Raw genomic sequence first — 72089 nt, forward strand, 5'->3', positions numbered from 1 at the left:
CTTGGTTTACGGGATGGAAGCGGTACTCCCATTAGAGGTAGAGGTCCCTTCCCAGAAGATACTAGCGGAATCAGGCCTAGAAGAATCAGAATGGGCTCAAACGCGCTACGACCAACTCAACCTTATTGAAGGTAAGCGTTTGACGGCCATGAGCCATGGGCGCCTGTATCAACAAAGGATAAAGAATGCGTTCAAAAAGAAGGTACGCCCGCGCAAGTTCAATCAGGGGGACCTTGTCCTGAAAAAGATATCCCACGCTGTTAAAGATAATCGAGGGAAGTGGGCCCCGAATTACGAAGGACCTTTCGTTGTGAAAAGGGCTTTTTCTGGGGGGGTTCTGGTGCTCACCAATATGGATGGCGAGGAGCTACCCTCGCCCGTGAACTTCGATGTCGTTAAGCGATATTACACTTGAAATCTGGGGCAATTGAGGAAACCGCTGCATGTTGTTTTTGTGTTTGTGTGTTCTTCTTGGTTTCCTCTAGGGATTCCTGTCCGCTGTAATTGTCTCGTCATAGTTCTTTAAAAGAAGAGAACACGGGTCTAAGGCTCCAGTCCTCACTTTGGTTTTAAACCATGTGCAGTTTGTAATAACCTGAGCCCTTTTGCTCAGTTCATAGGGTGCCCCAAGCGCTTAATTAAAACTGAACCTAACCAGCTTTCACTAAGAAGATTATTGCATTTGAAAACATTCATGCATACGCATACACATGCATATTTTGTCATAACAGGGGCAGAATCAACTGGCCGTGGTCAAATGCCAGGATGAAGTTGGAGGCCGAAACCCATCAAGGTAAAACGGTAACGCGGCCATGGTTTACCACGCAATGTTGTTTCCTACTTTCAGGTACTTAGGGACGGACGCAAGTAGAGGCTAGGGTCACGACCGATGGGTCGTCGTCCCTTGCCTAGCTATGGACAAATGGAAAGCGCCGCTGCAAGGCAGCCTAGTATCCTTTAAATTTACAGTAATTATTGTTGTGTCTTTAAAGTAAATATTGGATATCTGCCCTGAGGGGTTTCGAGTAAGTAAACGCCGACCCTTAGGAGTCTTACTTATTTCCTCCCAAAAAAAATTAAAAATTTGCAGGTTAGCTCGCTTGGGCGAGCTGAGCTCGCCTGGGCGAGCAACCCCTGCACGAAATGGGTTAAAAAGGGGAAGGGGGAAGGTTTCTACACCAAAAACTCTTCCCCCCCCCCCCCCCCCTCATTCAAAAAGAAGGCTACGGGAATCACCAATTTTGCAGCCCCTAGGTCATCATTTTTCACGTTTTTGATTTCATTTTGCTATATTATTCATCTCCAACAAGTAAGTACCTCATTCTTGGGCTCTTTGGCTTTCCATTGATATATTTTCGTGCTCTAAGTTGCATGTATTTGCTCAAAACGTGAGGGATTTATCCTTGAATTATTGCTTGTTTTTGTTGAATTGAGGGGTTGTAGGGAATGGCCTTAGGCCTAGGGTGTGTTCTGATATAATGGGGCATGCCACATTGCCCCCATTCCCTTGATTTTCATGCTTAAACATGCGCCCACCAAGTGTTCGGTGAAATGCCTCAATGGCATTTGCGCATGATTTTGTGGAACTTAGCTTGCGAAATAAATTGTGCGCATTGTGAGTGTGTGGGTAGTTTGTAAAAGCTAGACTAAAGTGCCAAAAGGATGACTCATGCCTAGGAATCTAAGTTTTCGGTTTCGAATGTAAAAGGTGCATGAGTATTAGAATATGTTTGAGGAGTTTTTTTGACTAGAAATTCAAAGCTTGCTGCCTCATGAGAAATGCCTAGCACTTAGATAGCATGAAAAAAAAACCTTCGATAACATGTATGTATGTAAATATGTAGCATGAAATGCCTTGCAAAATGTTGAATAAAATGCCTTGCAAAATATTGAATAAAATGCCTTGCATAATATGAATATATATAGCATGAAAATTCCTTGCATGAAGTGCCTTACAAACTGTTTGGATGGGTAGCGTAAAATTGTTTTTCAAAATATGTGTGTTTGTGAGTAGGTAGCAAAAGAAGCCTTCCAAAAAGTGTGTATATATATAGGATGTAGCATGGAAAGGTTTGTCAAAAAATATGTACATGGATATGTGTCGTAAAATGCTTCTCACAAAATTTTTATGTGTGCAAATGCATATGTGTCATAAAATAGCACGGCCCCAATATGATTATTTTATAAAGTGCATGTTGACACTAGCGCCATATGAAGTGTTGTTTGGCTCTTATTTGTAATGATTGGTACATTTCTTGTAAACTAACTTTCCAAATGTTGTCCTCGCAGGAAATGCCACCGAGGAAGCTCTCCGCAAAGAGATCTAGGAGGGACGCCGCAGCCGAAGGAACCAGTGCCGCTCCTGAGTTTAACAGCCATCGTTTCAGGAGCACAGAGCACCAGCAGCGTTTCGAGGCCATCAAAGGATGGTCGTTCCACCGAGAGAGATGCGTCCAGCTCAAGGACGATGAGTACACAGATTTTCAGGAAGAGATAGCTCGCCGACATTGGACGTCGCTGGTCACTCCCATGGCTAAGTTTGACCCAGATATAGTCCTAGAGTTTTACACTAATGCTTGGCCCATAGAGGAGGGCGTGCGGGACATGCGGTCATGGGTAAGGGGCCAGTGGATTCCGTATGATGCAGACGCCCTCAACTAGTTCCTGGGTGACCCACTAGTGTTAGAGGAGGACTAGGAGTGCGAGTTTAGTCAGAGAAGGAACCGAGCCGATGGATTTGATGAGGAGGCCATCGCCCAACTGTTATGCATACCGGGTCAAGATTTTTCCCGAACCGTTGCCGAGAGGCGGGTGCGGATCATGCACACCAGCATGACCACCTTGACTCAGATGTGGATGACGTTGCTACTCAGCAACGTGTTGCCCAGCGATCATAACTCCAACCTCCCTCTGCTGAAGTGTCAGCTGGTGTATGTCATCCTGACACGAATGAGCATCCATGTGGCTCAGTTGATCGCTGACGCCATTTATTTATTTGCAGGTATGCCACCTACCAGGCACCCTTTAGACCCAGATAAGTTTAACAGGGCCCTGGGTTTTCCAGCATTGATCACGGGTCTCTGCCAGTCATTCGGGGTTCCCGTCACACCTAGTAAGGTGATTCGATCGCCGATCACCCGGACCTTTATTGAGAAGTATTGCACGCCTAGACAGGCGCAGGGTGATGCACCACAGGCCGCAGACGCACCGCCGCCACCTCATCAGGCTAATCCAGCTAGGTCATTTGGCATAGAGCGGTATTTACAGCACTTGGTTCGCCAGCAGGCGGCCAACCACAGGGGGCAGGTGCAGATCCATGAGTGTCCCTACCAGCTCAGCCTCAGTCAACAGAGCCAGGGTTTCACTCCTTTTGTGTGCCCTACTCCAGATCGGTTCAGGGCTGAGGTTGCATGGCCCAGAGATTGGCCTGAGGCCCAGGCAGGGGAGGCGCCCACAGAGGCTCCCGGCGATGCAGAGGAGGCCCGCATGGATGAGGAGATGACAAATTTACTCGGTTTCTTGGGAGGGAGTGGAGCCACGTGACCAGGAGATTCCCAGATTCATATTCTCTTTTATATTTCCTCTTTTATCTTTTACATATTTTATTTTTTATAACTTGAGGGACTAATGTTTGTTTTGTTTTTTCGATTGTCTTTGGTTTTGTGCATGCATGTTGTTTGGACTGTTGCGTTAGTGCTTACTTCGTTATTGTCGATAATGTTTGCTGAAATTCCGAAACCTTGTAGAGTTTTCCTTTAGGAACGCCGTCCTAAAAATAAAACGAACAAAAATCATGATAACGCCAAAAATAGAAAAAAGAAAGAAGCGTTGTGAACAAATGTCGTGTCTATATATAAAGAAAAGAAAAGAGTTTTTAAAAAGTGTATGGAAAGATTTTGTGTGTGTGTAAATAAATTCTTGTGTGTGAGCGACGAGTGTATATAAAGAAATTTTTGTATAAACCACGAGTGTATGTTGAAAACGAAAAAGAAATCTTTGAACAGGAATAAAGTTTTCATATAGACCGTGTTGATGTAAAGAGAAAGAGTTTTAATGTGTGTGTATACAGAAAAAGTGTGTCGTGTATAGGAATGAAGGTGTACAAATAAAAGCTTTTCTCATAGATGGCGATGGATGTATAGTTCTTGCAAACATAAAAAAATGAAACAAAAAGAAAAAGAAAGAAAGACCTCGAAGGTCAGCATGTTATGGTCATAGGAAGCATAAATCATTCGTAGAGAGCAAACATATCTTTTGGAAACAAGAGATTGACGCTAAGAGTTTATTTTCCAGAATAACCGAGATGAGAATGGATGGATTCATTGAACCGATGAAAGAACATAATTTGGAAATATTGGGTCTACTTGTGTAAATCCCAAGCCTCAGTATCACAATGCCATAAACAGGATGCTTGAGTACCCACCTAGCTGTAGCCATGACTAATTTTGCACGTTGTTCCCAAATCATCATTGTTACGCGTGCCTTGTGGAAATAATATGGAAATTCAAACCGAGACTGACACCTTGACACACAATTTTTTTTTGCCCCAGATATCAAAATCGGGCTCGCACGATGAAAAGACCATGTTAAGACACAACCTTAAGCTACTTTGAACCTTGGCCCATGAAAAGAATCCTCATTCTTTCCCCTGAAGAAAAAGAGAGCAGAATCTCCTCAAGGGAGAGCGAATAACGAATGCTAAAACCCGAATTCCTAAACAAAGGTCGGAAAGGAAGAAATGAAAAGAAAGAAAAGAAAAGGAAAAGAAGGATTCCCGGTCGAAGATCGGAAGAAAGTAAAAAGGAAAAGATTGGAGGAAAACAAAATAATTCCCGATCAATAATGGAAAGCAAGAAAGAGGACAGGAGATCTTCGGACCAAATAAATTTTCGACGAGGTAAATAACCGCCGGCAAAAGGAAAACCCATTTTTAAAGTGGTTCTTCCTTTGGGATTGCCATTCAAAGTCGCTCTCGACTGGCGATATCCCGCCCCACCTAAACAAAGAGGAAAAGACCGAAACACCCAGCTTCCTCTCCAAAACACTACCTTCGAGAAAATCCTATTGATCCGTGATCGTGCGTGTGATCTTTTGGTTCGATAGGAAATCATGTGCAAAATAAAGTCATGGTGCAGTTATGGTTTGGGATTAGGGTAAAACACTTGCCTGTGTGAGTTTTTATACACTATGAGTGATTTTATTCCCAGTTTCAATTTGACCCGACGTTTCCCCTGAATGTTCATTTAAAAGCTAAATGTTGACATCCTGCCCTTCATTTTCGGTTACAAGGAAAATTACTTTTGGCATGGGTATATTGTTTCTCTAAAATATGGTGTTCTCGTGAATGATTTATTTTTCCTTGCTAAAGCATGTTCGCCTTTCAAGTGAAAAAACCTGGTGGACCATTCAGTCCTGCCAACAAATCTTATTTGGAGCCCCATGAATTGATTGTCATTCATGCATCCTCCACCATCGAGTCTGGAGCCCTACGAATTGATTGCCTAGCACTATTCGTCTATCCTCCACCCTCAAATCTTATCTGGAGCCCCATGAATTGATTGTCATTCATGCATCCTCCACCATCGAGTCTGGAGCCCCACGAATTGATTGCCTAGCGCTGTTCGTCTATCCTCCACCCTCAAATCTTATCCAGAGCCCCATGAATTGATTGTCATTCATGCATCCTCCACCATCGAGTCTGGAGCCCCACGAATTGATTGCCTAGCGCTGTTCGTCTATCCTCCACCCTCAAATCTTATCCGGAGCCCCATGAATTGATTGTCATTCATGCATCCTCCACCATCGAGTCTGGAGCCCCACGAATTGATTGCCTAGCACTGTTCGTCTATCCTCCACCCTCAAATCTTATCCGGAGCCCCATGAATTGATTGTCATTCATGCATCCTCCACCATCGAGTCTGGAGCCCCACGAATTGATTGCCTAGCACTGTTCGTCTATCCTCCACCCTCAAATCTTATTCGGAGTACCATGAATTGATTGCCTAGCGTTGTTCATGTGTCCTCCGTTATCAAGCACGGAGCCTCCGGTGACTGGGAAATATGGTTTTTTGTTATTTTCCCGATCGGTTCCTTCGCCAAACATGTGTATATGCGTATATTATGTTATTGGTGTTTTTTGTTGTTTGTGTTTGTTTTGTGTTGTGCAGAGAAAGAAGAAGGAGAGACGGGAGTCTTCATAGACTAATCACAGAAAGGGCGAAGACGGACGAAAACAGTGTTTTATCTTTGCTTTCCTCTTATCTCCGATAAAAGGTAAGTAAAAAGGGCAACTGTCATACCCTAATTCCGTCCGGGGACCATTGTTTGATGGCATGCAACCTTTGTTTGACCGCTTCGAGGTACTTGGGACCCTTTGTTGCACAATACGTGAAGTTCCAAGACATGCCGGAAATCAAAAGGAAGCATTGTTACGTAATCCGTGAAATTCCGTAACATGCCGGAAATCAAAAGGAAGTATTGTTACGCAATCCATGAGTTTCCGTAACATTCTGAAAGCTAAAAAAGGAGTAATTACATGACCCGTAAGGTTCCGTAACCTTACGGAAAGAAAACAAGTATCGTTACGAAATTCGTAAAGTTTCGTAACGTTACGGAAAAAGAATCACCAAAAAAGCAAAGGGGGTGTATTTAGTAAAAAAAGGGTGCAAATAGCAACCAGGCCCATTTGGGCCTTCCAGGACGTTCCTCCAGAAGGCGGTTGCTTCTGGAGGAAGCAACCTGGCTCGTCTGGGCGAGCTGAGTGGCAAGCTCCTCCCCGAGTTTCCTATAAATAGAGGGAGGAGTGAAGGAGAAAGGGGTTCAGCCTTTCTGGTACTTCGTAATCACTTAAAATTAGTGAGGAAAATTGTTTCTGTGAAGAAAATCCAAGCCGAGGCGCTTCCGTAACATTTCCGTGGGTGATTTCGCGAAGATTTTCAACCGTTCTTCGTCGTTCGTCGTTCGTTCTTCGTCGTTCTTCGGTCTTCAACCGGTAAGTTCCCGAAATCGAACTTTTCAATTCATTCTATGTACCCTTGGTGGTCCCCATTTGTTTCGCGTACTTTAATTCTCGTTTCATTTACTTTCCGTACCCCCTTTTGACGTGCTTTAGTCATTTACTTAAGTCATTTTCTCACCTAATCAAAAAATAAAATAAATTTCCACCGATCATTCGAATTGTAATATCCGTTAATTTCTGTTAAAATGAAATCCGACCGTTCGGTCATGCCGTAACCACGTTGGAAACCAAAAAGAGGTAAAATAATAATATAATAATCAAAAAATATCTTTTAATAAAATAAACCAAAAAAAGCAATCGGACGTTTCTCTTTGGGATTTCTCTTTCTTGATTGAATTGACTAATAACTAAAGTGAAACTAAGGCTAAAATCAACTCGCAAAGTCAAGCTCGTCCGCAAAAAAAATCACTAAAAAGGATTTTAAGGTTCGATACCTCAGTTTTTCTCACCAAGTAAAAAATGGATCATTTTAAGGTCCAACGCCTTAAAAAGACCACCTTCCAAGTAAAAAGAATCGCTTGATTCGCCCTTTAGAAAGAACTACGTAGGTCTGATTTCCTCTTCAATGGAGGGTACGTAAGAGCAAGAGCCCCGCTTTTGTCGACCTCAAAAATAAAAAAGAAATAAAAGTTTAAATACATAATTTCACACAATTCTAATATAAGGCTGTTGTCCTTTGGGACAAACGTGAGAGGTGCTAATACCTTCCTTAAACATAAATACAACTCCCGAATTTGGAATATTCTTCATGACCGGTTTCCTTCGGTTTTTTCGACGTTTTCCACAAATAAATGTTGGTGGCGACTCCATGCATTTTCCTCCTTTGGAAGACGCACCCGTGAGCCTCGCCTCGCTCGCCCGCAAAAGGGTAGGTTGCGACAGTCTACAATACTTAGTGCTTTGTAAACCTGCACACCTCATAGATGGTTCCAGGAATTGACGTGCACTTTGGCAAGTCTCATTGAAACCCAAACTAAATTGGATACTTAATTGGTGTTATCTCTAGGGATAGAATAATCTTGGTTAAGCCTCACTAATTCCCAAACGATAATGTTGATTGCTTGTGTTGGTTTGCCAAGGGATTATGAATCAAGGCAAGTGATTTAGGTTCTATCACCTAAGGGATTCGGGATAGAATACATTAGTTAATTGGGGATGAATGATATAAAGACGTAGAAGTGTGAGGAATTGCAACAAATAGGGGGATTCTGAGTACAATTTTAGAATCTCAACGCTATTGTTTTTGTTTACAATTATTATCCGTCAACAAGTAACTTCTTACCTTTTCTTTTAACTTTTGTTATTAAATTTTTAGCACATTAATCTCTCTAGAAAAAATATATCTTTTATTTTCTATTTTGAATACTTTTAGTTTTAGGTGGTTTAAAATATAAAAACACAAAATATCTTTATCTGAAAGGTATTAATTTGAATATTCATCCTCGCACTATTCCCTTAGGAGACAATTTGAGCTTCGATTTAGTACTACAATTAGGATTCAGTTACACTTGGTCGACATCAATCATAACGTAATTACAATGTTAACACATTGTAAGCAAGAAGTCATCATAATAATAACCGACTAAGGATAAGTCTGACGTAGCCTTCAAAATAGGATATCTAATGCAAACATCTATAATAAGCCACATGGTTGATAGCACTACGTAAGTGAACACTATAAATAAGCACCTTGTAATTGTACCAACACGGCACATGACAAAAAAACACAATACTACAAAACTTTAAAGATCTCTCTCTCTCTCTAAATTCTCTCCAAACTCTCTAAATTCTTTCCTTTTCTCTCAATCTATTTCATGTTGCACAATCCAAATCACCATTTGTGTCCTACATTATAACAGTGGTGTCATTTGTGGGAAACATTGATTCTCTAGGATACAAGGATCCATAGTTCATGGATCTTTATTATGGTGAGCACGCAAAGCAAAAAAGCTTTACCAGTAGTAACATATTCTTCACCTGTGACAAAAGCCACGACCTCTCCAAGGATGGAGGAAAGTGTTGGATTCATAAGTGAATAATTAGATGAGCGTGTAGAAATGCTTAAACAACATAAATCAGTTCTTGAATAATATCAAAAACTAATTGCAAACCTGCGAACAAAAAAGGATGACACATAAAATGAACATTTGAAAGCAGTGGAAGACAAGGGAGACTTACTAATAAAGAAAAAGCATATAGACAATGAGTTAAGCAAATCAAAACCACAAATTCCATTGAAGTATATAAAGAGAGAATCTCCGATCACTATCATCTCGGATGTGGAGGAAGAGGTGGATGCTAACGAGGTTATTCCTTTCAAAATGTCATTTTTTAAATGCTTAAGCTTTAAGTTCTAAAACAATTGTGACAACTTCCAGCAATGGAACTATACAATGGATCATCCGATCCGAATGGTCATTTTTTGGTGTTGTTGTACAAAGGAGCTTCATCATCGATAATGTGTTGTGCGTTCCTACTATTGTTGAAATCTACAACACTCGAGTGGTTTCAATCTCTCTCATTGAGATCCATTAATTCATGGCTATATTTAAGGGAGAAATTTAGGTCTACCTTTGTAACAAGTAAAGAAAGACCAAAGATGAAGGCCAGCCTAAAGCTAATTCAACAAGGACCTAAGGAACCACTCAAAGGATACATCTCACGATTCAATAAAGAAGGGAGAGTTGCAGACAACCTCCAGCCATGAGTAATGTTGCTGCTGGCTAAGGACAGTGTAAGGGAAGGATCTTCTTTCTTTATATCCATTTCGAAAAAACCACCTAACACCTTGGAGGAATTCTTGAAAAAAGTGGAAAAGCACATTAACTATGGAAATGTATTAGAAGCCGTGAAAATAAAAATGGAAGAAAATCATAATACACAAAAAGGTGTACCTTAAGCAAAAAATGACAAATTGGCTAAGTTGAATGACAAACTGACTTACAAAGCTAGGTTGAAGTACAACAAGTACACCCCCTTGAATGCATCTTGAGGTCGAATATTGAATGAAATTGTGGATGTGGAACTGAAAGATGTTGATCTTGACGTTCCTAACTTGTTAAGAACTAGAAATGGCAGAAGAGAATAGCCAAAACACTGTCGCTATCATCAAGCAGGGACATCACATAGACAATTGTTTTCAATTGAAAAATGTTATTGAAATATTCATTCGTTAGAGAAAATTGGAAAAATATGTAAAAGGTAGGGGAGGTAACTTCATGCATCGATATAACCAGCCACTTCATGACAAGCAAGGAGAAAAGTCAAGTCCTAATCAGAACCAAATAATATGACGTTCCAAATAACCATCTCCAAGGTACCGACATAGGACACCAGAGAAAGAAGTGGAAAATCACTGCAAACTATATATCATGATGGACCTGAGTTTAAACATAAGTCATATTCTTCTAAAAATGACCAAATTCCCCTCAGCAGGAGCATGATGTGGTATATGTCATAATGTCATAGCAAGAGGGTTCGCTGATAGGAGTCCTTGAAACAATGCCCAGAAAAGACATGCGATAAAAATATTGACTATTGCATATAGTGGGAGAAACTGAGTCAATTAAAAGAAGACCTTTGCCATTGACTTTTGATGACAAAAACATGGACATGTCGATTGTTCTAAATCATGATGATCCCTTATTGGTTAAGGATTTTATAAATAATAAGGTGGTACATTGATTACTAGTTGACATAGGCAACTTTGTGGATATAATGTTTTATTATTTCTTTAGGAATTTCAAAATCCCATAGTTGGAGCTGCTCCCCTATCACAAGGATCTCTTAGGTTTCTCTGGTCCCCACATAACTCCAATAGGATATGTAAAATTGCACATGACCTTTGGCCAGGCATTAGTAACTAGAACGATGATCATCTGATTCATCATGGTAAAGCTGTAATCATCCTACAATGCCATGATGGGAAGGTCGACCTTGAATTCATTAAAAACGATGATTTCAATGGTCCGTCTAGCCATGAAATTCCTCAGCAATGAAATGCAAGTCCTAACATTGAAAGATGATAAGAAGAAAACCTATGAGTGCTACAAGGAATCCTTAAAACGAAAAACTTAGACAAATGGGATGAAATGGATTATGAACCCAGGACTAAAACACACTCTAAGGTAATGTCGACAGAGATTAATTGTAGAGAAGATGTAAGAAAGGGGACATGAGACAGTTGAACCAGAAGAGAGTTGTCAGAACCTCTTAATCGAAAAGGCAGAAGAGCAAATGAAGTCCATTGGAGTAGACTTAGATAATGAGAGCATGGAAATATCATCCTCATTTCTCAAAGAAAGCACCGACGTACTTGTATGAAAATCGATAGATATGCCATGCATAGACCCAAACCTTTTCTGTCATAGATTGGCAGTAAATCCATCAATAAAACCTATATGCTAGGGAAGGAGGAAAATGGCCCCTGAGCGACTAGAGGACATTGAAAGACAAGTAAAGGAGTTACAATTTCATAAGAGAAATCAGGTATATGACTTAGGTAGCCAATGTTGTCCTAGTCAAAAAGTGGAACTGAAAATGGAGAATGTGTGTTGGCTGTATTGATATGAATATGCATTGTCCAAAGGACTCATACTTGCTTCCTGATACAGATAAAAATGTGGACGGATCCTCTAGCTACCGATATGAGTTTCATGGATGCTTATTTGGGGTACAATCACTACTATAAAATGTACATTTATCATCATCAGTTTAAGATTGGTTTTGTCAAAAACCGATGTTAACATAAACCCGGTGGCATAATTATAAATAATGTGCATTACTTGACATCGGTTTTCTGCAAAACCGATGTCAACTTATCAAAAGTTAACATCAATTTTTCAATAAAACCAATGTTAACATTTACATCACTTCGTTAACATCGGTTTTGTATTGAAAACCAATGTGGAAGCTACATTTAAAAATATTAGAATGCGAGTCATATTTTCCTCATGCTCTTTTCTTCTCTTCGTCTTTACGACTCCATGACAGATCATGCTCTCTCCCTCTGCAACCACCGTGACAGCTTTGTAATGCCCCTCCATTTATGTAGTACCAAGACCAATATCGCCACACACTAGACATAAATGTTACTTTGTTTTGCAAATTTCAAGTGCAATCACTTAATATTTAAACACACATGATTTAGAATAGAGGTAGGTGTAGGACTTAAACATTGGCAAGTGTACGATAGTCACCACACAGTACAGGAAACCCAATGCATCTCATCTTATCTTTATATCAAATTAATTATTCCTTTGTTCTCATTTCTCAATGCCAACCTGACTATAGATTAATGGGGACCATGCATGTTATTCTTACAAATAAAGAAGGATTTCTCCTTCACAGGGCCTAGGGACAAATGGCAGTTAATCGGGTTTGGTATATGATCAAGAGTGCTAGAAATTATTCTCAATGAACCCAAGTTATTCTTTTTCTTTTTCTTTTTTGTTAAAATTTGATGTAAGCTCCATTGGAGCTTGTAGGCCTAGGATCTTCTTCATTAATGAATTCATTTGCTTCTTGGAAGATGAATGGCAGCAGAATGGAGAAGAAAGAGAGAGAGGAAATGCCACTTCAAGGAGAAGATGAGTCTAGAAGAAGCTCACCACCATAGGAGGCCATGGATAAGAGCTTGGAGGAAGGAGATGAACAAAGGGAGAAGGAGAGAAGAGCACAAAATTTTGTGCTCTAAGAGAGCTCTGAAATCCGAAGTTTAATTTTCAAATGATCAAAGTTCCAAAAAAATACACACACATGGCCTCTATTTATAGCCTAAGTTTCACACAAAATTGGAGGGAAATTTGAATTTTTATTCAAATTTCACTTGAATTTGAAATTGAATTTGTGGAGCCAAAATTTCACTAATTATGATTAGTGAATTTTAGCTATGGTTCAGCCCACTAATCCAAGATCAAGTCCAAGATTCTCCACTAAGTGTGCTTAGGTGTCATCAGGCATGTAAGGCATGAAGGACATGCGCAAAGTGTGACTATATGATGTGGCAATGGGGTGTAGCAAGCAAATGCTCACCTCCCCCTCTAAAATTTAATTGGATTGGGCTTCCCCCAATTCAATTAAATTTATTTCCAACCACACACATCATATATTCACTTAATGCATATGAAATTACAAAACTACCCCTAATACAAAAAACTAGTCTAGGTGCCCTAAAATACAAGGGCTGAAAAATCTTACATTTCTAGGGTACCTTACCTATATTATGGAGCTCTAAATACAAGGCCCAAAAAATAATGTAACCTTAATCTAATATGTACAAAGATAAGCGGGCTCATACTTAGCCCATGGGCCCAAAATCTACCCTAAGGCTCATGAGAACCCTAGGGCATTCTCTCTCATCTTTGGCCCAATCTTCTTGGAGTCTTCTATCCAATGCCCTTGCGGGGTAGGATTGCATCATTCCCTCCCCCTTGAAAAGGATTTGACCTCAAATCCCGAGTTTCTTGAAACTTTGGGCTTTTTTCCTCAACACCAGTAAAAAGAACAAAAACATATGTATTAGTGGTGTTTGGTATGTTGAAGTAGGGTAAGGTCTGAAAACCCATTTCCTGGGCATCTTCCCATGAAGGAACATGGTTCCTCACCAACTCAATGAGTGATGCTACAAGTATAGAAAAATATGGGATAAACCTTTTGTAAAAGTTTGTTAAGTCATGGAAGCCCCAAATTTTTCTTATACTTGGTGGAGTGGGTCACTCAGGAATGACCTTTATTCTCTTAGGGTTCATGGGAAACCCTTGATCACTATTTAAAAAATTAAGAAAAGTAATGCAATAAAACATACCTTTTTCTGTATTTTCATGTTGATTATTCCTACCAAAAAGTATGACAAACCTAAGGTGTCCCATATGAGTACCTAAGTTTGTATTGAAACTAAAAATAAGAACAAACCTACCTAATAAGTCCCTATGTACACAAACCATGAAGATGTTGGGGCACTAGTGATTTTACAAAAGAGGGTTGCACTACTCAAAACATTCATCATACCACCTATTTTAGGGATTTGGTGCCTAATAATACCTATTTTGGGCACCAAAAAAGCACAAGGATTTAAGCTCTTGCGAACCAAACTCTCATCCAACAACTCCTTTACTTGAGGAATAAAGTCAAGCCCAAGAGGTGTGGCAATGCTAGCAAGTGTCTTTTTACAAAAGAGAAAATGTGGAGGTTGTCTAAGAGGGGAAGTTTCTTTAATGTTTGTCTTTATTGTAAAATGAGTTTCCTTCTTAGCTAACCTCTTGGAGGAGACACTTACCTCCTTACACTTCTCTTTAACCATTAATGGTTGTCCTTCTTCTTGGGGGTAGATTTCTTCACTAGATTCTTCCCTTTTTGCTTATTCACTTTCACTAGAGAAAGGTGAAGTAGTAGCCTCATCTTGGCTACTATAAATGTCTTGGCCCCTCATAATCATGGTTTTCATGGTGGGGCATTGAGAAGTAATGTGTCCTTTTCCAAGACATTTAAAGCACTTTATAGAGCTAGTCTTCTCTTGCATACTAGCCTTAGGGGCTTGCTTTTCTATTGTCTTCCCCTTATCATCTTTGGGCTTAGAAGGTATCACCCCTAAGATTCCTTGACCTTGGTCTTTCTTTGGATAAGAGTGAGAGCCATAAGATTTTGAAGTAGACTTCTTTTTAAGTTGTTGCTCTACCCTTATTTCCCAATCTAAGTTAGCCTCTACATTGTCCTTCCCATGGAAGTATGAGAGGTTAATGTTAGCCTCTTGAGGCTTTCTTTCCTTTTCTCTCCTATGGGAGTGAGGTCTAAGATGTGACCTATGCCTTCCTTCATAATAGTCACGAAGTTCTTCACTTAGGCTCTTGCAAGAGTTATGACTACTATAGGAGGCATGTTTTTCTTTTCTTAACTCTTTTAGTATTTTCCTTCTTTCTTCTTCCCTTATTTGTTCCCTCTCATCTTGATTTATTTTTACCCTCTCTTTTCCTTTTTCTTTTCTTTCTAGTTTTTCTTTCCATAACTTGAGGGAACTCAACTCATCTAAGATTTTAGATAGAGGGTCCTTATGACTAGTACCCTCGTCATTAACACTAGATGAATGATGACTCATGTTGGTTCCTAAGTTGTGGTTCTTTCTTGTTGGGGGTTTGTAAAAATGATAAAAGCTAAGGTTCAAAAAGAACTAAAGATAAGCGTGATAAGAAAGAAGAAAGTACTATGCAATAACTAGATAAACTAGGTGTGGCTAGTAAAGAAAATAAACTATGAAAGTAAGCAAGAAATTAAAGTGAAAGAAATGTAAACTAGGCGGATCCTAAGAGTGTTTGGATGACCTCATTTAATGTTCCCAACAAAACACTCACTATCCTGAGGAAAAATTGCCTAAAATTATTACACACAAATGGAAGTAGGGTGACCTATTGGAGGCTCCCAACTTACTTCTAATGAAAGGCCTTTTTGTTACAAAATTTGAAAGCAATGAAGGTAAGTAAATTCTCAATTAAAAAAATTACAAAAAAAGTCCTAAATTTTGGTGGTTATTCTCTCTTTGGTGATTCACTCAATTTGGAGTGCTTCTTAGTCCAATAGCTCTTAAGGTGGTTGGCCCTTTGCTTCTTGACTCAAATTCTTCAAGTGATGGCACCAATCCTCCTTTCCAATTCCCTATATGGCAACTCACAAACAAGGAAACAAAAAGAGACAAGAAATGAAATCTAAACCAATAGAGTTTTAACAAGACAAATTTTCAAGGATTATTCAACAATTAAAGCAATGAAAAGCACATAAAAGCAAGCTAGGACTCAAAGAGAAACCTAGAATGGCTCTAGAGTAGAGTAGAAAAACTAAAAAAAAAAAAAGACTCAAGAAACCTCCAGTTTTGGCACTTGTTTTCACAATAATTTTCAATTGAAATTTCAGAACTAAGATTGGTATAAAATAGGCACTAATTATAGAACAAATTTCAAGCCAAAACAACAACCACACTTCCCTTTCACTTTTTTTTCTGGACACTGATTTTTCTGCCAACTTGTGTGATTTTTCTTATTTTTTTCCTTTTATCCAAATCACTTGGTTCTTTTTTTATAATTTTTGTCCATATGTCTAGAAAATTCAGTAAACATTTCGGCACAAAATTTGTAGTGACCAATTCCCAGTAATTTATACACGTTTGTATGTTCAAGCTGTCAGCACCAACGATTTCAACCTAGAAATCAAGAGTATTGTTTATGTTGCTTAAGGCTTGGATAGTTACAATTTGTGTTTGCTTATGCTGAATTATCTTGAATAACACAATTCAAGAGAGCTTAAGACTTATTTTGATTCACAAATCCAGCCACAACTCAGCACTACAACTCAACTTCATCATAGGCATCATGTAGGAAACTCAGGAAAAAAAAAGTTCAACAACAAGACTACTTCTAGGAATTGATTTAGAACATGTTATGAACTAAATAACATGCAAGAATTAGACTCAAAATTCAAAAGATAGGCTAAGAATGACAAGAATACATGAACAAATTTATCTAGAATTCAATCAACAAAATAAAAATTCAACACAAACTTAGAACATAATATGACAATTACTATGACTAAACATGACTCTAAGACAACATGGATTAAGTGATTTACACTTAGATTTTTGTGCTTTTTTTTCTAATCAATATTTTGGAAGAAAATTTAGATCTACGGTTCAGCACAAGAATATTATGAATGAAAAATGATAGAACCTAAAATCAACACAAAAACATGATTCAAGAGTAGATCTACAGAATTTGAACCATAAAAATGCAAGAACAAGTGTAGATCTAAGATTTAATCGGTTTATTTTTTTGAATCTACTCTAAACAGAACCAAACCAAAAGACAATGGAGGATATACATGGAGAATAAGATGAAGAACAAGGAATTAAAGAGAATTCACTGAACAAAAAGATAGAGGAAGCAAAAGAACATCACCTAGATGAAGATGCTCTGATACCACATGACGTAAGCTCCATTGGAGCTTGTAGGCCTAGGATCTTCTTCATCAATGGATTCCTTTGCTTCTTGGAAGATGAATGGCAGCGGAATGGAGAAGGAAGAGATAGAGGAGATGCCACTTCAAGGAGAAGATGAGTCTAGAAGAAGCTCACCACCATAGGAGGCCATGGATAAGAGCTTGGAGGAAGAAGGAGATGAATGAATGGAGAGGGAGAGAAGAGCATGAAATTTTGTGCTCTAAGAGAGCTCTAAAATCTGAAGTTTAATTTTCAAATGATCAAAGTTCCATAAAAATACACACACATGGCCTCTATTTATAGCCTAAGTGTCACACAAAATTGGAGGAAAATTTGAATTTCTATTCAAATTTCACTTGAATTTGAAATTGAATTTGTGGAGCCAAATTTTGGAGCCAAAATTTCACTAACTATGATTAGTGAATTTTAGCTATGGTTCATCCCACTAATCCAAGATCAAGTCCAAGATTCTCCACTAAGTGTGCTTAGGTATCATGAGGCATGTAAAACATGAAGGACATGCACAAAGTGTGACTATATGATGTGGCAATGGGTGTAGTAAGCAAATGCTCACCTCCCCCTCTAAAATTTAATTGGATTGGGCTTCTCCCAATTCAATTAAATTTATTTCCAGCCACACACATCAAATATTCACCTAATGCATGTGAAATTACAAAACTACCCCTAATACAAAAAACTAGTCTAGGTGCCCTAAAATACAAAGGCTGAAAAATCTTACATTTCTAGGGTACCTTACCTATATTATGGAGCCCTAAATACAAGGCCCAGATAATAATGAAACCTTAATCTAATATGTACAAAGATAAGTAGGCTCATACTTAGCCCATGGGCCCAAAATTTACCCTAAGGCTCGTGAGAACCCTAGGGCCTTCTCTTGCATCTCTGACTCAATCTTCTTGGAGTCTTCTATCCAATGCCCTTGCGGGGTAGGATTGCATCAAAATCAGTATCTCATGGCGCATTAAGTAGTTACTATTAGTGTAGTTCCTAAAACAAATTTGCATGCTAAAAGGTGAGCTGTGAAAGAATTGTTGAAAGACTATTTTTTGATTTAGGGGTCTAAGGTTTCAAATTTTGGCTAACAAACTAACAAGAATTTGGTAGGTTATTGTTGTTTTAATCTTTTAGCCACCCACTACCTTTAGCTTTGCATCTTAATCAATCCCACTACACTTTAAACAACATGTAGTACAAATCAATACAATGTTTGTGATAATTAAAATACTAAAGCTCCTAAACTAGTAAGCCTTTTCTTTAATTATCTTTAAATTTACTAAGCAGTGGAGAATAGGGGGTCTATAATGGGAAACCATAGTTTATTAGGCATTTTGCTGAGCATAGAATATCATATGAATGTATCTCTATGTTCTATGAAGGCTACCTTTTGGATTTCTTCTCACTCCCACTTCATCTCTACCTGCTTGGTGGTGTTTAATAACAAGAAACTAAAAAATTTCCTAAACTAGGGGAAGCAAATAAAATTAAAAATAAGAGTTCTTGTAGAAATTAGGACTGATTTACTACAAACAATATTCAATCTCTGTAGCCTAATTTTATAGGTACACTTTAGAGGATATCCAAGTAATGTATGGCTTCCTTGTGAAGGTGAAGACAGTACAATGTGGAGCTTCATTAACCCACTCAAAGAGGTCAGTTGTGTGATTTCTTCTGTGTATGCCCGTGTTTATGATGGTACTTGTCTGATTTATAATATGATGTCTAATGGTTGTTCAACTTTTCAAAGAAGATGCTTATGCATTGAATTATATGCATTTACTGGTATTTTCTTATATGAATCTTTATACACATGTCACCTGAGTCTATTACATGATTTATTAGTATAGGATCGTAATGAAAATGTGATGTCAAGAGCTAGGGTTATGGTTTTGGATGGATAACAGTTATGGAACTTGGTTAAATTCAAGACTTATTGATGCAATCCTACCCCGCAAGGGCATTGGATAGAAAACTCCAAGTAGATTGGGCCAGAGATGCAAGAGAAGGCCCTAGGGTTCTTATGAGCCTTAGGGTAGATTTCAGACCCATGGGCTAAGTACGAGCCCACTTATCTTTGTAAATATTAGATTAAGGTTTCATTAGTTTTGGGCCTTGTATTTAGGGCTCCATAATGTAGGTAGGGTACCCTAGAAATATAGGATTTTTCAGCCCTTGTATTTTAGGGCACCTAGACTAGTTTTTGTATTAGGGGTAGTTTTGTAATTTCACATGCACTAAGTGGATATTTGATGTGTGTGGTTGGAAATAAATTTAATTGAATTGGTAGAATCCCAATCCAATTAAATTTTAGAGGGGGAGGTGAGCATTTGCTTACTACACCCCATTGCCACATCATATAGTCACACTTTGTGCATGTCCTTCATGCTTTTCATGCCTCATGACACCTAAGCACACTTAGTGGAGAATCTTGGAATTGATCTTGGATTAGTGGGCTGAACCATAACTAAAAATTCACTAATCATAATTAGTGAAATTTTGGCTCCAAAGTTTGGCTCCACAAATTCAATTTCAAATTCAAGTGAAATTTGAATTTCCCTCCAATTTTGTGTGACACTTAGGCTATAAATAGAGGTCATGTGTGTGCATTTTTTTCAACTTTGATCATTTGAATATTAAACTTCAGATTTCAGAGCTCATTTAGAGCACAAAATTTCGTGCTCTTCTCTCCCTCTCCCCTCATTCATCTCCTTCTTCCTCCAAGCTCTTATCCATGGCCTCCTATGGTGGTGAGCTTCTTCTAGACTCATCTTCTCCTTGAAGTGGCGTCTCCTCTCTCTCTTCCTTTCTCCATTCCGCTGCCATTTATCTTCCAAGAAGCAAAGGAATCCATTGATGAAGAAGATCCTAGGCCTACAAGCTCCAATGGAGCTTGCATCACTTATTAAGGATGTGTTAAGGTAATGGCGGTTTGCTGGACAGAAGTGAAGCTTATGGACCAAGTTAATGTGATGTTTGGCTGCTATAAAATGTGCTTTTATAATAAAAAAAGTTAATGGATTGATGTGTTTTGTGGAATATCCTAGCTAGAACCTACTACTTCTTTTAGATAAGGAGTTCTCAAATGGAATCTATGACGTTTTCAGGTCTTCCATATCTTGGAACAACTGATACTATTTACTACTGCATCTATGATAAAATTAGTAATGATATGGTAAGGGAAGACATCTTTGAGCTTAATGGTAGGTAAGAGTAAGATTAGTAATTTAGTAATAATAAGCTTAGGTGATGGGAATCCAGAAAAAAAAATCTGAATAAGATGAATTTTATTGAATTGAAGTGAGCTCAAGAACTATTATAGAAGTGTAAAATATTATCTTATTAGCCAAATGCCTAATAAACTATGATTTCCCATAACAGACCCCCTATTCTTCAATACAATTATGTGTGTCTCTTATGTATATGGCATGTGACTTTGTCCAGTGTTTTTCTTTTGGTGTTTGGTATCTATTGTAACTTTGTTTTATGGTTTAATCCAGAAAATATATATAAAAAATACTTAGTTTGTGTGTAGTACTCTTGAGTCTAACAAAGAACATTTGCATTATTAAGAAAATCCATGCAAAGCAAATCAAGATACTCTTGGATAGAATTTTATCTTCAATTTAGATGGAATTTGTGCCTTGAATTCATAGTTTTATATATATGATCGAATTTTACTTGATATATCCAAGTTTGTGTTATATCTCACTTAGCATTGAAATATTTAATTTGTAGGCATTATTTGTCTTCTTGTTTGCATCGTGATCACGACATTTGTTGTTGGACACTATACTGATCATCATCATATGTACGAAAGTTTTTCATAAACTTTTGAGGCTCATTTTTGTTACCAATGTTTTTGTACTTTGTTGTCTGTCATTAATGTACTTTGTTTTATATACAACTTTTGTTCATCATTAGTGAACCTTAGATTCCCATTTGAGATTGAATACAATGATTATTGCAGACAGTTTGCATTAATCATTGTATTGAATCTTGAATTGTCCGTTTGGACAGTTTGGGAAGAGTCATATGTTTATGGTAGATTCATGCGTTAAGGTTAAGATTATTTTGTTGAATTTGATGAAATTTCAAAACAATGCATTTCTAGTTGTTCTCTGAGTGCATACTTGATTGTTAGGGAATTAATGTCATCGCTTTCATGTCGTGTACTCAGAGATCAATGTGAAATTCTGCCAAAATTTTGTCAAATTTAACAAAATAATCTTAACCTTGACATATGAATCTACCATAAAAAAATGTCTTCCTGAATGGGATAGGGCTACACCTTAAATGAAAAAGTGAGATTTTCATGCATCGAATAACTTTGTGAGTATCATAGAGTTATTATTTAGATGCATCGAAGTTGTATGAATGAAAGTAGCATGAGCCCTACGTATGAGGAAGGCGTGGAATAGTTCTTGCAATTTGCTTCAGAAAGAAGTCGACCAGATGAAAATGGGAAATTTTTTTGTTTGTGCATAAATTGTTTGAACTGGAGATGGAAAATACTCGATGACATACGGGAGCATCTGTTGTATGATGGGATTAAGAAGAATTATACAACATGGATATGGCATGGTGAATTGACAGACATGTAGAGTGGGTCCTAATCTGAACCATTTGATGTACAAATGGGAGATCGCTTGGAAGATATGATTCATGATCTTGGACAAGAGTCTTTTCAACAAGCACATGCCCCTATGTATGATACATTGGAAACTTATTTAAAGAAACCTTTGTATCCAGGGTGTAAGAATTCCTTGATGTTGTTGTCAGTGGTGTTAAGTCTGGTTAATATGAAGGCCAGATATAGGTGGAGTGACATGCTCTTGATTTCCATTAAATGCTTTTTTCAATCACCAGTAAGGGTGATGAGGTTTCGGAAAACGTCGATGCCTAGTGTAGACTGTTTCTCTACCATGTTTCAGTTGTATGTAGCTTATGTCTTCTTCATAGATGGGGCAAGCATGATGGCCCTTAACACTGTACCCACTCAAATTCCCATATGTTGGAAAGTCATTAATGGTACAAAAAAGCATTGCACGCAAATGAAAAGTCTCATTTCGAAACCCATCAAACACTAAAATCCCCTCATCCCACAACTTTGTCAAGTCTTCAATCAAGGGACTGAGATAAACATCAATGTCATTTCCTGGCTGTCTTAGGCCAGATATCATCATAGACAACATCATGTATTTTCGCTTCATCTACAACCAAGGAGGCAAATTGTAAATTACTAGCAAAACTGGCCACAAACTGTGTTGAGTGCTTAAACTGCCATATGGATTCATTTCATTAGTGGCTATTCCAAGCCTAAGATTTCTTGCCTCTTTGCCAAAATCTGGATACAAACGATCAATCTTCTTCCACTGGGAGGAATCAGCTGGATAACGGATCATTCCATCGCAGTTTGTCCCATTTGCATGCCATGTAAGGTCTTTTGCGTCGTCTCCATTAGCAAACAAACGCTTAAACCTTGGATCAGACCAGACCAGTACATCTAGATCAATACAATGTTGTACATAAAGCTTCTTTCTATATTTGGAAACGACACAAAAGAAGGAAAAAAGTAAGACTTGCATATGGAAGAAAAGGTCGATTTTGTTTGATCTTCCGTACTGGTCTGATCTAGATGTACGACATGGTATTGATGTTATATATATGGAGAAAAATGTATGTGATAGTGTCATTGGGACACTCCTTAACATTCAAGGCAAGACGAAAGATGGTTTGAATACTCATCAAGATCTAGCTGAGATGGGTATACGATTGCAATTACATCCAAGGTCTGATGGTAAAAAAATATGCTTGCCTCCAGCTTGCCATACTTTGTCCAGTCCCCTAAGGATACTCTTCAAATACTCCCTTAGTGTCTACATCGGGTCAAAGTCCTCCAAGGATACTCTTTAAATATTAAGAGCCTTGTGCAGTTGAAAGATCTTAAGTTGATAGGCTTAAAGTCTCACGATTGCCACGTCTTGATGCAACAATTGTTAGTCGTTGCCATACGAGACATTTTGCCTAACAAAGCTAGGCTTGCCATAAATCAGTTGTGCTTATTCTTCAATGCCATATGTAGCAAAGTCCTTAATCCTGTTAAGTTAGATGAGCTGGAAAATGAGGTTGCTATTATATTGTGTCAGTTGGAGATGTATATTCCTCCTGCTTTCTTCTACATCATGGTTCACTTAATTGTTCATCTGGTCAGAGAAATCAAATGTCGTGGTCTTGTTTATTTGCGGTGGATGTACCCAGTTGAGTGATACATGAAGATCTTAAAAGGGTATACAAAGAATCTACACCTTCCAGAAGTATTTATTATGGAAAGGTACATTGTAGAAAAAGCCATTGAATTTGGTTCAGAGTACATTGGAAAAGAAAAACCTGTTGGGCTTCCTGAGTCTCGGCATGACGAAAAAGTGGGAGGTAAGAGTTCAAGAGGACTGCATGTTATTACTCCAAGTCGAGAAGAATTGCAACAAGCTCATTTGTATGTATTGAATAATAGTAATGAAGTTTTGCCATACATACTTCGCCATGAAGGTTTAGTGAAGGAAAGTAATCCAAAAATGTCGAAGAACAGGGTCTTGAAAGAGCATAACAAGACTTTCCTACATTGGTTTAAAGATACAATCTTTGCTGATGATAATGTTTCTGAAACGTTAAGAAAGCTAGCAAATAGGCCTAAAAGAAATGTTATAACTTGGAAAGGATAAGATATAAACAAGTATTCCTTCTATACAAAAGCATAAGACGAGAAAAGTACAATGCAAAATAGTGGAGTTACCATAAGGGTTGAATCTCAACACTTTGCTAGTGTACATGATAACAATCCTTGTGTAGCTTCCATCCTTTACTTTGGTTTCATTGAAGAAATCTGGGAGCTTAACTATGTGAAATTCACTATCTGTGTTTTCAAATATAAGTGGGTTGACAACAATATCGGTGTGCAGACCGATGATGTGGGATTTACATTGGTAGATCTTAAGAAATTCGCTTACCAGAATGATCCATTCATCATGGCAAAACAAGCGAAACGGGTATTTTATGTTGAAGACCCTTGTGATGAAAGGTGGTCAGTGGTTCTACACGGGAAAACAATTGGTGTTAATGTTGAAGATCATGATTCATACATTGATACTTATGTTAGTCCTTTGTCAACACAAATGTCTCCTAACATCGTCGGAGAAGAAGAAGCTGACGACGTTCATGCTAATCATAATGATCATGATGAAGGAGAATTAACTAACATCATCTAATGTAATTTTTTGATTATGTACTTCATTTTAGTCCATTCAATTACATAATTTATTGAGTTTTTTTATTATCTTGAAAATTAATGTTTTTTTTCTTTACAGGAAAATGACTACACCACCCAGCTCTCCTCCTCCTCCTCTTCCTACTGATGCAGCATCACATTCCCCTTCTACCTTGAAGCGGACAAGAAAAGCCACATGCCTAAGATCATTGGTGACTAGACCAGTTGGGGGCAGAGAGACCCCAGGTCCATGTGGATCCTGCAATGGGGAAAGTTGATAGTCCCTACAAAAAGAAGTTAAGAACATATTTGGGGATCGTTGCTCGCGATAAGGTAGATGTGGCATACGAGAATTGGAAACAAGTCCTTACTGCCCAGAAGGATTTGATATGGGAGGATATTCAGGTATTTAACTTAAATGTTGCACGTTGTTGATTAACAATAAAATTGTATTTTAGTCTACAATAAAATTTAATTTTCGTTTGTCAGACTGAATTTGATATCCCTGAAGCATCTGATCTGAGGAACAAAAAGAAAATACTTCAAACTGTAGGGGAGTGGTGAAGAAAGTTTAAGTCTAATTTGACTTCAAAATGGGCACTTGCAGCCGACAAGGACGGTGTCGATGACACTGTATGCAAAAAGTACGACATTAGCAAGGAAAAACGGACCCAATTTTGTCAAAGCCACAGAGACCCTTCGTGGGAGGTAACTTTGTCATTTTCATTGTTTTAAACATTAAATTTACTTATTATTGTTAGTAATAATAACTTTGGATAATGTTTAATTTTTAAAGGATGTGAGAAAAAAGGCACAGTCCATTCAGAAACAAAACACTGCCCCTCACGTGTTGTCTCATGGGGGTTGAGTTTCTTGAAAAGAAGTTGATGGATGAGAAGAAAAAGAAATGACTGGATTAAGTTGTTCAATCCGGAAGCACTGACACCATGACTAATCCTCCATCTCCCATCAGATGACACGTGAAGTGGAAGATGGCCCGCACCAAGAAAATTGGTCAAATGACGTCTGAGGCAGCAAAGAAAATTGCTAACAAGGTTGTAAGTCACTTTCAATTGTTAATTGCAATTATTTATGTTTATTGTGTGATTGAGTAAACCAATAAATGTTTTTGTTACAGGATTCGTTGGAGGAGCAGGCCTCACAGGGTTCCTTTGTCCTCCATGGACATCAGGATGTACTGACTGCTGCCATTGGGTGACCAGAACACCCTGGTCGTGTGTGTGCTGCTGGAGACGGTGTCACGATCAAACAATACTTTGGACCGGCTCCAAGGACCTTCCGCACTTCTTCGTCCATGGCTCCCGAAGACCTGGAGTAGTTGATGCAAAAGATTAGGGACCAGTTGGAGGATTCGATCACAGAAAAAGTGACTCGACAACTAATATTGTCCTTTAGCCAGATGCAATCCCAGTTTCAATCACAGATGCAATCACAGGGACTCGCACTGCCTCCTGAGCCAGAGGTTGGTCCTTCAGCTGCTCGTGTAGCACAAAGGAGAGTTGTGTTGATCCCTCAAGGAACGACCAAGACACGGGTGACTCAGAGAAACGGTGGTTGTGCGTCGAAGAAAATCCTCCCTGCCTGGTTGTCCTAGGAAGACTTTATGAGGGGTCCATAACCGTTCATAACATCCATTTGTGTCATGATCAAGTCAAGGTTGGTGTTGAGGAAGTTAGAGATGCAGATGCTTCCATTCCTGTACTCACTCAACAGGTTCAGTTAGTGGGACAGACACTTAACACCTTTGTTACTTGGCCGACACATCTTGTGAAGCGTTTATCAGAACAGGTATTTCACTATGATTAAATGTTTTTACTTCAATTAAAGTGTTCACCATCATTAAATTATCTTAATTAACTGTGTTGGATAAACAGGGAGCTATGGGATCGGACAAACCTACAGATAGGCCGGATCATGATGTCAATGATCCTCTATATCTTATGACATTGACCATCCCACAACTTTTTCTAAATCCATTGCAGGTTATGTGGAATGCTACCGTGTTTGGGCTGTTTAATGACGACTTCCCCTTGTACATAAAGCATGGAGATTTGTCTAAAATAACACACAATAGTCAATGTCTCAACATCTCTATTATACAATTGTGGATTCTGTAAGTCACTTTACATTATTTTTATTACCTAACTTATTGTTTTAAATTCATACATAATTAAGTTTATTTTAACAACAATAGGCATATGACTAAGACAAGTATGCGAGCGGGGAATTCCGATGTTTATGGATTCCTTGAGCCAAAGTCGATATAGAGATCTAGGTAATCGCAATTTGAATCAAAAAGTTACATTAAGAATTGGATGTAGAATTCAAAGAGGGATGTGTACCTAGGAGCCTACTTGAATGGGTAAGTTAAACTGAATAAATGAATTAAAATAATGTATAATAGTATAATAACTTATATTATTCTCCACTATAGTGCACATTTGCAAATGGTCGTCATTTTGCCTAAGGAAAATGTTGTCATCTAGTTTTGTTCGTTGCATAATAGGCTAGACAACTACCTCAAGGGAATTATCAACATGTTAGTTCTATTTTTCAATACATTTGCATTAGCATTAGTCGGGAACATCAATATTTTAATTGTACAATACGCATTCATGTTTGTATTGAATGCTTTGAAAGGACTTGACGATACTCCACAAAGTAAATCCAAGGTTGTTGCTAGGTGGACTGTTGTTAAAGTAAGTCATTTAAACAATGCTTCTAATTATATTTTAATACTGTGTAGACTAATTTTTACTTAACATTGAACATCTAAACCTCATAATGTATTTAGTGTAATAGACAAAAAGGAAGCACTGAGTGTGGGTATTACGTCATGCACTGGATGTCAACTATAATCTTAGGAAGTTTCAAGAATAATTGGGAAACGATAATTGTTTAATTCAAACGTATTTCATTTTGTTATAATTGGTATTATATACTATTGACTTATGTTTTATTATATCATGTAGTATTTCAATGATGCTAGACCATTGGAACTAGAGAGATTGAAGGTGCTTCATATCTAGTGGGCAACCTATTATTTGAAAATTAAAAATGAAACAATTAGTGTTTAAACAATTTTGGAATTGTAGTTTAGCTACTTTACATTTTCTACAATTCATGTCTCCTTAACATTAAATATTCTTTTAATTCATAGTAAATAATAAATTTTTGATGGAATTTCTAGTAAAAACTCTTTGAAAAAAGAATGAAAATTATATATTGTAGTTCTGCTTTTAAATTTGCAAGTTATTAAAAAAACAGACAGCATATTAAAAAAATCCTAAAAAATAATATCGGTTTTTACTAAAAACTGATGTTATATATATATATATATATATTAACATCGATTTTTTAAAAAACCGATGTTAAGCTTCATCAAAACCATCAGTTTATAAAATCGATGTTGCTGATAACAAAACAATATCGGTTCTTACCAAAAACCAATGTCTGTTATCAGAAAACAACATCGGTTTTTGATAAAAACCAATGTTGTTTTATTACCAGCAATATCGATTTTGGTAAAAACCGATATTGATATGAAGATATATGACTTTTTTTATAATTCTTACTATATAACATTGGTTATTTAAATAACTGATGTTGTAATTTTATGTTAACATCGGTTTTGGAAAATCGATGTTAACGGTATTACTTTCAACATCGGTTAATAACCGATGTTGAAAGTCCTTAATAACCGATATTAAAACCCTATTTTCTAGTAGTAAATCAAATACCATTGCTCCCTGATGACCAAGAGAAAATGACCTTCATGAAAAAAAAAACAAACTACTGCGACAAGGTCATGTCTTTTGGATTAAAGAATGTTGACACTACATACTAGAGGATGAACAAAGTTTTTGAAAAGTAGATAAATTGAAACCTAGAAGTCTATGTAGATGACATGATAATCAAAAGGAACACCCCGAAACCACACAGAGGATTTAGTAGAAACATTTGCTCAATGACAAAAGTACAACATGCGCCTAAGTCCAAAAAAATGTGCTTTTGGGGTATCCGTAGGAAATTTCTTGGTCAACATGCTATCAGAAAAAGTGATTAAGTTAAATCCCAATAAATGTTGGGCTATACAAGAATTGTGAGCCCCGAATGTTGCCAAAGATATCCAAAAGTTGAATGGATGATTGGCAGCATTGACAAGGTTCATGGCTAAGTCAATTCCATCTTCAAAATTCTAAAAATGGACAAGAGATCTAGTTGGACAGAAGAATGTGAAACTGCCTTTAAAAAATTTTAAGAAACATTATACACTCCATCAATGCTGACAAAGCCGGACCCAAGAGAAACATTGTACCTATACTTGGCTATAGATGAAGAAGTGCTCAGTACAACACTAGTCAAAGATGAAAATAAGATTCAGAAGCTAGTAAATTTCATAAGTTGAGCCCTTCAAAATGTCGAGTTACGATATCCAATGGTGGAAAAAGATCATCCTTGCCTTAGTATTCTTAGCTTGGAGATTACGTCTATACTTCAAGCACATCCAATCATAGTAAGGATTGATTAGCCAATCAGGAAAATATTGCACCGCCCCGCTTTAGCAAGAAGGATGGTAACATTGGCGATTAAATTTTTAGAATATGGTTTGCAATATTAGCCAAGACAAGTACTCAGGGCCCAATGTTTGGCCGACTTCGTGGTTGAAATGACACTGAGCAAAGATGAAAAATAGGCTAGAAGAGCTACCTTGGACTCTATTCATTGATGAGTCATCCAACAAAACACAATGTGGAGTAGGAATCTTGCTAGAATCCCCACATGGGGTTGTGCTTAGGAAAGCATTGATGATAGAATTCCCATTAAAAAATAATCAGACAAAGTATGAGGCATGCATTGCGGGCTTGGAAATAGTAGTCATCATGGAAGTCCAAGTGTTAAAAGTATCCAGTGACTCCATGTTGATGATTAACCAATTGAGTAGAGAATATCAAGTCAAAGAACCAATATTGCAAAAATACATCCACAAAATCGGGTTAATCAAAGAAAAATTCAAAAAGTTGGAATTCATCTACATTCCAAAGGGAAAAATGTAAGAGCGGATTTACTCTCAAAGTTGTCCAACATAGAGGAACATGTAGGAATGGAAAATGTAGTTTGTCGAATAATTCACACTCTGAGGTTTATCATGTTGATAGAGAATCAAGAAATTTCAATGACTCTAATTCTAGAGTACATACAAAATGCCATTAGCCTAAAAAAACAAAAGGAAAGTCGAAAACTGCAAATAAAAGCCACCAAATTTTTTATAATAGATGGTAAGCTCTACAAAAGAGGATTCACTCAACCACTATTGAAATGCTTAAGAGAAGCATATGCAAAATATGTGATGGCTGAAATACATGAAGGATGTTATGGCCAACATTTTGGGCACAAAACTCTACCAAGAAAGATATTGAGAGCCGACTATTACTGGTCAACCATTAAAACAAACATAGCCAACTATGTGTGAAGGTGTGAAAGGTGCCAAAAATGTGCCGACATACCACATGTACCAGCAAACAAGTTGCATAACTTGGCATCTCTATTACCATTTCTTTGGTAGGGGATTGACGTACTAGGACCTTTCCCAAGAGCTTTGGGACAAGTTAAATATCTCATAGTAACGGTCGACTATTTCATCAAGTGGGTCGAGGCCAAACACTTGCCACCATAACCTCTAAAAATATTGAAAACTTTGTGTTCAGACAAATAATTTGTCGATTTAGGATTCTTGATGTCATAGTAAGTAACAACGACGCTTAGTTCATTGATAGACAATTCTACCAATTGTTATCAAGATTGAACATTAAGCAAAGGTTCACCTTCATAGAGCATCCTCAAACAAACGAACAAGTCAAGGTAGCAAATCAAATTATTCTACGAGGATTGAGGAAAAGAGGTAAAGAGACTAAAGGAACCTAGGTTGAGCAACTGCCACGTGTCTTATGGGCATACCAAATCACACCCCATTCTGCCACAAGAGAAACACCATTTAGGATTGTATACGAGACTTAGATGATCATTCTTGTGGAAATAGGAGAACCAACCTTCAAAATTGAAAATTTGAATCTAAACCACAATGAAGGAAATCTCAAAAACGAGCTTGCCCTTATTGAATAAAAATGAGAAGTGGCCGTCGTAGGAGATGCATCATTGAAAAGAAAAATAGCAGCCAGGTACAACAAAAAAGTCATCCCATGCACCTTTTAACAAGAAGCATCATAATAATAACCGACTGAGGATATGTCCGATGTAGCCTTTAGAATAGGATATCTAATGCAAATATTTGTAATAAGCCACATGGCTAATATCACTATGTAAGCGAACACTATAAATAAACACCTTGTAATGTCATCGACATGACACATGACAAAAAACTCAATGTTATGAGACTTCAAAGATCCCTCTCTATATTCTCTCATTTTCTCTTAGTCTATTTCACACTGCACAATCCGAATCACCCTCCATGTCCTACACCATAATAGGAAGATACGAAGAAAGAGGAGGATTAGGAAGGAAACAAAAAATTAAAAGAAAAGGAAAACAAATTAGGTAATGCATTTTTAATTTTTCATTTTTAATTAGGCAATGAATTATATTTTGAAAGTGAATTCTAAGATGTGTTTTGACAACATGATCTAATCCCATTGAGATAAGTAACCTAGCCTATGAGAGGTTAGAATGGACTCAGGTAGCGTCTCCTAAATGAGGGACCTAGCTTATGAATGGTGAAAAAAGGAATTATATAGTTAGGGAAACGAGTTTAGAGGAATTCATGTGTGCATTATGAGTATTGCATGCATCAAGACATTGGTTTTGGTGAGTGGAAGAAATACATGAATATGGATGGTGAAGGTCCTCGAATGGTTTAACTTGGACCTTGAGGGTGCATGAAGCTCAATTGGGAACCTCATTGATTCATGCCAATCCCAATAGTAAAGGAGTACTTCTAAAGCTAGGTCACCTTGGCTAGTCACCAAATGACATCATTATAGTGGAAGGGTGTTATTTTGAAGGAATAAGTACTAATGGCACTTCTTATGGTTAGTATTTAACCCTAGGCTACTTCCCAAGTTTAGATGGTACCACATACATATGAAATAGAGATTAATGGACATTGCATTACATGTGCATTTGGCGTTGATAATTTTTTATAAAGATGTACAAGTGAATGTTATATGTTGTGTGTATGTCTACCTATCTATCTACCACTACAAGAAAAATGACATATGCCTACAGAGACTTTTGCCTACAAACATGAATTAGTGTAAGTAAAAGTAAAAAATATATTTATACCTATAATTTTTGTCATAGGTAAAACTCAAAGATTTGTACCTACTATTATTTGGTGTAGGTAAAACTCAAAATAACTCCTACTTATAAATATTTAATGTTGGTAACATTTCAAAACATGTATACCTACCATTACTTGTTGTTGGTAAAATCATATAAAACTTATACCTACAGTTTATTGGTGTAAATAAAATTTAAAAAGTTTCTACCTACAAATACATAGTGTAGGTAAAATTTCATAAAACAAATACATATTAAAATATAAATATATTTTAATATATTTCATAAAACCATTACTCTGCTCCGAATCATGGGAGAAGCCCTCCCTCGAGCCGTCGTGTCTGCGATTACACAATCGGTATGTACTGGTTGTCCCCAACCTTTAATCCCTAATTCCACCCCTCACTTCCGCTCTCAGCTCTGGTACAAGATTCTCTCTTCACTCTTCTTCTTCTCCTTTCTCCGCTCTTCAATCGTTTCGTTTTCTTCTCCGATTTTGCCTTTCGATAACAGTATCTATTTTTTTTTCTTTTCCCTTTTCTGATTCCCTGAACAACCATCCTACGCTAGGGTTGCAACTATTTGTTATCCATCGCTGTTGTTTGCGGCTTGCTTTTTCAATTATTCACTCAAACAATGTTATATCTATCTGCGACAATGAAATTAGGTTCACAAATTCGTTTCGCTCTTGATTCTTAATCATATACATTTTTATTTGATTTTCGTGTTTTTGTCACACAGTGTCTTCGTTTCTTAAGTGATTTTGATTTCATTCTGATATATTCTAGAGCTAATAGCTATGAAGTAGTTTCTTAACCATATACATTTTTATTTTTATTCCCTGTTATGCCATGTGTTAAGGGGACTTGCAAATTGATATTGAGCAAGTGTTTTGTTCCTTCTTCAATTTGTTGGATATACATTATGATCTACAAAGATACAAATGTCGTTCACTGTCTTTGGATATACATTTTGTTGATTTAGTGAGACGGGGGTGTGCCTAATGCCTTTCCTTTGGCTAGTGAGAATTGTGGCTTATAATTTTGTTGATATTTTCTAATAAGAAACAAATTGAATTGTCTTACCTAGGAAGGTATTGTGATGTAAATGGTTGCGATAGTTTTTAAATTTTGAAGTCGAATGAATTTTGTTGTAACAGCTTAACTATTTGTGGGATTTGATTGGTTTTCCTTTTCTTTGTTGCGGCTGGTTTCATTGCCAAGATTCTGCTTCTTGTTCTACGGTTATCATTAATTACTTTTAAACATCTGGTTGAGATGCATGCCATGCTTTTCGTAATCCTATTAACATAGGCAATGGTAAAGGTGCATGTAAGCCAAAATTACCTATCTTGTTGAAAGTGCCTAATCATATAAAGTGAAATGATTTGAGCTACTTGCTACTGTGTAATGATAAGCTTCTAATATGGATTTTATTTATCAATGCCATCTGTTTTTGCCGAGGTCAAGATATTCTAAATATAGAACATACATTCTTCTAGGTCAAGAGTCCTTTTGGCATTGTGACATAATCAATCTATTTCTGATCACAAATGGGCCACTTTTATAGTTGCTATGTTGCAGTCATTGCTCTACTGCAGTCATTGGCTTCAATCTATTCCATTAGTTATTTTCCTCTTTTTTTGTTTTGGTTTGCTAGGCCTCATTGAGTCCAGTTTGACTTCTTTTTCTTCTTTTTTTTCTTATTCAAAGCATAACGATATAATATGATAAACTAAATAATAATAATAATGATAAGAATGATGATGAGTTCATACGATAATAATATGATGAAGATGAAGAATTTTGTTGGTATTTACTTGTATGATTTATTTAAGACACTTGTAAATTTTGATTGTTATTTATGAATGTCATAAATTTTGGGTAGTTTTTAACTCTTTTTTTTATCATTTTTGAAAATTTATAATTATATTGTTGTACATTAAATAAACTATATAAAAAGCCTCAGAATAATGGTCATCCCACAATCTGCTATCTCACTATTTTTGGGGTCTGCTGTTATGTGTTGCTATTTGGGTCGATAGTTATGCTTTGTGAATCGAGATCAATAACTATGCTTTATAGGAGTGCTTCTGTTTTGACTTTCCTTCAATGAGCTTGGGCTTTTTCTAGCTGTTCAATGGCCCCATCCACTTCAATACTTCCAAATTTCAAATAGTTCTCTAGATTCTTTGTTTTCGATCATCTAATAAGCTGCTTAATGAATGTAGACTCTCTTACCATTAATTTCAAAATGTGTATAGCCTGAACAAACATCAATCTTATGTTATGCGTTGATGCATCATAGCCTGGATTATCTAACCATCCTCTGGATGGGCTTCTCTTTCCAACCTAACTGGCTTCTCTTTTATTGTTTATTATTATTATTATTAATTGTTTTGCCTCTGTTGAATAGAATGAACAATTACCCTTTAGGACCTTGATTCAATGTAGCATTTGGAAATTGGCCTCCTTCCCTGTGTATATATCTTGGTCTCTCTACTTTTGTTTGGAATTTTTGTTAATTGTTTTGTGAACTTAGTATAATTTTTGTTGAGCATTGTACTGCATTTCCACTATAAAAAATAGAATCATTATATATGTCTAAATCAGGTTATACATACATCTGATAATAATAATTGAATTAGGACTTTTTGGGGGGGGGTGGGGGAATAACATTGGAAATTCAGATGATCCAGGTTTTGATAATGTTTCTCTTCTCTTTTCCTATTGTTGGAGGTAAGACTCACTTGACTAAGGTACAAAGGAGAGAAGCATACAAGACTGAGTTGCCAAATCAGTGCAGAAGGACTTCATGGCAAAGTGAAACTAATGACAGGTTTTGTTCTTCAAATAACCTGAGTACTGATGACGAGTTTTGTTCTGTCAATAATAAGAGTATTGATGATGAAGAAATGGACGAATGGTTTGGGAAAAAGGTAGGATTCTAGAAGAGTTTTATTTCTATGTATTGTATATGTAAACATTTTTCCATTGTCTAACTAATAAAAAATCATGATAAATATGATTTTTAAGATAATTATTATAAAAATCAATAAAGTTATCATATAATATAGTTTTTTATTTGATTTTTATGGTTTGAATGTCATCTATTTTTAAGTTGGGCTCTTATTGTTGTGCATAACAAGTAAACATAGAAATTGATTTAATTAGGCATAGATTAAGTTCTATGTGCATGTTTACTATTGAATCAATTCTTTTTTTTTAAATAAGACTTTGAATCAATTATGGAGGCTCCTCCATTATTATTCCCCTAAAAATATTTAGCAGTATGATGTTACTTATGTGAACAAATTTAGTTACTTTCACTATAACCAAGCAATAGATTTTGCCCTCAATAGATTTGAGTTTCACATGGAGCATTGTAAAATATATACGATTGCTTCAACATGATGTTGTTTATACCATAAGAAAAAAATGTTTTGGACAAAGTGGTTAGGAGTGATGAATGTGACATTGAGGAGGCAGCGAAGTATGGTTACCTCAACACAGGATCATAATGGCGGTTCTTGCTGTGTGACAAGGTTGATAAGGAATGGTAACCTTGTTGTGTCTAATGCTAGTGATTTTCGTGTTGTGATTAGCAAAAAGGGTATGGCTGAAGTCCTAACATCTGAACACAAGCCTTCTAGGGAAGATGAAAGGGACAAAATTGAGACTCGGGTAATTCTTGTATCCTGCATGATATTATTATTCAGCTATTAACTAATTAAGCTTCTATTTTGAATTTTGTATGATCAGGTTAGCAATCAGGAAGCAATAGATATTACTCATCCTTTCTATGTGGGGAACAATTGACAACAACCTTTGTTGGCTTGTAAGAAACTATGGATCAAATAACAATGATGAAACCTTAGATTATTTTGTGCGCACCCAGGTATCTATAACATGCAGAACTTGAGTAAGAGTTAGGAGAATACAGTCAAATTTTTTCTCAACCTAATGTATAGTTGTTTATCAACATTTTTTTATTACCAACACCTATTAGATTCCCTTCTCTCTATTTTTTTTATCTGTATGGTGCATGTGAATGATTGTAATACATTATTAGGTGAGCATATTAAATGGTTTGTATCTAACATAATTCAATGGTAGGCATAAGTTAATGGCTTTTACCTGCAGTTAGAGGTTGTAGGTACAAGTTAATGTTTTTACCTAGAATTAGAAGTTGTAGATATAAGTTAATGACTTTTACCTACGCACATTGTGAATTGTAGGAATCATATATAGTGACAGTCAAATACAGTTGTAGTTGAAAGTAAATCCGTAGGTAAAACTTCTACTAACAGACAATAATCCATCACTGTATGTCCCTCAAAGTTGACGGCTAAAATGTTCGTAGGACAAAGTCTTTATTACATTTACCTACGTATTTTTAATGTCTAGTGATGGTTTTTGTCTGTAGGCATAAGTCATTTTTCTTGTAGTGATACAAACAATTTGGCTGAATTATCCACCGACCTAGTTAAAAAGTGACTTTTGTCAACCAATTTTAACTTTTAAAGTTTCTTAGTTTTTCCAAATTCGCTAGCCCTCCCTTTTATTCATTTTCTTCAACATCAAAATGAAATTGTTGATACTTCGAAGCTCACATTTGGCAATGACACAGGGAGGTCTTGATGCGACAACAACTAATGCGACATTGAGTAGCTCAAGCGCAAGGTTGACAGCCACAGAGAAGCGCAATGTTGTGTTTAGGAAGCTCAAGATCGCTGCAAAAACAAAATTTGGGGATTTATTTCAAGCCAATGTCTAATTTGTAGGACTGAAAGTTATTCAGAACTTTGTGTTTGTGCCCCAAGACATAACAAACAATGTTGATTAGTGTCTCTGGTTTTGGCTTTGTTGGAGTTTAAACCTTTTTTTTTTATGAGGGCTTGTTAGTCTGGTATATGATCACTACACGCATAACCCTCTCAAGTGACACCTTGGCATTGCCTTCTGATTTATGGTTCCTTTGGAAGTTTTGGGTAACATGTATTGGCTTGGAGAGAGGCTTAATTAGAGTGTAGCGTAGTATATACACTGAAATTTAGAAAAGAAAAGTTTCTAGTAGGTTAAAATGATTTTATATTTATACAATTACATAGATTGAAAAATGTTAAAGATTCCAACAATTTTCATGAGAAAGTTGTTTGAATCTTTAACATTTTTCTTTGGACTTATATCATTAAAAAGGATGAAAATAATTAAAATTTATTTATATTTAAGTTTACTAAATCTTTTTTCTGGTTTTAATTGAGTCCAGAGGAAGTATGTTGCAAAACTTTAAATTTATTTAAATAATATTTACACTGTTATTTTTAAGTTTATATATATATGATATAATGATTACTTATTAACAAAATATTTAACATATGCTAATAAAATATTCTATTTACCAAGGATAACAAATTAGTTAATATTAAAAAATGCCAAATATTGTAAACCTGATTTTATATATTTCAAACAAAGAGCCTACCAAATAGACATCGTATATTTTCTTTTAAAAAGTTTAAGCACACTATATATTATAATATATAATTAATTTAATAAAATAAAATTTGTTATAATTTATATTTGTAAGTGTATGTTAAATATATTGTTATGTTACTAATATTAATAATTATAATTTTATATGAAATATATTATTATATTTTAATATTAATAGTATTATAGCATAATAATAGTTATTGATTATTTATAATTAAGACCCCTAACTGTTAGGCATCTCTAATTCTTTTTCAAAAAACTTAAACTTAATTAAGAAAAATTAAAATCCTTATTTTTTTTGTTTATAATTATATATATATATACATATATATATATATATATATATATATATATATATATACATATATATATATATATATATATATATATATATATATATTCTTAAATATTTATTACAAATATTATAGTATTATTATTTATACTTTTAAATATATAGGATATAGTTATTATTGTTATAGTATTTATGAAATATTTATTCTAATATTAATATTAATATTTTTAGTTTTACATTAATAATATTATGATATTACTAGTATTACTACTTCTAAATTTATAATCTTTAAATTTAAAGACTTAATTTTGATCTATCAAATATTACAATTGTGTGATTTTGGTTTCTTTATCAAACTTTGTTAAATTTTAACAGATTTTTGCTTGTGTGTGACATTGATAATTGATGTGATAAATGATAAGTGATGTATGATGAAGTAGCTGATCAATAGCATGACAGCCAAATATATGTTAAAATGTCATGATATGCTAACATGTCATTTAAAAATTGGAAAAGAAATCTACAAATTTTAATGGAACCAAAATTGCACAGGAATGATAAGACTTTATTAACTAATTTATAGAATTAAAAATTATATAATTTAATGAATAGCATTAAATTTACCTTAAATTTTTATCAAGTTTCTAAAATTACTCTTTATATCAATGAGACATACTACTAACAAGAACCCGAGGGAGTAGTAGAGAATGTTGCTAATACATAAATAAATATAAATGACTATAGGTTAATATAAATAACACTACTAATAAATTAATATTTAGTACATATTTATTATCATCAAATATATTAACATGTAATAAATATATGCCAACTTATATTTATTACTTTATATTTATTAATATTAATTATAATATATATAATAATATTAAATATTATTAAATTAAATATTAAATACTAATAAACTATAAAGGGAATCTCATTAAATAAAAAATATGACTTACTAAAATTGATAATTTCTAATAAAATTTAGCTAACCATATATAAAATATAACAAAAAAAAGTGTCAGAAAAAATATTGCTAACATTTCTCTAGTTTTAAATGATTGTTCCATGATATCTCCAATCAAGAGTCTGAAACCATTAATCTTTAAAGATACAAAGATCCACTTAATGAGAGGATTAATTTCTTCTAACAAATATTATTTTACGACTCAAGGATTGAAACTTTAACTAGGTGCTTAAGCATGATTATTAGTCAACTAGAGTACACCATGTTGGTTAGTTAGATGTGATTATTGATAGATATTTTTTTACTAGTTATTAAGAATAATGTGTGAAATGTATGTGCCAAAAGAGAAAAAGTATATTGAAGTGCTTCTTTGAGAGAATAAGGAGAATGAAAGTCTCTTACACTCTGCAAATTATGTAATTAATTACATTTTATTTATATTATGAAAAGATAGACATCCCTTAATTTATTATTTACTTTTATAAATATATTAAATTTATGGAAAATAATTAATTCTTAAAATATAAGCACTGCATAAAAAAGAATTTAATAAATGTTGATTGTTTAAAAAAATGATTACTTATTGAACAAATATAGAAAATGTACTGATCGTATCTTTAATTGTATAAATTTAATATAATTAAATTGAATTCTTTTATAGTAAATAAAAAGGTTTAAATATTTTTTTAATTCTTAATAAATATTTTAATTTTGTGTTTTTTTTCTGATAAAAATTTTCTTTATATTAAGTTCTTAAAAAAATAATAATTTTATTTTTTATTCTTCATATATTTTTTTAATTCCTGATAAATTAATGAATTTTATGTTTGTATCTTTATAAAAAAATTTCATTTGTTATTAATCGTTTCAGAGGAATTAAGAACAAATAATTTTTTTTACCAGGAAGCAAACAAAAAAACCATTAATTCATCGGAGACTAAAAAAAGTGTTAAGGATTAAAAAAAATTATTTTATTAGGGAGTAAAAATAAAGAAAAATTTATTAGGAAGTAAATATAAAATTTAAATATTTATTAAGAAAATTATAAGTTTTATTCTAAGAATGTCACAACCCCCTTACTTTAAAGTTAATTTTAGTTTGCTTTTTTACTAAATAGCATATTCATCGATCTTGTCTAGCCTTCTTTCCAGTTGGTTAACAATTTACTATAAGAGCTTAACTTTCCATAATTTCTTTTCTAAATAAGACTAGTTTGCTTGTGACAATGATGTCTATCTATGTTTCTCTCCTATGCTCACTTCCCTTTGTGTCACTCTCTTGCTTAATCATTTCCTTCTCAATTACTCAACCATATCCCCTTGTCCTCCATTGAATCCTTCAACTGCTGTTGGTATGATTCAACCTATGCTTAATTTTCACCACTTTGCTTAATTTCTTGTCTCTTCCATTTTCTGTTTAGTATTTTATTTTTTGCTTGATTCAGTTCAGTTTGACCGGGAAGAATCGCAAAATTGTTTTTTAATTAAGAAAACAGTAAAAATCACTTTCTATCATCGAAATTGCGTATATAGCCATTTTCAACTGAAAAATTCACATGCGGGAAATAGTTCATACATTTTTCTGTGTGCAATTTGTGTTTCATTACTCTCATTGTTTCCATTTGTCATTTGTACTTTGGTTTACTACAAAAAAATGTCTAGATGTTAAGTCTTCTTGCTTTTCTTTATTTTCATTTTCATGTGTTTTTCCCCAAATATTGCATGGCTAGCATTTCAGAGTAATCTTATTGTACCACACCCAATTTTACGAGTTTTGCATCAATCAGAGACACCATTGATAATGAGTTTGAGACGTGAAATGCTAGAGCAACTTCTTTTTTTTTTTTTTCTTTCCATTGACCATCTTTGTATCTATACATTTGTTTGTGCCATCTGTTTCAGAAAAAAAAAGGGGGGGGGGGGGGGGGGGGCAAACATTTGACTAGTACCATGTAATTAATTATGCAAGTAAGAGTTTTTTTTTTCAGATCTTTTATTAGCATGATGATTGATTTATTTGTGGTAGAAAGCACGATCTGTTAAATTGCCCTTTTATTTTACTGGTTTCTATTGTGGTTAAAAAAATTCATTTAATAAGTAAACGGGTTGCGATATGTTTTATGTATAGAGAAAATAATTTCACATTTTCCTACACTATTGAATTTGTATAAGGCCACTCTAAAAGTTCTCTGCCTAAATCTGTACATCCCTATTATTTACAGATACTATGTTCATATAATAAAATTATATAATAATTTTTATAACATTTTTTTTTATCTCTTTCAATCACACCCTCGCATTTCTTTCTCTCCTTTTCTTGTCTGTCTTCTATGTGAAAAGACCTATAAAGAGAATTATCCCTCTAAAATTAATATAAAGTAAATATTCTATCCCCTAACATGTCATTTAAACTCTGTAAGAAACATATTATTTAAGTCATAAATTATCATTTATAATAATTTTATTAAGTTTTATAATAATTAATTTAAAAATCATATTTCCTATAATTTTTCATCAACTGATAGTGTAATTGTTTTCCACTGATAATTAGTTATATGTTATTTTTTCAGTAAAACGAATTCGACAACGCATAGATCCTCACTGTGTAAGAAATAAGAAGAATTACATTTTCTAAAAATTTATTCTCATTTTATTCTTTATATGATGACTTCCTGGGCTTAAAAAATGTTTTTAGAGGGATGTACGCACCACAATGCATGGTTAATCATATAACAAGCTTTTTTAATTTTTGTATACATTGTTTCACAGAAAAGTGAAAGAAAAGTCATCACAAGTAATGGACTATATGGGTGATCATAACATGACCATTGATCTCTTGGACAATTCAGTGAGAACCATTGAAGAAGGATTAAATATGGTTGAAGAAGAAGAGAATGGCCAAGAACAAGAGTTAACGATCGAGGAACTCGAGACGAGGATGTGGAGAGACCGAATGCTGCTGAGGAAGCTTAAGGATGAGAGAAAGGAGAGAGAGCAAGGGAAAACGGTGGAGATGATGAAGAAGAAGGCCTTGACTCGTGCACAAGACATTGTGCTGAAGAACATGCTGAAGATGATGGAGGTTTGTGATGTAAGGGGTTTTGTTTATGGCATCATACCTGAGAAGGGGAAGCCAGTGAGTGGAGCTTCTGATAACCTTCGTGGTTGGTGGAAGGAAAGGGTCAAGTTTGATCGTAATGGTCCTGCTGCAATGCTGAGGTAAAAACTTTTTAGATATACACACATCTAATAAAATTTGTTGACTTTATAATATGACATGATGATAAAGTAAATTCTTATTAGATATTTGGGTAAATTTTGGATTTGTTGAATTTTTTTTTTCTTCCTGATTAACTTTCTAATTCCTATTATTGTTATAGGAGAATGTTAGTACTTAGTAATACATTTTTTAATAAGTTCATTTTAATCATTTTTTATTATTAATTAAAATTTATTAAAAATTATAAGTTTATGAAAAAAAACTCATTAAATAGAAATAGAATTCATAAATTTTTGTGATTTTTAATTAATTTTAAATAATAATAAAAGTGTGTTAAATAGTGCATCTTTCTCTTATTACAATTAGATTCTTCTATTCACTGTTTGAAAGATTATTTGATATAGTGTGAGAACTGTATACGTTGTTTTACATCAAGGCCCAATTTAAAGTAGTTACATGCATACAAATATAATAGGCAAAACACATTATTTATTTTGACAATCTATATTAAACTTTAATGGAAATCTTTATTACGCGAATGGAACTCTAATAACTACATCTAAGTTTTGTACAATAATTTAGCAATACAATTATATGTATTGAATTTTTATTTATTTATAATCTTTCCTTACATGTTTTATGGATTTGGTGTGCTAGGTATGATGAAGAAAGTGGGTTAGATGACCTGCTTAATGAATTCAGTGGAGACCCAGCATCACCGTACCGTTTGAGTGATCTCCCAGACACAACCCTAGGGTCACTCTTGTCGTGTCTGATGCAGCACTGTGATCCACCCCAGAGGAGGTACCCTTTGGACAAGGGTGTTGCCCCACCCTGGTGGCCCACTGGACTTGAGATTTGGTGGCCTGAGCTGGGCTTTTCCGAGGACCCGGGCCCACCACCCTACAAGAAGCCCCATGACCTCAAGAAGGTGTGTAAGATTTTTTTTTTTTTTAATTTTGTCAACAAATGTTAATAGTTAATTAGTTGTTGTTAATTTAGGTGTGAAAGATGTTAATTTGTTTTTTAATTATTTTATAGATAAATGTTAATGGCTAGTTGTTGTTAGTTTAGGCATGGAAGTTAAGCGTGCTCACTGCAGTGATCAAGCACATCTCCCCTGACGTCACCAAGATCAACAACATCGTGCGCCACTCGAGGACTCTTCAAGACAAGCTCACTGCTAAGGAGACTTCTGTTTGGAGTGCTGTGATGAAACGTGAAGAAACCCTTGCTAGAAGATTGCACCCTCATTTGTTCCCACCCCAACCAATTATTAGAAGGCCCAATGAGATTCATGGTGCTAGGAACTTTCTTGGTGGCCAAAGTAGTCATAACCCACCGCCAACTCTCAATGTTGCTGCTCATAGTAATAATAATATGCTTCTAGCAAGTGGAAGTGCTAGAAATTTCCTTGGGGGGCAAAATAACCCACCACCAGCATACAATGTTTCTAATGGTGGTGCTAGAAATTTCCTTGGGGGGCAGAATAGTCCAACACCACCAAGCAATGTTGGTAATGGTGATGGTAGAAGTTTCCTGGGGGAGCAAAATAATCCACCACCAATAACTACCAATGTTGTTAATGGTATTAGCGATAATAATAGTATGGTTGCAGTGAACAATGGCAATGTTGTGGCACTAGGTCATGGTGCTAATAAGAGAAAGGAAGTTCAAGGTATCACAATTCCTCATGACGCCTATTCCTGCCATAGCCCTCAGTGTCCTTATCATGAGAGCAGCTTTGGTTTCAGTGACAGGAATGTGAGGAACAATCATCAGCTGACATGCAGATACAATAATGGGAACAAAGACAACAACAACACTATACAAGTGGTTGGAGGTGGTGGAGCCTCAAGCTCTTCTCAGGTTGGAAGTGGAAACCCTAGTAATGTTAATGTGCCTCTTGGTCAATCTATGAACACTGCTGCAACAGTTGTGAATCCGAATCAGACTCAGAATCTTACTAATGGTCAACCTATGAACATTTCTGCACCAGTTATGACTCAAAATCAGTCTCTTACTATTGGTCACCCTAGGCACAATGCTGCACCAACTGTGAGTCAAAACCAGACTCTTACTGTTATCAGTGACAATTCTGGAGAAAAAGGGTCTGGTGGTTTGATGCACAACATGAATGTTCTTCAGCAGAAGAATTCCACTAGTGGTGCTGGCAGCAGCAGTATGAGTGTTGTTGTTCCTCTAGGAAACCAAAACCTGCAGCAGGTGCAAAATGTTCTTCAGCCTCAGGTGGTGGATAACGAAAATTTCTTTGGTGGTGGAAGGGTTTCTTTGGACAAGATTAATTTCTTTGGCAACAACAACAACAACATGAATATTAATGTTCATCCTCTTCTAGAAGCAAGCCAAAATATGCAGCAGCTGCAAAATGCTCAGCCTCAGGTGGACAAGAATTTCTTTGGTGCAAGGGTTTCTGTGGACAAGAATAATAATCTCGTTGGCAACACCAACAACATGAACAATATTGTTCCTCCTCTAGGAAGCCAAAACATGCAGCAGGTGCAAAATGTTCAGCCCCAGGTTGATAAGAGTACTTTCGTTGGTGAAAGGGTTGATGGTGGTGCCAGTGGCTACAAGCTGAATAATGCTGAAGTGCACGGAGATTTTTCAACATCAACATCAATGGATCCTTCTTCCTATGAATGGGATGCAAATAACTCCCAATCTGATTTTATGGACTCTCTGTTGGAAGCACCTAGCCAGGATTTATTTTGGCTATACAATTAAGAGAAAAAGGTACAATTCGTAAATTACCTCTTTTAACTTCTCACTCTTTTTATAAATAGACTCCTTTGTGGTTTTGGTTTTGGCCTTTTCAAGTTAAGCTTCCATTATGAGTGCTAAATAGTCCCTATGGCAAATTAACTTATTGCTTGAAATTTTAAACATGTGGCCAATTACTACAATTTTTGCTTCATATCTCGACATGTGTTGAAAATTATGAGTAATTAATTGGAATTGGAACTATTGATGGGGGATTATTTTGCCACATATTACAAATTAAAATGGGTTATATAGTTGCCAAAACTGAAACTACAAGAGTCTATTTGACAAAGAGTGGATGTTAAAACGGGTAATTTACCGTTGAAGGAAGCTGTTTGTCCTTTAGAGGTGTCTCATCTAGTAATGCATAGTATTGTGTGGGGGAACCTTTTGATTTCGAATAAAATTAGGGTACTTGTCCTTTTTTACGTATTAAGGATGAAGAATGATTGTTAGTGCATGTCTTGGAGTGGGGTCTTGCTTAGTGTCGAAACATGCTATGCTTGGTTATGCAAATAAAGTATTGTTCGTGTCTTAATTTATGTGTGTATGTTCTTCTATCTTGCATTCATGCTATTTATCGTGGTGGCTATTTAATTACATTTTCGCCAATTTCACCAACCTCCAAGGGTGGGAGAAACTTATTTACAGGGATAATGCATAATTTTTTTTAATTATATATATTCGTTGAGAGAATTAAATATGATTTGAAAATAACAAAGGAAGAATAGAAGGTTGCTTCCGTTATGATACCAGTTCTCGGGCGACATGCATGCTTTCTTTAAAGGTTTTTTTTATCCTGTGTACAGGTATCATTAATCACCCAGTTCAACCAATTTTCAGAAGTTAATTAATTATGTTTTCTGGAAGAAAAAAATTCTATCTCTCCCGTAATTATTTCACATAGGCCTGTTTATAATCTCTCTTTTCTTACTGCAAAAATTCACTCCTTATTATTTTTATTTGTTCTTTCTCCTTTATTTTAAATGTTAAAGGGCTATTATAACAAAAAAATTACATATAATATTTTAAACTTTAAATGGCAATTACAACAAAAAGTTGTATAATATTGTTGATGTGTCAACCCATTCAAAGAAACCGCATGATAGTGTAAACATGTTGTTAAAAAATTATTTTTGACCAAAATAAAATGGAGTCACGGTATTGCTTTTAAAGGCAGGCCATTAATCATTATAATAACCCGCTAACCTCTTGAACGTTTATTAAAAAATAAGAAGCAACAAAAAAAATTAAAATAATAAGGAGTAGTATAATTTTCTTGTAAAAAGAGAAATTATAAACAGATAATTAAGGTAAGTATGTGAAATAAATAGGGGAGAGGATTAAGGGTGTCAATTTGTATCATAAACAGGAATTTCCGCGGGGATTGTCCTATTCGAGATCGCACAAATAGAGATTTTTCCCCCCACAAGAACGGGGATAAATATTTCCCCGCAGGCACGGTGGGGATGGAGATGAGGATTATTCCCCTCGTCCCGCGGGTCCCCAGTCCGAGGAAATTACAAAATTATCCTTATATTTTAAGAAACCTTAACAACTCAGTCTCCCTCAAAGCTCAAGCCCTCAAATAACTCATTCACTTCACTTCTCGCCCTAAACCACACCGCATCATTCACTTCTCCCCAGATCACACTGTCGCCACCCAGTTTCGTCGCCACTTGCCACCTGTCACCTCGGAGTGTAAGCGTTGGCTACTCTATTTTTGCCAATGGATTTGTTTGCTACACATCGCCTTCATTGCTTTTTCCCATGGTTTTGCTTGATCATTTCAAAATTATATTTTACATTTGAAAGTTTTAATCTTCTATTTTCTCTGGCTAGTTGGTTGCTCAGATTTGAGTTTTAAATTCAAACCCAAAGTTTACTTTCATGTTTTGATTATCTGGGCATTCTTTATTACTTTGAAAGATCATTTTTTTTAATTAATGATTGTGGATGATATTACAAGTTATGTGCATGGTCCATCATTGACAATATATAATTTGAGGCTCAATTGTTTCCCTGTTTATTTCTTCTTGTCTTTTTTTACATAAATTGTTACTTGCAGCAGAATGATGAGTGTGGTACACTGGGAGCAAAATTTCATGTTTAGTTTCTCATTCTATTTTCTTAGCACTTATAATGGGTTTATTGGTTATTCAACAAATATTCATTGTAACAAGTAACTTAAAAGTTCTAATATAGGGTAAATAACCACTTTTGTCCCTAAATGTGTAATTCGCAGACAAATGCATTCCTAAAAGATGAAAATACAAAATTTAGTCCTCAAAAGTATAAAAAGTGTGACAAATGTTAGACTAGAATTTTTAATTTGTGATGTTACAAACTACAAAACAAAACGCAGGTCATTAACAAAATGCGGAAAAACAAAAATCAAAATGTACCTCTAACCATTGTCATGAAAGATCTGTCTTGTTTTGGTTCTTCCAAATTCTCTCTCTCTCTCTCTCTCTATAGATGGTGTATCAAACGAAATTAGAAGAGGTGAGCTCAAGGACCAAATACATGTGTTATATATAGGCATTCTACCATCAAGAATGCATTTAGTAGCCATTATCACTCATCAGTGGTCATTACCACCCATTAGTAGCCGTTCAATATTTGGCTTCTCAATTCCAAAATTGATGAAACATTTCATTTTCCAAAACATATAGACCAAATTATTACATTCTCCCACTTGGTACAAACATTTTGACTCAATGACTAAAATATCTCAATGCTCAATCTTCTTAAGAAATGAATATACGCATCATAGTGATAGTTTCTCTTATAACGAGTAATATCATCCATGTATTACAATATGCTCAATTTCTTAAGTAGTATACTCAGAGTGGTAATAAAACTTAATGAATAAACTCAATGTTTATTCTTGGTCCAAAACATAATTTTTCTCAAGTAACTCAATGTGCACCTGAATATGAGAAAATGTCATAATATAAAAGCTTCAACTCTAACCTGTATGTATACAATCATAAAGTGGAATCAAGTCTCATTCTTTCTACATGATCCCTGAATTTGAACGATGGCATGCCCTTAGTTAAAGGATCAGTGATCATTAACTCAATGCTTATATGCTCAATGACCACTTTCTTGTCTTTTACTCTTTCTCTGATGGCTAAGTACTTAATGTCAATATGCTTACTTTGACTTCCACTTTTGTTATTCTTAGCCATAAAGACAACAACTGAGTTATCACACAGAAAATTCTCAAAGGCCTTAAAATAGTATCAACTATCTTCATCCCAGAAATGAAACTCTTAAGCCATACACCATGTGATATAGCCTCAAAACAAGAGACAAACTCAACTTCCATGGTAGAAATAGCAGTCAAAGTCTGCTTTAACACTCCTCCATGAAATAGCTCCACCAGCCATCATGAAAATGTACCCAGATGTTGATTTGCAAGAGTCAACACAACTAGCAAAGTCGGAATCTGAATAACCAATCACATCTAGATTATCTGTTTGTCTATACATAAGCATGCAATCTTTGGTCCCCTGAAGGTACCTCATCACTTTCTTAGCAGCTCTCCAATGGTCAATACCTAGATTACTCTGATATCTTCCTAACATTCCAACTGCAAAAGCAATGTCAGGCCTTGTGCACACTTGAACATACATGAGGCTTCCAACAACTGAAGCATAATGAATGTTTTTCATTTGTTCCTTTTTAAAGTCATTCTTTGGGCATTGGTTCAAATTAAACCTATCACCCTTTGCAATGGGAGCAACACTTGGTGAATAATCTTGCATAAGAAATCTCTCAAAATTTTGTTAATATAGGTTTCCTGTGATAGACCTAAAATACCTCGAGGTCTATCTCTACGAATCTTAATGTCGATGACATAAGATGCATCACCCATATCCTTCATGTCAAAATTCTTAGAGAGAAATTTTTTCACCTCATGTAATTAAAATATCATTTACATATAAAACAAGAAAACATATTTTACTCTCACTAACCTTGTGGTATATGCATTGATCCATGGGATTTTCATCAAAACCAAATGAAGAAATTATCCCATGAAACTTAAGGTACCACTGACGGGAGCCTTGTTTTAAACCATATATAGATTTATTAAGCTTGCAAACCAAATGCTCATCACTACTAGAGGAGAAGTCTTTAGGTTGTTTCATATAAACCTCCTCCTCTTAATCACCATTAAGAAAGGTTGTTTTTACATCCATTTGTTGCAATTCAAGGTCAAAATGAGCAACTAATGTCAAGATAATACGAAGAGAATCTTTCTTAGATACAAGAGAAAAAGTCTTTGTGTAGTTGATTCCTTCTTTTTAAGTAAATCCCTTAGCAACGAGTCTTGTCTTGTATATCTTAATGTTGCCTAATGAATCCCTTTTGGTCTTAAAGACCCATTTACAGCCAATGGCCTTTTCTCCATTAGGAAACTCTACAAGGTTCCAAACTCCATTACTCTGCATGGAATTCATCTCATCCTTCATGGCATCATACCATAAATTTGACTCTTTACAACTCATGGCTTGATCATAAGTTCCGGGATCATTTTCAGCTCCAATATTATAGTCAAATTCTTGCAAATATACAATATAATGACTAGGAATAACTGATTTTCTTACTCTAGTAAACCTCCTTAATGCTGCATCAACATTTTCTTGGGGATCATGTTGTTTAGCTGGTTGTTCATCATTGTTAGGAATTTGATGATCAACTTGATCTACTGGATTATCAGCAACAGATTGTGGAATGCTAGTCATGTGTTGTTCATCATCCCTTTGAACTTGAGGGGTATATATTACAACCAATTTTTCACTTGATGTGAAAGGTTGAGACTCTATATAATAAATTTTAGAACCTAAGTACCTCAAATGATCACTCCAACTGATCAAGTCATTTTCAAGAAACTTGACATTTCTTGATTCCACAATCCTAGTAATATGATATGGATAGTAAAACCTATAGCCTTTAGACCTTTCGGCATATCCAATGAAATACCCACTAATAGTCCTCGGGTCAAGTTTCTTCTCTTGTGGGTTATATATTCTCACATCAAACAGACAACTCCAAACGTGCATATGTTTCAAACTCGAGTTCCAACCTTTATACAACTCAAAAGGTGTCTTTGGGACAGCCTTGATTGGAACACGATTTAATATAGAGTAAATAGGCATTTTAATCCCTGTCTTTGTAGCCATTTTACACATTAATTCCTATCTTTTTTGAAATGTAAAAAATAGTCCTTATCTTTGCATAAGTTTTGCAAAATAATCATTCCGTTAAATTTTAAAGTAACACCATTAGTGAGGTGCATTGTTGGCAACTTTAGTGTCACATGGACTATCCAACGTGGCACTAATTCTTCACTTCCCTTTGCCTATTCACTCTTTTTTTTTGCAAAGCTTTCTCCCTCTCTCTCTTACAATTATTCCTCTCTCAGACCCTAAATCCAACCCTTCTCTCTCTCTGCAACGCTCTGAATGGCCAACAACACCGAAGAACAACAACACAACTCAATTTGATCATCAATCATGGAGTGGAAGCAGATGCACCCACTCCACCAAATCGCGGAAACCCCCACCCACAAGCTTAAACAAAACAAGCACCTATTGTTTATCAGTCTTTGTCAATCGTTCCTATAGCTGAATACAAAGTTCTGATATTCAGGACAGCAATTTACAATGTTGATCTAGCGAATTTAATGAATACATACTTGTTAACTTGATGGGATTACCAAGCACTTGTTGGAGCTGACAACAGAGTTGTGATGCTTCAGGGTCATTTACGCAAGTTTTAGATATAAGTCGCAACAATTTAAAGGTTTGGTCTTGGGACGAAGATGAATGACATGGAACTGGAGGAACTAGAAAAGGATGATGGAGTAGCTGAGGAATTCTCCACCTTTCATCGCGATGCCATGCTAGACACCTTTTCATAAGATCCAGAAGCCATAGAGCGTAGTGATATAAGCATATATTTATATAAAGTAATTTTTTATTAAAAATTGTAGTCATATAAAAAGTTTATACTTTATAGATTCTAATCATAGCTCTTGTGCAGGACACGACCAGTGTAACATATATTACAAAGTTACACAAGAGTACTTATTATATCTGATGCTATAAAAGGACAAATTTTAAGTGGAATACATAATTTAAAAGAATTAATATTTATTTCCAGAACATATGAAATATATAAATCAATTTTTTTTACGTAGTATGTATTTTTTTTTTAAATGTTTAAAGTTTAAACTCGGTACTAAAAAAATTTCTTTATATAGCTCCTCAGTTTAGTTTCTTCCCACGATGCCATTCTAGTTGAAAATTGAAATTTTCGATTTTCGTAGAAACACTCAAAGTGAAACAAAGGGTTCTTCAGCTCCACCTTTCAACGATCATATTCTCTTCACTACGCTCCGATACAGAGATTCATATCTCAAATCACCATTGTAGGAATTCTCCACCTTTCATTCAGATCTCGGTGAGTAACCTAAAGAAATGATAGCACATCGAGCCACAGTGACAAAGTGTGAAAGATATGCATTTCAATTATAGTATTTTCTACAAATAAACAAAGCTGAGGGAGAAAAGAGTTAAAAACATAGTAGCCAATAGTGCACTATAGCAGAGTAGCGGAGCAGTTTTCAAGACATCTAAAATGGTGCCTTTCACATGCAGTAGCAGCACTATCACGATTGACAAAGACTGATAAACAATAGGTGCTTGTTTTGTTTAAGCTTGTGGGTGGGGGTTTCCGCGATTTGGTGGAGTGGGTGCATCTACTTCCACTCCATGATCGATGATCAAATTGAGTCGTGTTGTTGGCCATTCGAAGCGTTGCAGAGAAAGAGAGAAGGGTTGGATTCAGGGTCTGAGAGAGGAATAGTTGTAAGATAGAGAGGGATAAAGCTTTGCGAAAAAAAATAAAAGTGAATAGGCAGAGGGAAGTGAAGAATTAGTGCCACATTGGATAGTCCACGTGGCACTAAAATTGCCAACAATGCACCTCACTAACGGTGTTACTTTAAAATTTAACGGAATGACTATTTTGTAAAACTTATGCAAATATAAGGACTATTTTTTACATTTCAAAAGGATAGGGATTAATATGCAAAATGTCTACAAAGACAGAGACTAAAATTCCTATTTACTCATTTAATATATGCACTGTCGTCTTTAATGCTTCAGCCCACAAGGATTTAGGAAGATTGGAGTTGCTAGGCATACTCCGTACCATGTCCAATAATGTTCAATTCCTTCTTTTTGCCACACCATTCTGATTTGGTGAACCAGACATAGTGTACTAGGCAATAATCCCATGTTCTTGAAGAAACTTTGCAAAAGGACTAGGTGCTTGTCCATTCTCAGTATATGTACCATAATATTCTCCACCTCTATCTAATCTCACTATTTTTATTTGCTTTCCACATTGGTTCTCAACTTCATCCTTGAAGACTTTGAAGGCATCCAATGCTTTATTTTTGTTATGAAGCAAATAAACATTCATATATCGTGAATAATCATCTATAAAGGTGATAAAATATTTCTGACCATATGCATCCATATCTAGACAACAAATATCAAAATGAATTATTTCTAATACGCTTGAACTTCTGTTAGCATATTTCTTAGACATGTTGGTCTGCTTACCCTTAATGCAGTCCACACAAGTCTTAAAGTCAGCAAAATCTAAAGTATTAAGTACCCTCATCTTTCTTTAACCTTTTAATCCTCTCAATGGAGATATGTCATAATCTCTGATGCCATAACATAGAGGAATTCTTATTAATATTACACCTTTTAATACCAGTTTGAACATGCATTGAACTATAAGTGGCATAATTTTGTAAACCAAGAAGATAAAGACCATCAGACAAGATACCATTCCCAACACATTCAGAATTATAAAATAACTTAAATGATGTGTCTTTAAAATTAAAGGAATATCCAAAAGGTATGAGTCTGGAAGTAGAAATCAAGTTTCGAGAAAAACTTGGTACATAAAAGGTCCTTTCTAATTTCAAAATAAAGCCACTACTTAAAGTTAAAATGCAAGTTCCAATAGCCTCCACAAGTGAGCCTAGCTTATTGCCTGATAAAATGCTTTGCTCACTTCCCACTGGTTTCCTTAGGTTTTGCATACCCTGTAAAGAATTTGCAATATGGATAGTAGATCTAGAATCAATCCACCAGGTGTTAATATTAACACTAGCCATATTGGATTCATAACATACCCATGAGATTGATTTATCTTTCTTCTCAAGCCATTTCTGGAATCTAGGGCAATTCTTCTTCATGTGTCCCTTCTTCTTACAAAAGAAATACTTTGTCACCTTCTTAATATCAGCTTGAGGTGGTATTTTACCATTACCCTTCTGATTAGCTTGAGACTTAGCTGCTTTGTTCTTCCCACAAGCAGTTGTCAGCAATGCACTCTCACCCATCTCCATTACAAGCCTTTCTTCTTCCTGAACACACATGGTCACTAATTCATTGATAGATAATTTGTCCTTATATGTGTTGTAGGAAATCTTAAATAGCTCATATTCCTACAGAAGGGTGTTCAAAATGAAGTGCACCAGGAAGGACTCAAACATATCAACCTCCAGTTTCTTAAGTTGAGCTGAAATATCTCGTATATGGATTATGTACTCATGCACACCTTTCACATTGGTGAGCCGGAGAGAAGAAAACTTCATGATCAAGGTGCTTGCTAAAGCCTTATCTGAAGTGATGAACTAGTCATCAATGGCCTTAAGCAAGTCTCAGACTTTTTCATGCTAGTCGATAGAATCACGTATCCCGGTCTAGATTTTGGTCTTAATGAACATCACGCTGAGCCGGTTGGATCGCTCCTACTGCTCATTTATCTCAACAGCAGCTGGGCTACTTTCATCAGTGATTGCAGGTGGTTCGTCTTTCCTTATAGCATAGTATATGCCCATCCACCCCAATTGCAGAAGAATTTTCTTTTTCCATATCTTATAGTTATCTCCTTTGAGTTCGGGAACATCACATTGAATATAAAAAAAACTAACAGTTTGAGAAGCTGCAAAATCCAAAGGCTTATGTCAAAATTTGAGGCATATTAATCTTAATTTTATGTTTTACCAATGTAAACATACTAGAAAATTGAATCTTGTGACATAAAAATTGCATGTGGGCTAAATTTTTAATTCAATAAGTATCAATTAAACTTTATGATATAATAATCAAATTATATACTCAAATTCATGTTTTACCGGTACAACGTGAAAATAATTTAATTTTCTATCACAAATATTTACTTTATGATAAAATTGACAAATTATACATACCTCATGATTCCTATGGGTAAACCATGAAAAATAATATGTCATTTTATCCCAATTAATTGTACAAATATAATAAAAATTCTTGTGGGATAAATTCATTATATAAAGTACAATTAATCACAACATTATGTCTAATTCCTTATATGATCTTTAAACAACTTAATATATAATTTTAATCAAATTATAAATGTTGTGGTTAATCCATAATTAATCAAAATTATAAAGATTACTTAGACATAAAACTTAATCATATGACAATAAATCATATTATTTATTTCAAAATCAAGATAAAATACAATGGTGAATAAAATTCTCATATATAATTTCATAATTGAAACATAATATTATACATTTGATTTCATATATATGTGCATAGAATAAAATTTTTTCACAATATATTCATGCATACATGTGTTATATATAGATATTTTACCATCAAGAATGCATCTAGTAGTCATTACCACTCATTAGTGGTCATTACCACCCATTAGTAGTCATTCAATATTTGGCTTCTCAATTCCAAAATTGATGGAACATTACATTTTCCAAAACGTATAGAACAAATTCTTACAACAAATATATCTGATTGTTAACTTTCATTTGTCACCATTAATAAAATAGTCAAGATTCGAAGAAGTGAAATATGAGCTATATTTATGTATTATTTATAGTACATTGTGACTAATTATTATAATTTGGAAAAATTTAGAATGATTGGTACATTATTACAATGTTTATTTTGGTAAACTGATACAATGTTTATTTTGAATAATTTCTATTGTGATAGATCAATTGTGGTTGATAATCAATATTTTCGTTATTATTATATTTGTTTTAAATTATGTTTGCTAATATATTTTTTAAGTGATTATTGTAATGTTATGCTTTTAATGATAAAAATTGGCAAAAATTTATCCTAAAATTATATTTTACCCTTAAATGAAATGAAATTTCGGGTCTAACAAATTAGTCCAATAGAAACATACTAATATTTAGGTCCAATAAAAAATTATTGACATTTTCGTCCAACAATGATAACTTGTTGACATTTTAGTCCAATGGAGCGTATTGACATTAAGGTCTAAAAAAATTACTGACATTTTAAAAAAATATTCACATTTTCATCCAACAAAAAATTACTAACATTTATGTCCAACAATGGTATCTTATTGACACTTTTGTCAAATCTAGTCAGGATATCTATATTGACAATCATTTTAGTGACATATTCGTCTCTTAGTGCCATAGACTATTTTATTAATGGTAACGGACGGAAGTTAATGGGCGAATATATTTGTCACACTTTTTATATTTTCTGGGACTAAATTTTATATTTTCATCTTTCACGGATGCATTTGTCAGTGAATTACAAATTCGGGGACAAAAGTGATTATTTACCCTCTATTATATTTGACCATTACATGAATCCACAGATATTGGAAAATGGAATGATTATTTTTACTTTTTTTCACTGATAATTAACTAAAATGTGAAACTAATTAGACCAATTCTCTTTGAATTACATCCAAAGATTTCTTAGCACATTCAAACTAACCTATATCATGGCTCCTATATGTGAATAAGTTAGACCATGTTCTTTAGACTAAGTTCTTAAATTATTTTTACGAAAAAGTATAAATAAGATATTTTAGTTACTAAAAATCTAAACACTCTTGGTCAATTTGACTTTTAGTAATTCACTTTAATCTTTTTTAAATATTTTTCCACTGGCATTTTATATATTCTTTATCTGATTTTATCTATTTCAATTTGATATTTATGTCACTCTTATATTTATATTGTTGACTGGTTGATCAAGACATTATATATCATGATTCTTGGTTGATTGGTTGTAGCAACTCTAGATTCATGTGGACTTATTTTAAATGAATTCATATTTTTAATAGCTCTAGGATGTATTGGAATATAATCTAATGTACCTTAATCCAATATGCGCTTTCGGTAAAACTTATGGTTAGGCATAAAAAGTGTTACACAAAATTCCAATTTGAATTTAATGGGGTATTTTATGTTGCAAGCGCAAGATATTTGTGTTGTTTGTCTCTGTTTTTTCTTGTTGTTGTGTTTTGGAAGATATATTCATGAAGCATTGATAGAAGGTTGGTTTGTTAGGGGTCGGAAAGGAGAAGGCAAACAAATCTTATTTTGTTTTCTTGGCTGATGCTTATCTTCCATCAAATCATATTGTTTTGGAATAGTATAGATCTTTATGTTTTACTTGGTTGCTGAATTTGAGGACTTGAGACTTGCTGGTTATTCAAAATATTACAAAAAGTATTTGTAGTTTGAACTATTTATATTATTATTGAACATTATGTTTGTATTATTTCAAATTAATCTTGTTGTCCATGTTTGTTTATGTAAGTTTAACAATATATGGAACTTGAATATTATGTTGGTGAGACTTTTTAAGTCTTTTTTAAATTTATTTGTATTAGAATTTAACATTAATATTTTTTTAAAATAATTTGGGACCCTGTGGGGATGGGGAAAAATTGATTGGGTTTTTAACTCTTATATATGCAGGGTGGGGTAATTTTTATTTATGTAGACTTTGGTTGTAATTATTTTTTTGTCATATGTTGTGGCCCTACAAAGCTAATTGATAAGTTTAGTTTTATCTTTTTATAAAATAAGTTAAACAATCATTTTATTTAAAACTACTAAAAAATTGAAAATTTGAAATGTATAGAATTTAAAAAATTTAACTTTTGGTTCGTGTGATTCGAGCTTAAACCGAATCAACTTTTGAATAATAGAACGAACACAGTAAGCAATGAATAATTCCATATTATTTTTAAATTATTTTCAAGTACTAGGAATTTAGGTTCTTTAAACAATTGGTTTTTAATTTAATTACTTAAATCATGGTTCATTTAAGTGGAAAACAAATCTCACGGGTGCCTATAAAAAAATCTCATTAATCTCGTCAGCATGAAAAGAAAGCATGTTATTTTTATGTAAATCTTTTGCAAAAGTATATAAAGATAGAATGTGTTTGAGTCTTTAATTACTTTTGCAAATATTCATTCATATACGTCGTCATGTTCATGCAAATATTTTGCAAAATTATATAAAGTATGACTTCCGCTTCTACCGCAAAATTCCATCATCTTCAACATGTTCTTTAATTTAGCACTTGTGAATGAGTGAAGGTCTTCTTCTTCATCATCATTTGCCCTTTCTCTCTCTCCCTCCGTCCTCTCATCCTTAAGCTTCCTCAACGCTAGGCACACGGTTTGTTAGGATCACAGAGTAGATAATTGATAGTTACACACAAGTGTTGAAAACACTTACAGCGATAAATTAGGATTTATTTTGCATCTAAAATATACAATAATAATAAATAGAGAAAAAATAAATTTGTGTACTCGAATGCACATTCTTAAAACAATAAAAAAAAATTTCAATGTTTTGAACTCTTTGATGAATGAAACTCTAAAGATCAAATTCTCTTTCTACTATTGAGGTTTAAAACTAACTAACTTTTCTAGGTTGTGTTTAACACACCTTGAAACAATCGGGTACATGTTTCCCTTTATGTTAAAGAGATATATATGGATTTGGGCCTTTTTCAAGAAATGAGAGATTTTATTTAAAATAATTTCATATCTCTTTATCTTTATATTTGAAAATAAAAACTATTTGATATCTTTTTATGTTAAGCTTCTTGATATAAGGTAAATATAATTTCCAAATAATCACATGACTAATTACTACTATAAGTAATCACATGATCTAATCTTGTTATATAGCAATAGAATCTTATTTTTATTTTATGGACAATTTCCACTTTTATAAAATAATACTTTGTTTATATTAATTATAGTTTTGGTCTTAGCAAAGAATATAATAACATCTCACTAAAATATTTATTTGATTAAATTAAATTATCTAGTTTAATTATCAAATAAATTATTTTCTTTTGCAAAGATTGAAACACTCATTATGTGACCCCAAAGGTTTAATACAAAACCGGTAATAAACTAATCATAATTAATTTACTAATCAAGGTAGGCATCTAGCAACAGTCCTTAACGTCCCGATAGCATGAAGTAACATCTTTTACCTTCAAGAACCAACCAATATAAGAATAATGTAATATTTTCTTCCATCATTTATAACTCAAGGTTAACTCTAGAATATAGTATTAGTGTCAAACTCTAATAAGTTAACACATATTTAATCAATGAATGACTTAAGAAACTTTTTTCTTCTTTCAATTCATTCAATTATTTCGAACAATGTCTTAATTCTATCATATAGATCAAACTCATTACCTAGAGTTGATGGATTCATTCTTAGTTAATAATTGATTATACAAGTATTTAATTATATCTAATATTCATGAAACTAATGCCCTAAGGCATTAGGTGTTCAAAATTAAAATATAATAAATAACTTGTTAATTAGTATCATAATCTTAAGTCAAAGGAAACTATTATATATCTTCTTGAGAACTTCCCATTGACATATCAAGGTAATGTTAACTATTAGAAATTCTCAATTGAATCAGTTCAATGATGATATTCACATATACATCATATATGCAATCTAATAAATAAAATCTATTAATCTTTAATCAATAAAGATCATTACATATATATTAATCTATCTGAATTATTGATGTCTTATTCACAATAATAGTAAGATCAAGAACAATTTAGATTAAAATTATAAAGAACTTATTTCTCATTATCAAATCTCTATCATGATAACAAGTCTACAATTTTAATAAAAGACTTGTTAAATTAATAATTTAATAAAACAATAAATATGATAATAAAATAAAATAATTTTTTTTACTAAAATTGATAACATAATAAATTGAATTTTAGATATACACATTAATTCCTAACAATAAGTAACCTAGAATTGGAGTACTATGAGCCTCTTAGAAAAAGAGATGGGAAATGAATTAATATATTTACATCAGGGTATATAGCAGACTTATTCTAAAATAAATATCAGAATGCAAAATGACAAAATGTAATCTAACACCTACGTACATTAAAACTAAGCTAACAAATATATATATATATATATATATATATATATATATAACACCCCATAATTGAATGGGTCAAACCTTCAATTGTCGGTCTTTTAATGCTTTGCTGGAATATATCTTCCTCTTGGGCCTTTAACTAGCGGTAATAACTTGCCGTTGGGCCAAAGTTAATTGTTTGAAACGATTACTGATTGAACAAATATTGAAATTATACTGATCATATCTATAACTATAAAAATGTAATACTTATATAAAATTAAATTAAATTCTTTTATAGTACATAAAAAAAAAGATAAAGGAAGAAAGTTATAACCAATAATATCATGATTCTTTTTTTTACACTAAAATAGAAAAATCTTTAATCTTGTATATATAATTTCTTAAATATTTAAAATTTTATCATAAAAAATTTTCAATATGTTTTTTATCCTCTTAAGACTAAAATGTTTCATTTTTAAGTTCAGATATTCAAACTACATATATTAATTTTTTACATTCGTTATTTTTTTTATAAGTATTTGTTATTGTAAAAGTTAATATATCTAGTTTTATTTTAATGTTATGTTCATTATGGTTTGTTCACCTTCCATGAGTGATGACTGATAAGTGTGTATTATTTTTATATAATTGTCTCATTGAAACATTTTCTTTATTATGCATCTAGAGATATTTGAACAATTGCATTGTTGAGGACTCAAGGTGTGAAAAATGTATTTTCTTTTATTAGTTTATGAGACTTCCCTAATTAGAAAAAAAAATTATTCAATTGAAGGTCCAAAGTTAATTGTTTAAAAAATGATTACTGATCGAACAAATATAGAAATTATACTGATCATATCTATAACTGTAAAAATGTAATACTTATAATTAAATTGAATTCATTTATAGTAAATGAAAAAAAGAAGATAAAAGAAGAAAGTTATAAGTTTTATTCCAATAATGTCATAATTCCTCTTTTCTTTTTTTTTTTTTTTTTTACTAAAATAGCAAAACCAAAATCTTGCATATATAGTTTTCTTTTGGGTACGTAAAATATATTTTTTTTCTCATAAATATAAAAATATTTGAAATTTGTCTCTATCAAATTTTGAGTACAATTTTTATCATCTATCATTTTTATGCCCAAATATTCGAACCTATATGCATTTTTTATATCAATTATTTTTTTTATAAATATTTGTTATTGTAAAAGTTAATATCTATGAGTTTTTAATGTGATGTTCATTATTAAGGTTTGTTCACCTTCCACCAGTGATGACCGACAAGTGTGTATTATTTTTATACTATTGTGAATTTGAAGTATTTTCTTTACTAGACATCTGCAGATATTTAAAGAGAATTGCGTTGTTGAGGACTTGAGGTGTGTGAAAAAATGTGTTCTCTTTTATTAGTTTATGAGACTTCCTTAATTAGAAAAAAAATATTGGATTGAAGTAACTCTTTTTATAACATCGAACTCTAATGTTTATTGTTCAGTTGTATTTAAAATTTATTTCTCATCATTCTCATTAATTTTTTATACTTTGAATTATATAATAAATTTCACATTAAACCGAGACTAATGTTTTTAATAGGTACAATGATGAAGCATAAAAGCATATATATATATATATATATATATATATATATATATATATATATATATATATATATATATATATATATAACTTTATAAAAACGAAGCAGCAGAAATGGAGATGAAACAACACAAATTCAACATCTTCACATATTTAAATGCATGATTCTAATGATCAATTATTTAATTGGAGGGGCCTCTTTCCAATATTCAAAGAGTTACAAATGGTGAATTTGATGTTAATTCTTTAGAACGTGACAGAGAAAACACATTCAAATATATGAATATTTGTGTTGGGGAGATTCGAGGGGTACACCTGTGGACCACGAGCCACCACATAAGGAAGCCTGACACTATACTCTAACCCAAAACCTTAAGGCTCAAGTTTATGGGTCTTTTCCTCACTTATATGGTGTTCAACCTTTCCACTTCTACCCGATGTGGGACTTCACCTCACACTTGTAATCCAACACATCTCCCCCTCAAGTGTGAGTCCCTTCCACATGGTAGTCTCCCCCTCGAGCGAAAGTCTTTATCATCCACGAGTATAGCCATGGCCACCTGCGGTACTTGCCCTGTTCGCTAGCCATTCTGGCCACCCTGCTCCACCTGCGGGGCACGCTGTACCGCTAGCCATTCTGGCTATCTGCGGTACTTGCATACTCGTCTGAGCCGGTCATCAACTTGAACCATCGGCTTTGATACCAATTGTTGGGGAGATTCGAGGGGTACACCTGTGGACCACGAGTCACCACATAAGGAGACTTGACACCACACTCTAACCCAAAACCTTAAGGCTCAGGTTTATGGGTCTTTTCCTCACTTATATGGTGTTCAACCTTTCCACTTCTACCCGATGTGGGACTTCACCTCACACTTGTAACCCAACAATCTGATGAATCAAAGAGATGATATTGTTTGATGAAATTGTATAATGCAACTTGTTTGATTCTCCAAAAGGTTATAGTTGATTGATAAACTTATTATTCTCAGAGGGGGATGTTGATTATGCTTACTTTCGGGATCATTGATTGTCTCCATAAACCAACACAAGACTTTTCAGTATGTTTTGATCTCACTAATTAACACACTTCTTAGGAAAATTCCTAGAAGGTCACCATCCTAAAAATTGTTTCAGGTCAAACATGTTTAACTATGGAGTTCTTAAGTGATAGACTAACAAAAAATAGATATGTAACAACCCATTGTTGTTATATGGAACCAGGAACTAACTCAAGTGGAAGACTTTAGTTTAATTCATTTAAAACTCTTTTATTAATTTAATTATGAAAGTACTTGTAAATGACCAAAAGCTAAAATGCACGATATCAAGATAAAACATCATGTCTTATGCATATATACATATACAACATCATAACAACTCATTTCTCCTCAAAATGTCTATAAACATATACACCTCTATAAAGATCAACAATCTAGACTCTAAGCTAATCAACACTATACGTAATGCTAAAAAGGAAACAAAGGACAAAAACTACATCTTCACATCTAGGCATTCATAAGCCGCAGTAAGGAAATGACTGCCTCCTAGCCATTTGCTCCCACGAACATGAAGTTCGAGATCATCACAATCACAACCATATGCATGTGCCACAACTTAAGGGTAAACTTACTAAAAACAAGCATACTAAAACATCATAAAACTTAACAATTAAAAGATAATCAAATACCAACATATATAAAACATAGCACCTGAAAATCATATATAAAACAAGAATATTAGAATTCACATAATAGAGCATCTCATAATAATCATTAGTTCATCAACAATCCCATCAGGATTCAATAATCAAACATCATCATTATCAGTTCATCAATCATCAAACATCATCATTATTAATTCATCAACCATCATCATCAGACCATCAATCATCAACATCAAAGACTAACTCGACTAACCTAAGTGCATCCTTTAACATAACATAGCATCACACAACCATTTGGGGAGATCCAAGCTAATCCTACATATGATGTGTGGTTTAATAAAAAAATAGATGAGTGTGATAGGGACTTACCTAGGTAAAGTATGCATTAACCTTAACCTTTGTCAGAATTGTCCTGCTCATATGTTTTATAGGTTTATTCCGTGTTAGCCACCGCGAATTCACCCAACACTAGGTTGAGGATCCACCTAGCATCCTTAACTTGCGTGCTTACTCATTGACAACAACAACTAAACAGTTCACTTAGATGTCTAGCTTAAGGTTTGAGATATAACACCTTTGTACCCATTATTTTACCTATGTTCTGTCTCAAGGATCAAGTTTCACAAGTACAACCAATCTTTACACATTTAAAATGAGTCAATCTTTAACATTCATAAGACATTTTCACCACTTTGGCATGCCATCGAAGTATAAAACAAAGAGGCTTGGGAAGATATTCACTAAGCGAGACCCTTGGGTCTTTTAGTGTATTACAGCTCCAGTGCCCAACCAGAGTTCTCACTCATCAAGCAGGCATTTCTTTGTGAAACATTTTAAAACTCCACTTATGATCATATATTAGATAAACTATATATACTTTGTCCAATATAACTTGGACACAACCAGGCTTAACACCTATGATCGTATAAATGCTTGAATGTTATTTGTGAATTGTTTGGAAGCCTTGTTTTAATCAAAATCAATGTTTTGGAACCAAAAATTGCATTAGAACAAACTGTCTTGGTCAAATTCCAAAAATTGCAGAAACGCGTTGTGAAAAAGAAGAAATTCTTTATGCAATTCATGCTTCAGCGCCAGAACCTACTACAACTTGAAAAATATGGTTTCCAAATGAATCTCTATCATATTCCTTCCTATTGTATGGTCTTTAATGAAATGATTGGAGTTGGTTCATCATTATTATCATGTAATTCTCATTGATATAATAATTTTTTGTGTATGGTAATTTGATGAAATATTGTTATATTGAAATGATGATCATATTGATGATGAGATAATTATGATGATTGGTGAATGTCTTGAGGTTGTGTTGGTTGATTTCTTGATAATGATATGAAAATTGTTTGATTAGGTGAATGCATTGATGATGAAATATGACGTATGATTATCGTGGATGAACCTTGATGATGATATGATGGAAGCTTGCTTGTGGAGCTTCTATGAAGGCTGGATCTTTGAGCTTCAATAAGGTTCTTCAATGGTGATTTTTCACCATGGAGATGCAGCGGAAGGCAAAGGAGAAGAGGAGAGGGGCCATCCATTAGGGAATAAGCCATTGAAGAAAGAGCTTCACCACCAAGAATGTGCCTTGGATAAGAAGCTTGAAGAGGATGTTTTAATGGAGGAAAAGAAAGAGAGAAGGGGGGAGCACAAAATTGAAGGAATAAAAGAGGGAGAGAAGTGGAACTTTGAAGTGTGTCTCATAAGACTTTCATTCTTCAAAGTTACAACAAGTGTTACACATGCTTCTATTTATAGACTATGTAGCTTCCTTGAAAAGCTTTCTTGAGAAAACTTCCTTGAGAAGCTAGAGCTTAGCTACACACACCCCTCTAATAACGAAGGAAAAACCTATTCTAATATTTACAAAGATAAGCGGGCTCATACTTAGCCCATGGGCTCGAAATCTACCCTAAGGCTCATGAGAACCCTAGGACCTTCCCTTGGATCTCTGGCCCAATCTACTTGGAGTCTTCTATCCAATGCCCTTGCGGGATAGGATTTCATCATTCCCTCCACCTTGGAAAGGATTTGACCTCAAATCTCGAGGTTCTTCATACTTTGGGATCCTTCCCTCAACACCTATAGAAAGAACAAAAACATATGTATTAGTGGTGTTTGGTATGTTGAAGTAAGGTAAGGTCTGAAAACCCATTTCCTGGGCATCTTCCGATGAAGGAACATGGTTCTTCACCAACTCAATGAGTGGTGCTACAAGTATAGAAAAATATGGGACAAACCTTTTGTAAAAGTTTGTTAAGTCATGGAAGCCCCAAATTTTTCTTATACTTGGTGGAGTGAGCCACTCAGGAATGACCTTTATTCTCTTAGGGTTCATGGGAACCCCTTGATTACTATTTGAAAAATTAAGAAAAGTAATGCAATAAAACATACCTTTTTCTGTATTTTCATATTGATTATTCCTACCAAAATGTATGATGTGGAACCAAAGCTACCATGATGATTCACCAAGATGTTTTGATGATGCAAAAGATCAAAGAGTTGTTTCAAGATTAGAGAATCAAGCACTCAAGATTCCACTCAAAGATTCAAGAATCAAATGAAGAAATCAAGAAGCATCAAGCCAAGTCAAAGTAGGTAGTAAAAAGTATTTTTCAAAAAAACATCAAATAGCACACTTTTTGTTTTAAAAAGGATTTTCTAAAATCTTCTAAGTTACCAGAGTTTTCACTTTCTACTATTCGATTACCATTTGGTAGTAACCGATTACCAGTGACCAGGATGGTTTTCAAACTGGTTTCAGTGCTTTGCAACGTTCCAAAATGATTTTCAAATAGTGTAATCGATTACACTATATTATTAATCGGTTACAAGTGAATCTGAACGTTGGAATTCAAATCCAATTGTGAAGAGTCACAACTTTTCATAAAATACATTGTGTAATCAATTACACCATTATGGTAATCGATTACCAGTGAATGTTTTTGAAGAAAATGTTAAGAGTTATAACTCTTAACATGGTTTTCTCAAAAGGTATCAAGGTTCTATAAATATAAGACCTTGGCACGCATTTTATATATATAATAACACAAAAAACACATCTGATTACACAGAACTTTCCACTGCTTTTCTCTTGCAAAACCTTTGCCAAATTCATTCTAAGTTTTTGTTCAATCTTTCCTTGAAGAAAGGAAAATTTTGCAAAAACAAAAACTGTGCTATCCTTCTGTTTTTCTCTTCTTCTTCTTTCCTTCTCCCTCTTACCAAAAAAATTCAAAGAACTAACCGTCTGAGAATTCTGTATAAGAAGCGGGTAGCTTCTTGGTTGTAATAGTGAACACAAGGGAGGGTACATCCATTGTGATTCGCTTCAAGTAGAGGGTACATCTACTTGGTTGTTCAAAGAGAACAAGGGAGGGTACATCCTTTGTGACTCTTTGCTTGTAAAGGATTTTACAAGGTTATTGGAAATCCCAAGAACCGTGGGTTGCTTGGGGACTGGATGTAGGCACAGGTCAATGTTGAACCAGTATAAAACTTGTGTTTGCTTTCTTCTTCCCTACGCTCTTTACTTTTCCACTGTGCACTTTTTATTTCTGCTTTACTTTTGTCTAAGTTATTGTTTCTGTTCTTTACTTTCTCATAACTTAGTAGTAAAGCCTAATTGAATCTAGTAACATTAAGAAGGATAAATTTTTAATTAGTCAAGACACGTTCATAATTAATTCAACCCCTCCCCCCTTCTTAATTATTCTGAGGCCACTTGTTCCAACAAGTTGTAGAAGCAAGCTTCTTGATGATGAATCAAGATTGATTCAAGGAGTTTTGATGATAACAAAGATGATGACAAAAAGCCCAAGAGAATGAGTTCAAGATTGAGTCAAGAACAATTCAAGAATCAAGAGAAATTTGATTTCAAGATTCAAGAATCAAGTTTCAAGAATCAAGAATAATCAAGTTGAAGATTCAAGAATCAAGAAAAGACTCAATCAAGATAAGGACTAAAAAGTTTTTTCAAAACATTGAGTAGCACATGAATTTTTCACAAAACCTTTTACCAAAGAGTTTTTACTCTCTGGTAATCGATTATAAGTAGCAAAAATTGTTTTCAAAAAACTTTCAACTGAATTTACAATGTTCCAATTGATTTCAAAATGGTGTAATCAATTACAATGATTCGGTAATCAATTACCAATGTGTTTGAACGTTGAAATTCAAATTCAATTATGAAGAGTCGCATCCTTTCACAGAAATGCTTTGTGTAATCGATTACAATGATTTGGTAATCGATTACCAGTGACAAGTTTTGAACAAAAATCAAAAGATGTAACTCTTCCAATGGTTTTCAGGTTTTTCTAAAAGTTATAACTCTTCTAATGGTTTTCTTGACCAGACTTGAAGAGTCTATAAAAGCAAGACCTTGATTTGCATTTTATGAGACTTACTTACAATCTTTACAAACAACTTTTCCACATATTCTTTTACAACCTTTGAATCTCTTTGAACATCTTCTTGAACTTCTTCTTCTTCTTCCTTTGAAAAAAGCTTTCAAAAGTTTTATGGTTTTCCAAACCTTGAAAACAAAAGTGTGTTATTCATCTTTTTCTTTCACTTCTTCCTTTGCCAAAAAGAATCCGCCAAGGACTAACCGCCTGAATTCTTTTTGTGTCTCTCTTCTCCCTTTTCCAAAGGACTAACCACCTGAATTCTTTTGTGTCTCCCTTCTCCCTTGTCAAAGAATTCAAAACAACACAGTCTGAGAATTCTTTTGATTCTTCCCTTTCCCATAAACAAAAGATTTCAAAGGACTAACCGCCTGAGGATTCTTTTGTTTCCCCATTAACAAAGTTTCAAAGGACTAACCGCCTGAGAACTTTGTCTTAACATATTGGAGGGTACATCCTTTGTGGTACAAGTAGAGGGTACATCTACTTGGGTTGTTGTGACTGAGAACAAGAGAGGGTACATCTCTTATGGATCAGTTCTAGTGGAGGGTACATCCACTAGGTTGTTCAAAGAGAACAAGGGAGGGTACATCCCTTGTGGATCTTTGCTTGTAAAGGAATTTACAAGGTTGAAAAGAAATCTCAAGGACCGCAGGTCGCTTGGGGACTAGATGTAGGCACGGGTTGTTGTCGAATCAATATAGAACTCTTGTGTGTTTGTCTTCTTCTTCCCTACTCTTTTAATTTCCATTGTGCACTTTAATTACCGCTTTTACTTTTGGTTAAGTTTATATTTTTGTTTTTTACTTTCTTAACAACATAGTAAAAGCCTAAGAAGGGTAAATTTTAATTAGTAAAGGTTTATTAATAATTAATTCAACCCCCCATTTCTTAATTATTCCGAGGCCACTTGATCCAACACAAGTGGTATCAGAGCTCGGTATCTTGAGAAAAGTTTCACAACTTCAAGATAAATGGCCTCTTTAAATTCTTTGTTTTCCGAAAGTAATTTCAGGTATAGATCAAATCTAAAATCATTTCAAGATCATGATGAAGACCAAGCCAACTTATGTCTCATGACAAAATCTCATGAGAACAACGAGGAAGAATCTGTAAGGAAGAAGTGGTACATCGACAGTGGATGTTCCAAGCATATGACGGGAAATGTATCCAAATTTACAACCATTTCCCCCAAGAAAAGTGGACATGTTACATATGGCGACAACAACAAAGGCAAAATCATTGGAGTCGGCAAAATAGGTACGAGTTCCTCTACTTCCATTGAAAATGTGTTACTTGTAGAAGGTTTAAAGCATAGCCTATTAAGTGTTAGTCAATTATGTGATAGAGGATATAAAGTATCTTTTGATTCTGAAAAATGTGTTATCAAGCATGAGCATGACAAAGATATTGAGCATATAGGTTTCAGAGAAAATAATGTTTACATGATTGATTTGAAACAAAAATCTGAAAATGATAAATGCTTTCTAAGTAAAGATAGTGATCCTTGGTTATGGCATAAGAGAATTGATCACATTAACATGGATCATCTAAATAGATTAATCTCAAAAGACCTAGTTGTTGGTTTACCAAAATTAAAGTTTGAAAAAGATAAATTATGTTATGCATGCCAAAAAGGTAAACAAACAAGAGCATCTTTTAAATATAGAAATATTATCTCTACCACTCAACCATTACAATTACTGCACATGGATTTGTTTGGACCCTCTAGGGTCATGAGTTTTGGTGGTAGTTACAATGCATTAGTAATTGTTGATGACTATTCTAGGTATACTTGGACTTTATTTCTTACTCACAAAAATGATGCATTTCATGCATTTAGGAGACTTGCCAAAGTCATCCAAAACAAGAAAAGTCTCAAAATCATCTCCATTAGAAGTGATCATGGAGGTGAATTTGAAAACAAGGATTTTGAAATGTTTTGCGATGAGCATGGCATAAAACACAACTTTTCTGCACCTAGGACACCCTAACAAAATGATGTAGTAGAAAGGAAAAATAGATCTTTAGAAGAAATAGCTAAAACTCTCTTAAATGACACTCCACTCCCAAAATATTTTTGGGTTGAAGCTGTCAACCCCGCATGTTATATTATGAATAGAGCCTTAATAAGACCCATTCTTAAGAAAACCCCATATGAACTGTTTAACAATAGAAAACCAAACATTGCTCATTTAAATGTTTTTGGATGTAAATGTTTTGTCCTAAACAATGGTAAAGAAAGCCTAGGTAAATTTGATGCTAAGGCGGATGAGGGCATCTTCCTTGGTTATTCCCTACATAGCAAAGCCTTTAGGATATACAACAAAAGAACCATGACAATTGAGGAATCAATACATGTTTCTTTTGATGAAACTAATATTACCTCTCCGAGAAAGAAGTTTCTTGATGATATTGCAGATTCTTTGGAAGATATGCACAATCAAGAAAGGAATCTAAAAAGGAAGAGAAATGAAGAAAACAAGGATGTTTAAGATGACATAGCCCAAGAAAATGATGATCTTCCCAAAGAATGGAAAACCTCAAGAAATCATCCTCTTGACATTATCATCGGAGATATCTCAAAAGGGGTAACAACTAGACTTTCTCTTAAAGACTTGTGCAATAATATGGCTTTTGTTTCTATAATAGAACCCAGAAAACTTAAGGAATCCATTATAGACGATCATTGGATAGTAGCCATGCAAGAGGAACTAAACCAATTCGAAAGAAATGATGTATGGGAGTTATTAGAGAAACCTTCAAACTATCCAATCATAGGAACTAAGTGGGTATTTAAAAATAAACTAGATGAAAATGGTATAGTAATTAGAAATAAAGCTAGACTAGCTGCAAAAGCGTACAACCAAGAAGAAGGTATAGACTATGAAGAAACCTTTGCAACCGTAGCTAGATTAGAAGCCAATAGGATGCTTTTAGCTTATGCATCTATTATGAACTTTAAACTATATCAAATGGATGTCAAGAGTGCCTTCTTAAATGGTCTAATCCAAGAGGAGGTATATGAGGAACAACCTCCCGGGTTTGAAGACTCACAAAAATTAGACCATGTCTATAGATTAAAGAAAGCACTTTATGGGTTAAAACAAGCACCTAGGGCTTGGTATGAAAGATTAAGTAAATTCCTATTAGTAAAAAATTTCACTCGAGGGAAGGTAGATACCACCTTATTCATAAAGAAGAAGGATAATGATATCTTATTGGTACAAATTTATGTTGATGATATAATCTTTGGATCTACTAATGAATCTATGTGCAAGGAGTTTTCTATTGACATGCAAAGTGAGTTTGAGATGTCCATGATGGGTGAGTTAAATTACTTTCATGGACTACAAATCAAACAAACAAATGATGAGATCTTTGTCAACAAAGCAAAATATTGCAAGGAACTCATCAAGAGATTCAGAATGGAAAACTCAAAACACATGGCTACTCCTATGAGCACTGGTTGCTACCTTGACAAAGATGAGTCTGGTCAACCCGTTGATGAAAAACAATATAGAGGTATGATTGGATATCTACTTTACTTATCTGCAAGTAGGTCAGATATTATGTTTAGTGTGTGCATGTGTGCAAGATTCCGATCAAATTCAAAGTTTTCACATCTAACTGCAGTAAAAAGAATCATAAGATATCTCTTAGGAACAGTTAACTTAGGATTATGGTACCCTAAAAATTCTTTATGCAATTTAATATGATACTCATATTTAGATTTTTCCGGATCTAAAACAGATAGGAAGAGCACTAGTGGCACATGTCATTTCATAGGGTCTGCTCTTGTCTCTTGGCACAACAAGAAGCAAAATAGTGTAGCATTATCCACAGCCGAAGCAGAGTACATCTCTGCTGATAGTTGTTGTGCACAGATCTTGTGGATGAAACAACAACTATCTGATTATGGGATTGTATTAGACCATATTCCCATAAAATGTGACAATACAAGCGCCATAAATCTATCTAAGAACTCAGTCCTCCACTCTAGAACCAAGCACATAGAAATTAGGCATCATTTTCTTAGAGATCATGTCCTGAATGGTGACTGTGTTCTAGAATTTGTAGATACCAAAAACCAACTCGCAGACATCTTCACAAAACCATTACCCAAAGATTCTTTCTACACCATTAGAAGAGAATTAGGACTTCTAGATGCTAGTGACTTAGACAAATGATTTGTTTTATGTTTTGATGACTTATGACTTATGTGATACATATGCTTTTAGTATGATTTGTGGATAATTTATTATCTTGTTTGATTTTTATAAGTTTCTCCTTTTTTTCTTGTATGAATAGATTTCTTGTATGTTTATCCATTTGTGTATGATTTTATGTTACAACGCACTTTGGCCTTTTTGTTGATGCCAAAGGGGGAGAAAAATTTGGGATTATCTAAATCAAGAATTCATACAATTATTAACTTAACTTAAAATGAAGCTTAAACTCAAAAAGAAAGGGGGAGAATAAAGTAAGTGAACGACTAGAAAATAACTTGTATGCATCTCTTGATTTCAGGTTTGTCATCATCAAAAAGGGGGAGATTGTGAAAGTAAAGCTACCATGATGATTCACCAAGATGTTTTGATGATGTCAAAGCTCAAAGAGTTGTTTCAAGATTAAAGAATCAAGCATTCAAGATTCCACTCAAAGATTCAAGAATCAAATGAAGAAATCAAGAAGCATCAAGCAAAGTCAAAGTAGGTAATAGAAAGTATTTTTCCAAAAAACATCAAATAGCACACTTTTTGTTTTAAAAAGGATTTTCTGAAATCTTCTAAGTTACCAGAGTTTTTACTCTCTAGTAATTGATTACCATTTGGTAGTAACCTATTACCAATGACCAAGATGGTTTTCAAAATGGTTTTAGTGCTTTGCAACATTACAAAATGATTTTCAAATAGTGTAATCGATTACACTATATTAGTAATCGATTACAAGTGAATATGAACGTTGGAATTCAAATCCAATTGTGAAGAGTCATAACTTTTCATAAAATACATTGTGTAATCGATTACACCATTATGGTAATCGATTACCAGTGAATGTTTTTGAAGAAAATGTTAAGAGTTATAACTGTTAACATGGTTTTCTCAAAAGGTATCAAGGTTCTATAAATATAAGGCCTTGGCATGCATTTTATATATACAATAACATAGAAAAACACATCTGATTACACAGAACTTTCCACGGCTTTTCTCTTGCAAAACCTTTGCCAAATTCATTCTAAGTTTTTGTTCAGTTTTTCCTTGAAGAAAGGAAAATTCTGCAAAAACAAAACCTATGCTATCCTTCTATTTTTCTCTTCTTCTTCTTTCCTTCTCCTTCTTGCCAAAAGAATTCAAAGAACTAACCGTCTGAGAATTCTTTTGATTCCCCAAACAAAGAATTCAAAGAACTAACTGTCTGAGAATTCTTTTCCCAAACACTGAATTTGAAGAACTAACCGTCTGAGAATTCTATGTAAGAAGCGGGTAGCTTCTTGGTTGTAACAGTGAACACAAGGGAGGGTACATCCTTTGTGGTTCGCTTCAAGTAGAGGGTACATCTACTTGGTTGTTCAAAGAGAACAAGGGAGGGTACATCCTTTGTGGCTCTTTGCTTGTAAAGGATTTTACAAGGTTATTGGAAATCTCAAGAACCGTGGGTTACTTGGGGACTGGATATAGGCACGGGTCGTTGCCGAACCAATATAAAACTTGTGTTTGCTTTCTTCTT

General features: G+C 34.3%; 1 protein-coding gene across 1 annotated transcript; it reads left to right on the forward strand.

The window, feature by feature from the left end:
• Positions 1-41143: 41143 nt before the first annotated feature.
• LOC100785984 (ETHYLENE INSENSITIVE 3-like 1 protein) lies at positions 41144-44314 on the forward strand. The gene is made up of 3 exons (XM_003523859.4): positions 41144-41565; positions 42224-42497; positions 42641-44314. The coding sequence occupies exons 1-3, from the start codon at positions 41144-41146 to the stop codon at positions 44312-44314; spliced, it is 2370 nt and encodes a 789-aa protein (XP_003523907.4).
• Positions 44315-72089: the final 27775 nt, after the last annotated feature.

Source organism: Glycine max, chromosome 4 (assembly GCF_000004515.6).
Source record: "Glycine max cultivar Williams 82 chromosome 4, Glycine_max_v4.0, whole genome shotgun sequence".
In the NCBI taxonomy this organism is placed as follows: domain Eukaryota; kingdom Viridiplantae; phylum Streptophyta; class Magnoliopsida; order Fabales; family Fabaceae; genus Glycine; species Glycine max.

What these genes read in the sequence shown, in the direction of transcription:
- LOC100785984 (XM_003523859.4), top strand. Translation starts at nt 41,144, where the DNA reads ATGGACTATATGGGTGATCATAACATGACCATTGATCTCTTGGACAAT. An exon ending in GGTCCTGCTGCAATGCTGAG is followed by an intron (nt 41,566 to 42,223) that starts GTAAAAACTTTT and finishes TTGGTGTGCTAG; the next exon opens with GTATGATGAAGAAAGTGGGT. An exon ending in AGCCCCATGACCTCAAGAAG is followed by an intron (nt 42,498 to 42,640) that starts GTGTGTAAGATT and finishes TTGTTAGTTTAG; the next exon opens with GCATGGAAGTTAAGCGTGCT.